Genomic DNA, 60,948 nt, shown 5'->3' with positions numbered 1-60,948 from the left:
CGTGCGCGGGCCCTGTGGCCTCATGGTAGGCATCTAGAAAAAACTTTTTCTGCCAAGGAAACATTTGCTGAGCTAAAACTTTGATTTGCATTCTGTCTCGCACATTCTTAAACAGACAATAATAAGTCGTATTTAGGGCTATAGTCCTGCTGTACTTGCCCTGGTGAAATACGTTCTGCACCAGGTAGATGACCGAGATTTGACGGTGATGTCTGAACCTCGTGAAAGCTTCTGCCACGAGTTTGTTTTCGGACGCGCTGTCCATCAAATCATCGATGATTATCAAGGAGCCTGAGGGGAAGCGCTCCTCATCCTCCCAGCTTTTGGGAAGCCCTTGTATAAATTCAATTTCGCTGATCCGATCGCGTAGTTCATCATAAAGCGGCTGATGGGAAGCGAAACACCACACAATTTTTTTAACGGGGCCCCCTATGAAACAGTGACTCTGATTTAAAAGCATTTCTTTAGTGAAATAGGTTTTCCCCGAAGAACTTGCCCCTGCGATTATAGCCGTAAACGGGAGTTCTAAACGGTGATCAAAGTCGATCTCTCTCACGCCGCTACCCATCATTTTGCAAAAAAAAAAAAAACACACTGACGAAACGGTAAATACTGCCCTAATCTTTTAAATCTTTCCGAGGACACACACACACACACACACACACACACACACACACACACACACGTGCAAACCACTGCTGGAGGGGTGTCAGCTTTCACAGACACAGAGTGCATGGGTAAGTTTTTAATAAAAACTCTTGTGATAAATGTACAAAACATTTCAGTACACAAGTTTGAAAATAAAAAACATCTTACTAGGAACATTTTAAAAACATCTTAAAACATCTTTCATTTTTAAAAACATCTTTGGAAAAAACTTTTCATTTTTAAAAACATCTTACTATGAACATTTTAAAAACATCATACTATGATCATTTTAAAAACATCTTTGTAAAAAACTTTTCATTTTTAAAAACATCTTACTAGGAACATTTCTCAGTTTAAAACATTTGTACATCTTACTTTGATTTTAAAAAACATCTTTGAAAAAAACTTTTCATTTTAAAACAAATGAACATCTTTGATTTTTAGAAAAAACTTTAAAAGCCCTTTTGCGATGCTGCTAGTTTTACATTTCAGTAACCAAAAGGCAGAGTTTCCCCGCTAGCCAGCAATCTGCGTTTGTCGTAGACGACCCTGACCTTTTTATCTAGAGGCCTATTAAACAGGCGAAAGCTTTTCATGTCGCGTTCGATTTTGTTGTACTGCGTCATTATAGCGGGGTTATTCCTACAACCTCCGATGTAGTTTTCAATCAATCCGATCATACTGTCAAAGTTTACCTTTTGACAGGTTTCGTATTTTAGAGTTATACCCTTACATTTCATTTGTGTTTTCCCGTTGTTGAGTCGGTAACAGTAACTTTTTGGTCCCAGCGCACCCCACGAAGCAATGTATTCGTCGGGGGCTAATTCGGACGTCAGCTCGCCCAGGTAATTGCCTAAGGTCGGGTCATATTCACCAGGCCTGCTTATGTACACGATGCTGTCGGTGTCGTGATACAGCACCCTCCGCCCCAATCTTTCCAGTTCTTTGTAAAGCGTCAACCGACCCCACGCGGTAGTTTGACACGCTATGAATATGTTAGTCTTTCCCGGCGGCACTTTGTAGGAAGACTTGAAACGCCAGCGGATGAGGGCGACCTCGTCGTTGACAAACGCGAAGCTGGAAATCTCGTACAGGTCCGAGCAGAAAAAATTAAAAAATTCCCCCGGGTCAGACACTATACATGTCTGGAGCATGTTGCTCCTCTGCGCCAGTTTACCCCACAGAGAGTTAAGCAGAAGTTTGGACACTTGCCGCTTCCCTTCATTAGACACTATCTGATCGGGCTCCAATTCGATCCCCTCACGCTCGAGATAGTTTTTTATGTACTCCCTGCGACCCACGTCATCGGTCGCGTCGTCGGGGTAGCCCGAAGCCTGCTGCTTCACTTTGAGAAAGGTTTTAATGTAATCTCTAAACAGGTCGCCGCTGGTCTGGGGAAAATGCCACACTTCGTGAATTTTAACGAGCGAGTACCCCCTGTCTAAAGCCAGATTTAGCTCCGCAGTTACCCACACGCCTATCAATGCCCGCTCTGCGTCGGAATGCCCGCACGCCCCCTCCTGTCTGTTCTCGATCGCGCACGTCCTGCACAGTGTAAACACCAGTTTCCCATTTGGCAGTCTGCTGGGTAGGACGGGGAAAAACAGCTCGCGCGGGGTGTTGACCGTGGCTTTGATCAGGCCAAAGTATTCATTCAGAGGCTTAAAATTCGAATGAATGATTTCCGGGTGCCCCACGGGGAATTCACATTTAGCCAGAGTGTACGGGTACAGCGACGTGAAATCCACGTAGCGGACGCGCTCTTGCCCCGTGACGTCGTAACGCAGGCGAATGGCCGACGTCCGACCCCCAAAAAGCGCTTCTCGCGGCCTTAGGGGCTCAGGGGGCTCAAAGTCTGACAGGAAACGCTGTACCTGTGGGTCGTGAGTTTTAGCGTGAGCCCATTCGTGTTCCCAGATGGATTCCACGTTCATATTAAACTCTTGGCGCAACGACTCGAGTTTTTCCCTTGTTTTAACGTACAGGGCACCGAAGCTCTCGCGGGTCAGGGGGCAGATATCGTGTTCGTTGTTGCAGGTAGGACAGCCGTGAAACTGACAGCCTAGAAACTCGAAAGCCCATTTCTCCCCCTCAATCTCGGCGTATCCGTCTAAGTGAAAGCGCCCCACACTCACTTCACCCCCGCGCAGCGCGTGTCGAATTTCGATGCCGCGCGCGCGCCCGATGAATTCCAGCCACTGGATGGACACGCTCGAATAACTTTTGTATTGCCTCCTGTAATCCCATACATCCGGGATCGCGATCGTATCTCTGGGCAGGAAATTTGTCCTGTAAACTAGCAACGCGGCCGAAGCGATGGTGGCCGCGGAGAAGGGATCGCAACCCGTGAGCGTTTTAAACTCCCGCAGGAAGCGCAAGCAGCCCTCTCTCAGAATCTCCACGTCGTTCTTACAGTAAGCGATCATCTCTTTGTGAAAATTAAAGGTCTGGTGCTTTACAGCGTCGTACCATTGATAAAACTTGTCGCGTTCTTTGGTGGACATTTGATCGGGCCCAAATTGATCGGGAGGGGGGTAGGGTCCCACGTAACTAAAGTTTTCCACGTCTGTGAAATGATGCGGAAAATAGCCTTTTCGCATCTGAGTCGAGCATCCCATCGCATCGGGGATTTTTCTCAACGGCATGCTTAGAAAGGAGTGACTGTCGATGTACCTCTGCTCAAACAGGCTGTCCAGGATGAGAATGATTTTATTCCCCTGCGATACCACACGCGGTTCCACGCCTTCCTTCACCATCGCGTTCAGTATGATGTAATTATCGAATGCCTTACCGTAGTGACTAATGAAACAGACGCCTCTATAACAGGGCGCCCTGAAATGTCTGAGAAACTGTAGCGCGCAGTTGGGCCCCTCGGCGGTCATTGTCTCGTTCTGATCGGAGATGGCGCAGACGTACACCGGGATATGGGTACCCGACCTCTGAGATGTTTCAAAGTCAAAAAACACATATTCGGTGGCCTTTTTACGCCCCTCACCCCTTTCGGCCCGTTCCCCTATGTTAGGCTTCTCGGGTGGATTTAGATAGCAGAGATGTGGGGTGGATATGTCTGACACGGCCGTGTGGAGTTTAGCGTCGCAGATATTACATTTTTCTGCTTTACACGAGTGCGGTTTTGGGTTCTCGGGAGTGAGGTAGTATCTGAGCCCGCAGGCTTTGCATTTTCTGAACTTGTCACAGGGGGTAGCGAGCTCCCCCCTAACTGGGCAGACCCTAGGCGTACGGTGGCGCTCAAAGCAGGTGTCATTTAAACATCTGAAATTACAACGCTCACATAGTATCGCCGGTGTGCTTTCACCTTCTCTGCAATTAGTCTGACAGACGCTACAAAATTTTTCGCATTGATGAGAGTGAGGGGAATCGTACCCTTTGAAACAGCTCGGGCAAACGTACCCCACGCCTAAGAAGCCCTTTACGCTTTTAATGCCGTAAAAATGCTGATTGTGTAAAAAGAAATACACCGCCCGTCTACCGTCGCTAGGCGTGGGTGTCTGGTAAATTTGGAGATTGTTTGAATAAGGTTGTTGATAATACACCACTGCTTTGCAATCAATGATTTTCTCGAAATTGATAATGTCATTCAAAGCGACTGCGTGATCGGGGGTGAATCCCGCTTTCTCCTGTAACTCCAGGCCGAGCTTTTCAGCCTCGGCGTCAGTGAAGTTTTCGTGCAGCAGATGCGCCAAGTTTATGGCGAAACACGCGTTGGTGTTGTTATTAATGATAAACATGTGTCTGGCTTTTTTAGAAATTATTTCTGAAGCTAACATGGTCTGTAGTTTACGTTTGTTCGCACCGCCGCGTGGGATATTTATTACGTCTACGATTACTTCTAGGTTGGAATCGTTTAAAATCTCTTGATTAGACTGTACCAGGCGATCCAGCAGCTGCTGCAAGTCTGTCAGCTCCCCCACCCCATACCGTACAATTTGCGACAGCTCGTCGTTTAAAAAGTCAGCGCGCAGGGTGACCTGTATATAGGCTCCCCATACGGCGTAAGGAATCGCCTCATTCACAATATTTTGAAACCCCTCGATTACATTTTCATAGTACTCGCGGAAATTGCCTTCGTTTCTAGGTCGCGGGATATTTAGAATCCGCCTAATCTGTACGTTATTGAATCTGCGGCGATGAAGGACCCCGTCAGGCTGGGGATCCACGTCACCGACGGCACCGCCACCTTCCTGTTGAACATTTTCAAATTGTCCCAGCCCAAATTCATTTTCAATCTCCTCAGCATCGAGAAGAAATTCCACGTCTGACAAGGCCTCCCACAATGCAGAATCCGCGGGGGACCATGCGACCTCGTCGGTGGGGGGTAGCCCCGCTTCTGCTTCAGAACCCCTTTCATTTAACATGCTTGTTAATGTCTCTAAGGATGGGAGAAAACAGGGGTCCTGGGCCAGTGTTTCAGCAGACGCCGCTGGTGGCGAGTCGTGTTGAGCAGAGTAATCCGCATCATTTTCATTATTAGCATTGTTGATAATGGCTATTTCATTTAATAAGGCTTCGGGTATAGCCGCTGGGGGTGTTGCTCCGTCCATACCTGTTGATTCTCTCGCAGATTTTCTCTTGACCGGTCGGCGTAGTCTCTCTCTCTCTCTCGTACATAGAAAAAAAAAAAAAAGAGAATACCTATTATTAGAATGTTATTTTTTAATTGAATAGCATTTTTATAACAGGAATAAAAGAAATAATATACTTACCGGGTAAGGTCTCGATGAAACTTGTGGTTCTTTGGCTGGTACAAACTTTGGTAAGGAGGAAAAGGCCCCCCGCTCGACGTAATACAATTTAATTGTCTCTGTCACCCCATATCTGCACGGTCATGTATGACAAACAAAACTATAAACAGAATTTACTGGCGGGCAAATTGTCAGACTTGATGTATGACCAGGTGGTACGGCCTTGATGATGCTACTCGTGCCTGTGTAAGAAAATTATCTGTAATTTGGGACGTATGTGAAAACAAAACTTTAAACAGAATTTACTGGAGGGCAAAAGTGTCAGACTCGATGTATGGCCCGCGTGGCCGGGTAGGGGGGCGCCTCGATGGCCAGGTGGCACGGCCCTGCAGAATTTACTGGCGGACAAATTGACAGACTCGATGTATGTCTCGACTTATGACCTTTACAAATTGGCGCCATACGCCGATGTGATACAAACGCTCGCGTGAGGAAAAAACACACGGTCAAAACTAGCGCCGAGCGTTTTTATTGGACGATAGACCCTGCACCTCCTCCTCTCATTCTTTGCTCCAACTTTACCATTTTATCCCACAGTCTCTCACAGTTTCTCTCAGACTCGCGCAGCAGCACGCCTCTCAGCTCTCCCGCATCGCTCTCTCCGAGGATTATCCAAAGCCGTGCGGACCTTTCCGCGCTACCGCACCAGTATGTGAATAAGTCCTTTGCTGATTCTCCGAAGCCCGGGGACCTTACCACGCTACCGCACACCGTACGCTCGCGCTCCATCAGGTAACCCAGCCACGCTCACTCCCGCCCGCGCCCCACAAAATAATAATAATAATAACTTATTCAAATAACACACGCTCATAAGCACTCTCATCAATATCATTTTTAAAATAATACACACTCATAAGCACTCTCCTCAATATCATTTTAAAATAATAAACATTTAAAATAAGCATTTAAAATAATAAATAATTAAATCCAAATACCATTGCATCACTAACACAACCAACCCATGCCCCCTAAGCCACAATCATTTAAAATAATAAATAAATAATTAAATACAAATACCATTGCAGCAGTTACACAACCAACCCCCGGGGAAGAAGACAAAAAAAAATATTTAAATAAATAATTAAATCCACATGCTATTGCGTCAGTTACACAACCAAGCTCAACCCACTACAACATAAGCTCCGCCCACTGAACTTTTGAACGTGACCTTTGACCCGACCTGTCATTTTGACGAAAGCGGTATTGCATCTCTCTCTCATGTAACCACTAGTCTTAAAATTAATTACATCCAACAGTACATTTTTTAGTGTAGGTAAGTAGATGGATCGATAAAATTAAATAATTATTACAAATCACAAATAACTATTACAGTCATGGCCAAAAATATTGGCACTTGTGTCAAAAAACACACCCCTTCTCCTAGAAAATTGTTGCAATTACAGATGCTTTGCTATTGTCATATTAATTTCTCTTGTTGGCACTTGAAGAAAACAAAAAGAGGAAGAAGGAATAACAGGAATCGGAGACATTCCACGCAAAAGGGCACCTGTCCTTCTCATATTGTCTCAAAAACCCAAAGCCAGTCAGAGTGGTCTGGTGGTGGTTGTACACGCAAATAGGCCATTTGATCCATGCTGATCTTAGTCTTTCTCATGATGGTGGGTAAATCTGGGGTGGCTCTTGTGGTCCTCATATGAGGTCTTTGGTGCACATTAAGTGAAGCAGATACAGGCCACCCATTGTGTACCTCTGTGCCATTTAAATGGGCTTGCAATCTGAAGAGGTCTGAGGGCACAGTGATTTAACACTGGTCCACTTTTTCTTATGGCCTTGAGCCAGGTCATGACAATATCTTGTGTAGCACTAATGACGTAATGGCATCTGCTCATGTTATCTCATAACTTGAAGCTGTTTGTGCAGCACAACCCACACGGCACCAACAAGACATTGAGAACAATCCCAGCAGCCCTCGGCTCTCTTACCCAATGCTGTTATAAGGGGACCAAACTTCTTTAAATTTCGCTTCCACAGTGGCTTTTGAAAAAAATAAGCAAATCACGCAATGCTATTGAAATTATTAAAACATAGAGATTAACAGTCAGATATGTTTTGTGATTTTAAATGATGAAGTAATATATTGGATATAACATGAATGTATTTCTTATTTCTTTTTTTTTGGGTTTTCTGTGGTGAGAAATGAAAGCTACAGGCATGTAAATATTGCTTCCTGTAGTAACTTGTAAAATGTTCCTCATTGTTAACAATCACATTACATGTGAAGGTGTCAGTCAGTGGAAACGCATAGTGAGGCACGCTGGCCAACCATTGTATTCATTCAGGACCAGCCCATCAAGTAAAGGTTTCAGCACCACGGACAGTGACCTGTGTTAAACTGACCTCAGGTTCCTACATTGGCTCTATGGAATTTTCTGTAAATAATTAAATGCCACTGGCCCCCTACATGCGGAAATGTTTCCCCCTCCCCCAGACTTCTTCAGAGAGCTTTGGAGGACATTGTCTGCACGCTACCAGAGGTAACTAAGAATGTGCTTGAGTTGGGAGGAGGCAGTAGTCCCCATTTTTCCCTCCTGCTGTAGAGGGTCATCGGGAGGAGGTGGGTTTGCTGCTCTCTTTCGTGTCTCCTCAGCAGGTGGCTCTTAGAGATTTGTCTGAGAAAGGTCTGTTCCAGGCTTGTGTTAAAGTGCTGCATTTTCGGGCACTGAGTGGACTGGCAGATTCTAGGTGGTCAGGTTTGTTGAGGCCTGGATCTTCCCCGCGGGGATGTTGGAGGTCCCTGTACAAGCCCCCCATTGAGAAGCACACGGTGGATCTTCAGTGGCAGATTGTGCACGGGGCAGTGGCCACAAACAGACAGGTGATGCACATTGATTCCACAGGGTGGCAATTGGTTTTCTTAGCTAATCTGTTTCTTTAAAACAAAGAAATGGATTGTTTACTTGTGTCTTTTATTCTACATCATAGATAATGCGAACCTTCATATAAGTAAGAGGTAATATTTTGCTCAGTATCAGTTCAAGTTCAAATACTTCAGGTTTTTTATTTGACAAAACACATAAAATTGTCATGCAAAGTCATTGATTTATTTTTAAAACTATTGCACTGTGATACATTTAACATCATATTTTCAGTTCTGCCAAATCTCTTATTGACAGCTTAGTGGTTTTCCAATGGCTTGTGGCGTCACATGGTGGTCGAAAATGATATTACAGGCTTTTGTTGAAATTACCTTAAAATTCATCTGGAATGTATTGATTTATGCTGTAATTAATGATGCAAATTAACACAGATGGGACCATTTTGACCCAAAACAGCTAGTTGGAGGGTAGCAATCCTCCAGATTGCAAAGGTCAAGATACTAAAACCTGGAAAAGTACAAAGGACTGGAGCAAAAGAATAACAGTGAAAGCTGTCAGAAACAGGCAGGAAACTCTGCATGGATGTTTTGGAAGAGGTAGATGGTCCAGTTGGCTGTATTAGTCAGTCTGCTGAGAAACATAGCGCCAGTAAGCCAACAAAATGCAACAAACATTTAGGACTGACTGCAGTATTAATTCAAAGCATGATTGTGTTTTTCTTATTTTTTATTGATTTATTTTTGTATTATTAATTTTTTTAAGTAACTTGATTCCGTTAAAAGGGGTTTGTCCATTTGCTTTTAGCAGAAGTTTGTGTAAGTATGATGTTCACCTTCCCTTTTCATAGTCTAGTCTTTGCCAAGTTTTATGCTTATTTCCCCTGGTTAAGTTAATCTGACTTGTGTGTTTAGGAGGGTCATACATGCTTTTTGTTTGTAATGGAAGCACAGGGTCTGTACTTGCAGCTTATTTGCCATGCTAATGGAAGCATTTTACCTTCCTCTCTAATCTCTTTTTTTCTTGGCTCTCACTGCAGTCTCCTCTATGCCAGGGTTTCTCAACCCAGTCCTTGGACCCCACTGCAAAGATCCACAGTTTTGCTCTGTCCAAGCTCTCAACACAGCAGTAAAAGGTGACTGTTTGGTTCATGCATGCAGGGATCTGGGACAGAGCAAAAACGTCTGTTGGGCTGAGGAATGAGTTTAGAAATGATGCTGTATGAAGTATTAAACCATTTGGCCGGTTGGATAAATGTTAAAATGTTTTTTCAAAATATAAAAAGAGATAATCTTCTGTTTTGCGTCTCATTACAAGCAAACTTGTTTTTTGTTTTTATGTCACTCTAGTATTTGATATCTAATTTTCAGTCTTCTGGCAATATAATCTGGTGAATGGGGAAAGACTTCCAGCAGGGGCTCCGGTTTCCTCCCACAGTCCAAAAGTGTGCAGGGTAGGTTAATTGGCAAATCTGAGTTGTGAGTGTTTGCGCCCTGCAGAGTGTTGACTCCTGCCCAGGGTTGGTTCCTGCCTACGCCTGTTGTTCCAAGGACAGGCTCCGGTCCCCCCCGCGACCTCAGTTTGGCATGCTGTCTCCCCCCTTGGTTTCCTTTGGTTTACGTCTTCACTAGCCCCCTTGTTGCTTTGACTTGTGTGTAAGTTATGTATGTGTGATTGTATTGCTGTGTAGGCAGTGACTGCTATTTTGTTTTGCAAGTGTGTGTTGGACTCTGTTTATTTGGTTAGGGAGTGAGGTGGAGTGTTTGTCTTTTGGTTTCCTTTTCTTTTGCACTTAGGTGAGATTAGCTGTGGGTCGCACTTGATAGTTGGGGATTTTGTTTGTTATTTTGGCTGTGGTCAGTCCCAAAGTCTTTTGCACTGGGTTATTTGTTCAGTGTCAGTATTATACATGAAAAAATTAAAATACAAAAAATATCCCTTTGTCCACTGGTGTTCCCTTCTTGCCCTCACCCTGTTTGTCCCTTTATCCCATTCCCCTTTCCCGTGAATACTGTTACACTCCAACCCTAGACAGGATATCATAACAGCATCTTACCTATAGTTTTAAAAGAGATGAGGGATATTATTCATTGACCTTTATCTTTGCTATTTCAGAAATCCGTATCTGCCAGTGTGGTACCTTCTGACTGGAAGTATACACTGTAAAAAAGGCAAAATTTGTCACAGTTTTAAACCATTTTATATCAGCCAATTTGACTACAGTATAGTTATTTTTTTCCTCTTATGTTAAATGACAGAAAAGGTTTATCAAAACTACATTGCATAAACATAATTTTACGCACAGTTTGTAAAATAACAGGGAAACCCCTTCAGTGAAACTGGTCAATTTCTTTTCTGTATTTTTACAGAAATTAAACTTATGGTCATATGCTTTATCTGTAAAATTTTAATGGTTTTATTGTACCAACATGTGTTTTAGTAAAACGAAGGCACAACAGCTGTTTTCTATAATTTTGCTTTCATTAACTTTAATTTTACATTCAGTATACATAAAATCTACATTGTTTTACTGTAATAAACCAGATATCCACCATAATTGTACTGTGTTGTTGGATATATACGAAATGGTTTGCATAGATCTAAGGTTATAAACATAAAAAAATGACTTAAAATTAGAAAATATAGACCCTATATTATAGGGAATATGCGAGTCATCGAACTGATATTGTAACGAACCCAAACTACAGTAGCGTCAGAGGCTGTAAACGGAGAACAGATCACCACCAGACTGCAGCTACAATTACAAAGATACTTTTATTCAGTACAATTCATGCAGCGACCCATCGGGTCGGATCTGGATTCACAAAGAGCTCGGTCCCGCTTTCTCCCCGTAGCACACCACCCCTTTTTAAGCGTGTGTTAATCCACACTACCACACAGTAAATCCCGCACCACACAACATGCCCATTAGGGCACGGCACACCAATAGCACTGCAATACACAGTAATCCCCACACTTCGGGCACAGGCAAGCGTTACAGGACCAGAACCGCCTACTGTATATAGTCCTGTCCCGACCCTAAGCGGTTACACTGCGCATTTAAACCACACGTAACACACATACAATAAAGACATAGTTAAAACAGAACACCCCCCCCCCCCCCCCAGGGATCAGGACCCTCCCTCGGGGAAGGAATAATCACACCGGTCCGTCACCTAGAACGTCCCACGGAAAGGGAATCCCACCCCCCCACCGCCAATCCATCCCTATGAAGGTGCCGCTACTCCCGTCTATCAACCACCCCGTCTAAGCAGTGGTCATAGCCTCCTACCCCCACTGTCCTGACTCTCCTCGCCCTACCGCACCGGGAACTGTCCCTACAGCCCACTCTCTGGCTTCACAGCCGGCAGCCCTAAACGGCATGCGAGCGGCACCTCCCCCAGGACCCAACGCGTACGGTGCCTACCAGACCAAATCTCCCTAACGCGCCTCCCACTCCCTCTATTAACCCCAGATCCCTCACAACCCAGGTGTAGCCACTTAATTAACTATTACCTTCCACTCCATCCCTCACCCTCCACACGCACACATATCATCATTACACAGTATTTGAGGGATAGAGGGATGAGAAGAGTGGGATGGAGGGAAATATAAGGAGAAGGAGGTTCCTCGGAGCTCCGAGATGTGTTTGGCTGTAATAAATCTGGAATATAGCTATATGACATAGTTTTTGATAACACCAGCATTTATTTTTTAGGTTTGTCGAGCTCCGTCAAAACAGTTGAATTAGAATGAGCCCATTATGTAACTGGAACCCCTCCCACATGTAAACACAGTGACGCGCTACAGCGTTGGTTTGTTGTCTGAGGCTATGATACTGACCATAAACACATTCTCAAATTTCACTGCACCAATCACAGCATATGCAGGCAGAAAAATTATAGCAAACAACATTCAGCATTAGACTGTAAAACCGTCTGTAATGTCTGTGTTTATCCAGTGGACCATAAACTAAAATAAGCTTTTCTATTTCAAATTCTTTCAGATATTTTAAAATAATAAATAAAAAAATCATAATAATTAAACCATGTATTACTGACTATCAGACAACTTCAACAAGTTACCAAATGTATGCAAAATCAAAGATATTCATTTGCGCCTGGCACTAACCATGTATTCCTTCACAGTACTAAGCCATAGAAAGGGCCCCAATGAAACCCCTGCATTCCTGCATCGCAGATACTCTAATCTCAGCATTTATAAGATTATATTTGTACTACCTGCCAATTTTTATATTAGATGAAACTAAAAATTGAGAAATATCTATATACACAAGTAGTTTTTCCTGATAAGAAGGATGACATCAAGACTGTCAGCATTTACAAATCGAATTATGACACATCTGAGTAGCCCAGACTGTCCGGAAAACAAAGATATACAGCATATGTGGCTGACTAATGTACATACAGTGTAATAAGCTTATAATCAAATGGATAGAAAAACGCTCAATAATAGACAGGATTCAAAGGGTAAATAAGGTGCATCATGTGGAAGAGAAGTTAGGTGGCGTTGGGGTGCATTGTGAGTTTCATCTGGTAGCTAGAAGGGAACAAACAGGGCTTTAGGGGGGGGGGGGGGGGGGGGGACTTCTCCGGCGGCTACATCGCTCTACCTTTTTTTTTAAATGATTTATTTAAAAAAAAATCTTTTCTCCTTACACTATAATGGCAGGTTTAGGACTAATACAGTACAGGCATAACCAGTGTCAAGGATTCTATGCATTGCTACACAGAGACAAGTCCAGATATTGAGCCCAAGGCTAAAATTGTGGTTTACTTACAAGTGCACTTTGCTGGGCAGTGGGGGTGTTTGTCCTTCTCTGCTCACATTTTCCCCTCTTATCCTGTCTTCTCCTCCGCAGCACTTCCTCCTTCTCTCTGTTGCTCCTATATTCCCTCCCCTCCAGTCATCTATGTTCTCCTTCCTCTGCAGTCTCTCCTCTTCTCCCATTCTTCAGTTATACTGTCTTCTCTGCTCTCCCTGTATCCCTCTTGTCTTCTGGTCCTGTCATCTCTTCTCCAGTCATCCCCTGCTTCTCAGTCATCTCTGCATCTTTTCTCTCATTTGTTTGCTTATTCTTTGATTGTTTGTGTTATTCCTTAACTCACCACCCCATGCTGGATGAGTCTTGATGTTTTTTGTTCTTTTTAAAGTTAGGCTTCTTCCTTTGTTTTTGTGCCATATCTTCTGCCCTCTTCTGGTTGCGGCAGTGCATGACACGGGTGGAAAAATAGGGTTTATTACAACACACATCAAAACCAATAGGATCAGGATGGATCCAAAATAAACAGCAAATGTCCAGGAATGAACTAAATGATGGAATAAACACAACTAGAGAACTATATACATACATACAACATACAGCTATAATGAACCATCAAAGAACAGAAGCAGAACAGGCACTTAAATACACAGCTAACAAGACACAGTGCAGGACAGTGAGAATCATAACCAATAACAAGGACTGAGGGCAACCCAGGAACAGGCGTTACAGTTAAACAGCACTGGTGAAATCAAAGTGACCTTTCAGCCACATGGTCAGCTCTGCATCGCCCTCTGCTGTTTGCATTAGAAGCTGCTTGAAATTCCCACTCTCCTTACCAACACCTCGAAAAGCCAGGCCTTGCCGTGCCAAGTACTTAACTTCAGAAGATTTTTCCTCACTTGCTGCTGCTCTTTCCAGCTCATCTGAAGGTTGAATATTAACAGGATTGATCTTCTGAATCCATGTCATCAGTGCTAATCTGTGGCACTGCCTGTCTTTATGTGCACTGAATTTCCCCAGTGCATTTTCCAGTTTCACATGCCAGTCTTCACAAGAGCTGAATGTGTCTTTCATGCCAGTTTAGACATTTGTGTTACAAATTATTTTGCACAGTAGAAACAAAGAACCCCCCTTAAGACGAGGGGGGGGGGGGGGGGGGCTGTAAGGGAGCCCAGTGTGATCTTTAAACCATTTCTCCTGAAAGCAGGGTCTCCTGTTTGATAGACGTGACATTTACATTTGGCTGATTTGGTGAAGGTCCAAGCTCCTCCCCCCTCCTCCCTAATACACCTTCATCTTCACCTGCCTGTCTGCTCTCTCTCTCTCTCTCTCTCTCTCTGTCATTGACTCACACTCAGTCTCCCTGCTTAAATGCCATATCTGAAATACACACCACAAGCCAAACTAAGAAGCATATTAAACTAACATCAGGATCAGGCTACTGTAACGTCATTATTCACTCTTAACCATCAATATTTACTCCTTTTCTCACTCCCCTCCATGTCACCTGCATTCTCTGCTGTCAGCAGCCTCTTGCTGTCTCTCCCTCTTCATCTTTACTCTCAGCACAGCAGAGTCTACATGAAAGCAGTTATCAGTAAACAAGTGGTGTTTCTTGGCATGATGCTCAGGAATGGATCTCTCAGGATTTGTTATCTGAATGGGATGATTAATATATGAAGAACCCTTGACTCACATACTGTATACGTCTATCATCTGACTGGCACTAATTATCTCACTGTCTCTACTTACTTTCCTGCTTTTCTGTGGTTGCCCAAAAACTCACGATTGTCACACTTCCTCTTCATGATGACACTGTGAATAAAAGCTGACTGTAATAAAACTACCTTCATTTAAATCACACATTAATAATGCAAAATGCCTTAAGTAAGCAAGTATAGCTTTCTATAGTAATGGAATATAAAATTTATTAAACCTATTACTGTCTACAAAATAACACATTCAGCACTATATCAGACTTTACATCAGCTTTCTGACCATTATAAATATACCTGAGTGAGCACTGTTGTTAGTTTCTAGGAGAATGTGCAGTTAATAACATTTCCAGGTAATTTAACCAGCGTAACTGCACATGAGGCAATTATTATAATTATAAACGTAGTAGGGGTAGGGGGCGCTATAGAGCGAAAGGGTGACTACGCCACTCTGTAACTGTCACTAAGACGGTTATTTTATAATCACCTTTTGCTGGTTTGATTTAATATAGAATGTATACTGTGAAATGTATGCCAGTGCCCTCTGCTGACTATTTAATTGATCCGTGTTAACCCTTGAATACATGGTCATGTGACGGAATAGGGTAGGAGTAAATGCATGCTGGGAGATTCATGGAGTCAACTTGTGGTTTGTCGGCTTGTCACGGCAGGATCTGTAATAACTCCTAAGCATTTTGTCAGAAGGCGCAAACGGTAATTTATATTTATTGTATTTACTTGTTGTCTTGTATTGAAAAGTGGAATTGCGGTGATGTATGAGCCGCTGTTTAGCGGTAATATCATGGATCTTTTAGAATGTCTTGTAAGATTAAATGTAATGCAGGAATTTAATAATATGTTTATTTTATAGTTTTTCATGGTGTCTAGAAGAATAAAGACGGAATAAACTTCACCATCTGTCAGGCGTATGTTTTCTGTACCAAATGAAGAACTTTTGGAGCTGTTATATCTTGTATAGTAAAGGTAACCTTACAGTAAATGACTTCTGCTGTGATCTGAAGCTATATAAAACATTTTATTAAATAAGATTAAATTTACCTTCTGCGAGGGGCACCCTAATATAATGATATATATAATAATTATAATATAATATAATTATATAATTATAATAAATGTAGTATAATTATAATTGTGCCCTATTCAAACAATAAAGAGAAACTACATGCAGCACTGAAAAACTATTCCACGGCCAAAAAAAATGTAAACATTCTTTCTATATCAGAAGATAGTCTCTGACTGAAATTTCTGTAACAGGCGCCGAATGGGAAATCTTTATATAAACTGATAGCAATTAACCTAAGAGTGCATGCTTGGATTGTAGTATCTGCATGTACTGTGGAACTAAACAGAATCATAATCAACATATATAATTACGTAAATGAAAAACAAATACGTTGCATTTTGCTTAATAGTTTTGCACGTTGCCATAATTTATATTTAATTTAAAGTATGAAGCACCCAAGCAAAGTTTTTGTTGAAATAATACTCAAGATTCTTAAGTCTTAGCTCTGGCACAGTGGTGGATCTAGAAAATTTTACATGGGGTGGCGAGAGATTTTAACAGAGTGGCATGGAGGTTCAGTGAGAAACCGACTATCATTCAGAATCGTGGAGCTCAGGAGCATACTTACACTGAAAAGGTGACAATTTATCTAAGCATTTGGACTCTCATGGTTAAAACAATGCTGATTGTACTTTTCATTATCACTGACCAGTTGTTTTTCTTTGTTGTGCTGTGCAGCAGAACGTTTCACAAACATATCCAAATTAAGAGCCTTTGCACGCTGATTCTCAATGCTCAGCAGAGTTTCCAGGTCCGCGGTGTTCATGCCCAATTGTGCTATTTTGAAAACATAGTTTCGGGTAAATATTAGGTCATGGGTTGCGGATTTTTGGGCTGATTTCATAATGTTATACAGCAGCAGACTGCAAGGGGAAAAAGAAACTAATTATTATCAGTGCAAGTGGCTCCTAATCCTGAGTAATGCTGAATCTCTAGCCACCTAAAGTAAGAGACAGATGCACACGGAAAGCAGGGCTGCCGACTACCTTGCATCTAGCATGACTTTCACGCTCTCAGACACTCACGCAAGGAATCTTCCACTATATTATTCCACTATAAGCCTAAATGTAGCTACATCAGAAGCGTTGGTGAAGTTTGCAAACCCTACATACCATTTAGAACAGGGGTCACCAACATGGTGCCCACTGGCACCAGGATGCCCCCAAGAACCACATGAGTTGTCCACGGACCTGTTCTAAAAATACCACAACTCACCAGTGGGCAGTGACTAAAATTTCATTTTATCTTGTTGCTATTCTTTTTTAATCACATTTGTATTTATATAGATTTGAAAATGACAATATCCAAAAAAGCATTTAAAACGTGTTTATTCTACATGAAGTTTAGATAAGTTTAGGTAAAGTCTGTTCTGGTAGCCTTTGTATGGCTCAGTACCCGTGAAGTAGCTCTCAGTTTCAAAAAGGTTGCTGACCCTTGATATATAGTATACCCCAATCATGGGTGATATATCCTAATCAGTAAAATAACAGTCGGCTAAATTCCGCATAGTGATCTCATTAACTGCGTGTTGTTGCTGAAATACATCACACAGACGTCGGGGGAATGTCAAATCATCAGAATATGTAAGATTTATACATTTGGTTAAGTTGAACGCATTTGCTGTTGAATGCAATTCCTATCACATTAACAATTACTGTTTGAAAAATGAATTGCTGTTAGTGTCTTAAATCATACTGCTGTAAAAGTAAAATTTACAAGAGAAATCAATATGCTTAGAATATGGGTTAAGATGGAAAATAATTTTTCCATCCCAATCCCAATCATGTTGATGCAAATTTACAGCAGTGTGGATTCTCAGAAAAAAAGGTTCTCTGACATAAAGATCAGCAATACAGTGCAAATAACATTTAATTTCACATTTATACAAAAAAAGGACAGGGCATTTCGATGATAAAATCTGTAGTGAACAATAAGTCGCATCAAAACAAAACCTGGTATTCGGTCATGCTACCTTAAGGTTAAACATTACTTTGTGCAAAGTTCCTTGTTCTGAAATAAATACTTTCTGCAATAGCACATCCAACCATATTCACACAGTCTTTATCGTTACTTATTTATTCAGCCGTTTTTTTCTTACTGACAGCATCTCATAAAAAGGGTCAGTGCTCACAGCAGCAGTGATGCTCTGTATCCACTTGTCCTTCTCCTCAGGGGTTGGCGCCGAGATGCGGTACACCACATGATTTCCCTCTCCCAGGCGGCCGTCCGCCTCCGTTTTGCAGGCTTTCATCAGCTGTCTGCTGTTGTTAGGGATGTACAGTTCAAAGCAGTTAGGCTTCCTGAGATCCTTCACCTCACGGATGCTCAGATTCTCCAGCGGAATGATCACCCTGGGTTTCTTATCCGTAGTATGTTTAAAGTAGTAAAGGCAGTTATCCATCAGGATGAACCACCTCCTTTTCCATGTATTCACCCGTCCTCCTCCCATTTTGAAGAGCCAACCCTCTCTGTCAGGGTTGAAGAAGGCATTGTTCCCATTGTCTTCAGGAATCTTGAATGGCTCATTCTTTATGCTCTTATAAAGATTTCGGAGGAGATCATCTGGCAGGTTGCCTCCATCATTGATTCCTCGATTCATGGAGATGAACCTGTCCACACTGGGCTTGTCTCTCACATTTGGATTATAAAGGCTAGTGTTTAGCATGATTATGGAAAATGAAAGTACATAGCAGGTGTCAATGTTCTGGAAGACTCCAGGATTACATTGACAGTACCTCTGCGCAAAGGCCTCCATCATCCTGTCAATCTTTTGTGCTTCTCCTGGCAGACGGAAACTCCAGAGGAACTGCCTGAGAGCCTGTACCAGGTTGAACCCTGCGAATTCATGAAGCCCAAGAAATGTTTGGAGGACTTGGATATTGAAGTCGTCTCTCTCACCCAGGTAATCCCCAATGGCTGTTTTGTTCAGCCCCTCTCCCTTGTATAGGAGCTGGGCGATGTCCTCAGACGTGTGCCGGAGAAGATTGTTTTGTACCATGAACAGGATACCCTTCTTAGGGTCCATGTTGAATTTCTTTCTTCCCATGGCGACATGCCTATTCTTTTCTAAGATTTGGCTGCGTTTGGTGCTGGATTCAAGGACCTCCACTTCCATGAGGGCCTCTCTCAGCGCCTCCCGCAGCCTCTGGATCTCCAGCAGAAGGGCTCCTTTCCTCAGCCGGATGTCCTCAAGTTCAGAGTGCTTCTCTGGACTCAGGTCCATGGAGACTGCAGCAGACAGGAAAAGGAGATCGTCAGCGGGTGTGGAGCTCAGCAGGTTGGCCATCTCTGCCAGTTTGGTTGTTGGTTCAACTCCCATGGCAGAGTAATCGTAACATTGTTAAGCCCTTGAGCAAGTCCCTTAGACCCAAGTGCTCTGACCCCAAACTCTCCTCACTTCGGACAAAAGCATATGCTGAATATATGTAATCCCAAAGGGCAGTTACAGAAGACCCCAGGACCGGAGTAACGTGGGAAGCAATTACTGATGCCTGGAAGCTTTGGGGCATGCAAATAAACTGCATCCAAAGGCAAATGGCTAATAAAGAATGCTCTGAATGCCAGGCATTCGTCTAGCAGTGAGATCGTAGAGATAATGAATAAAGATAGAAAGTGTGAATAAAGATAAAACATTTTGATTGTATTTGCGAAGCGATGCTGGATGCGCTGAGCTCGCCGGGAAGGTCATGTGGTCCGCATTCCCTCCCCATGCACACGTGATCAGCTCAATCACACCGAAATTGTCGGTTTGCTGCCCTTCAGGGAAACAATCTAAAGGGTGTTACGGGAAAAGTAATCGATGCAAGAGCCAATGATGTTCTCCTGGTGCCTACCCGTGTTTATGTTATCGTTACTGACACAAACAATGATGAACGATAATAAGCATTTATAAGCCATGATGACCGCACCATTAACGTGGAGTTGCACTAACGTCTGTTTTTATAGCTAACCAACAAGTCAAGCTCTCACCCTGGTAATGCAACAGCGCCGGTTAAACAATACGTTTACACCGAGTGCTTGTGATCAGTGGCCTGTACTACGAATCAGGGTTACTGGCTTATCGGGGTAACTTGACGGATTTAAGGTACCACAGTTTAAATGAATTTCATATTTGTTCATCGGGATGTCTGAATCGGTGCTAATCAGTACTACGATGCCAGTTATGCAATGTAGTTTTGATAAAAACTTTTCTGTCATTTAACATAAGAGGAAAAAAATAATTATACTGTAGTCAAATTGGCTGATATAAAATGGTTTAAAACTGTGACAAATTTTGCCTTTTTTTTACAGTGTATACTTCCAGTCACAAGGTAGCAGATACGGATTTCTGAAATAGCAAAGATAAAGGTCAATGATTAATATCCCTCATCTCTTTTAAAACGATAGGTAAGATGCTGTTTTGATATCCTGTCTAGGGTTGGAGTGTAACAGTATTCACGGGAAAGGGGAATGGGATAAAGGGACAAACAGGGTGAGGGCAAGAAGGGAACACCAGTGGACAAAGGGATATTTTTGTATTTTCATTTTTTTTCCATGTATAATACTGACACTGAACAAATAACCCAGTGCAAAAGACTTTGGGACTGACCACAGCCAAAATAACAAACAAAATCCCCAACTATCAAGTGCGACCCACAGCTAATCTCACCTAAGTGCAAAAGAAAAGGAAACCAAAAGACAAACACTCCACCTCACTCCCTGACCAAATAAACAGAGTCCAACACACACTTGCAAAACAAAATAGCAGTCACTCCCTATGCAGCAATACAATCACACATACATAACTTACACACAAGTCAAAGCAACGAGGGGGCTAGTGAAGACGTAAACCAAAGAAAACCAAGCGGGGAGACAGCAAGCCAAACTGAGGTCGCGGGGGGGACCGGAGCCTGTCCTTGGAACAACAGGCGTAGGCAGGAACCAACCCTGGGCAGGAGTCAACACTCTGCAGGGCGCAAACACTCACAACTCAGATTTGCCAATTAACCTACCCTGCGCACTTTTGGACTGTGGGAGGAAACCGGAGCCCCCGCTGGAAGTCTTTCACCATTCACCACATTATATTGCCAGAAGACTGAAAATTAGATATCAAATACTAGAGTGACATAAAAACAAAAAACAAGTTTGCTTGTAATGAGACGCAAAACAGAAGATTATCTCTTTTTATATTTTGAGAAAACATTTTAACATTTATCCAACCGGTCAAATGGTTTAATACTTCATACAGCAGCATTTCTAAACTCATTCCTCTGCCCACCAGACAGCTCCACGTTTTTGCTCTGTCCCAGATCCCTGCATGCATGAACCAAACAGTCACCTTTTACTGCTGTGCTGAGAGCTTGGACAGAGCAAAACTGTGGATCTTTGCAGTGGGGTCCAAGGACTGGGTTGAGAAACCCTGGCATAGAGGAGACTGCAGTGAGAGCCAAGAAAAAAAGAGATTAGAGAGGAAGGTAAAATGCTTCCTTTAACATGGCAAATAAGCTTCAAGTACAGACCCTGTGCTTCCATTACAAACAAAAAGCCTGTATGACCCTCCTAAACACACGTCAGATTAACTTAATCAGGGGAAATAAGCATAAAACTTGGCAAAGACTAGACTATGAAAAAGGAAGGTGAACATCATACTTACACGAACTTCTGCTAAAGCAAATGGACAAACCCCTTTTAACTGAATGAAGTTACTTTAAAAAATTAATAATCCAAAAATAAATCAATAAAAATTAAGAAAAACACAATCATGCTTTGAACTAATACTGCAGTCAGTCCTAAATGTTCCCATGACATTCTTTTCGTCACGATGCACACTCGGTACATACTGGTTAAAAACCATTTATAATCCTTCATGTACCAGTCTATGATGGAGCACCCCAACCTGGGCCACCCATCCAACATGGCAGATTTCTGCCCCCTGGCCCCGGAGACTAGCAGACTAACCTCAGGAAACAGGGAACCAGGGGGACATGGGCCGCTGACTGGATGGGCGGCTCCAGAATGAGGTGAAGCAGAAGGTAGACTCCACAGCAGAGGACCGAGGAATGTAGACCAAAACCAGGGAACCTGAAGTGGCAAGAACACAAACCAGGACAGACATATAAAACCCAAGCAAAGGCATCAGTGGCACAGCCCACCAGCTTGTGAAAGATGGCTACCTGGCATCATGAATCCCTTAATCAAAAACCTTTGTGGTGGCAACTTTGCCACCCCGGACTGATCCCTCCTAAAGACCTCAAGTTTCAATGCAAGGTTTCTGAAATGTTTTGAAACATCAGTCCATGTGACTGCTGTGGTATTGTTCCAGGCAGGGAAAACAACTTAGGAGAAAATTTCCGTGCATGTTGGGTGTTTGTGGTACTGTTGGGCTGAGGGGGTAATTGAGTGACAATTAACCTTTGAGATCCAATTATATTATTTAAACAGGTTAGTAGTTAGACAGTGTGATTTAGATGAGGATAAGGATGTTTTATTGTCATTACAAAACGTGTTCTACATGAAGGGAACAAAATGAGGCACTCAGATCCGGTGTATTAGCAAAAATAAAATAGAAATAAAATCGAAAGAACAATACAATGAATTATATGGTAAAAATTAAAGTAAAATAGAATAAAGACATTAAGATAAATTCCATTAAACCCTCTGGGCCAGGCGCTCTGCCACTCTGCATTGTATTCTTTGCATGTACAACTTTGTACTCCATAATTTTAATATTTTATCACGAAGCCTGAAGAGCAATATGAACTATATCATGCTTTAAGTAAATTGTCTCATTCTTTATTTGACTAAAGTATATTTAACTTCTACAGAACTTTGCAGGCTCATCTAGGATGGAGAATTTCTGCTGCTGAGCGCATTAGAAGAGATTCTCAGAGGGAGATACGAGTCCTAGGTGCCTGCTGGGTACATATTCAAGACAGAGTTAGGACCGACTCCAATAATTCTGCACTGTCTCCCAGATTAGAGGAAAAAAATGTATTTTACTGAAAATTTCATTTATGAAATTTTACCTTAGACTTGGTCAGCAGCCATGTGGATAAATTTCAGAACTACAGACGGTCTGTGGGTTGGGGGGGACAAGCAGGTTGGCCGGTGGGGGCACGCGGAATGCTCCTGGGGGTGTGGTGGGTGTGCTTATATGATTTACAGGAGCCGAGGCTAACAAAGGCACTAAACTGCACAAACAGCCTCCTGTATGAAGTTTTACATGAAAAGGGGCCATGGGCTTGTTGGCACTATGTTTCTTAGCAGACTGACTAATACAGCCAACTGGACCGTCTACCTCTTCAAAAACATCAAAATGGGGTCAAAATGGCCCCATCTGTGTTAATTTGCATCATTAATTATGGCATAAATCAATACATTCCAGATGAATTTTAAGGTATTTTCAACAAAAGCCTGTAATATCATTTTCGACCACCATGTGACACCACAAGCCATTAGAAAACCACTAAGCTGTCAATAAAAGATTTGGCAGAACTGAAAATATGATGTTAAATGTATCACAGTGCAATAGTTTTAAAAATAAATCAATGACTTTGCATGACAATTTTATGTGTTTTGTCAAATAAAAAACCTGAAGTATTTGAACAATTTTATGTGTTTTGTCAAATAAAAAACCTGAAGTATTTGAACTTGAACTGATACTGAGCAAAATATTACCTCTTACTTATATGAAGGTTCGCATTATCTATGATGTAGAATAAAAGACACAAGTAAACAATCCATTTCTTTGTTTTAAAGAAACAGATTAGCTAAGAAAACCAATTGCCACCCTGTGGAATCAATGTGCATCACCTGTCTGTTTGTGGCCACTGCCCCGTGCACAATCTGCCACTGAAGATCCACCGTGTGCTTCTCAATGGGGGGCTTGTACAGGGACCTCCAACATCCCCGCGGGGAAGATCCAGGCCTCAACAAACCTGACCACCTAGAATCTGCCAGTCCACTCAGTGCCCGAAAATGCAGCACTTTAACACAAGCCTGGAACAGACCTTTCTCAGACAAATCTCTAAGAGCCACCTGCTGAGGAGACACGAAAGAGAGCAGCAAACCCACCTCCTCCCGATGACCCTCTACAGCAGGAGGGAAAAATGGGGACTACTGCCTCCTCCCAACTCAAGCACATTCTTAGTTGCCTCTGGTAGCGTGCAGACAATGTCCTCCAAAGCTCTCTGAAGAAGTCTGGGGGAGGGGGAAACATTTCCGCATGTAGGGGGCCAGTGGCATTTCATTATTTACAGAAAATTCCATAGAGCCAATGTAGGAACCTGAGGTCAGTTTAACACAGGTCACTGTCCGTGGTGCTGAAACCTTTACTTGATGGGCTGGTCCTGAATGAATACAATGGTTGGCCAGCGTGCCTCACTATGCGTTTCCACTGACTGACACCTTCACATGTAATGTGATTGTTAACAATGAGGAACATTTTACAAGTTACTACAGGAAGCAATATTTACATGCCTGTAGCTTTCATTTCTCACCACAGAAAACCCAAAAAAAAAGAAATAAGAAATACATTCATGTTATATCCAATATATTACTTCATCATTTAAAATCACAAAACATATCTGACTGTTAATCTCTATGTTTTAATAATTTCAATAGCATTGCGTGATTTGCTTATTTTTTTCAAAAGCCACTGTGGAAGCGAAATTTAAAGAAGTTTGGTCCCCTTATAACAGCATTGGGTAAGAGAGCCGAGGGCTGCTGGGATTGTTCTCAATGTCTTGTTGGTGCCGTGTGGGTTGTGCTGCACAAACAGCTTCAAGTTATGAGATAACATGAGCAGATGCCATTACGTCATTAGTGCTGCACAAGATATTGTCATGACCTGGCTCAAGGCCATAAGAAAAAGTGGGTCAGTGTTAAATCACTGTGACCTCACACCTCTTCAGATTGCAAGCCCATTTAAATGGCACAGAGGTACACAATGGGTGGCCTGTATCTGCCTCACTTAATGTGCACCAAAGACCTCATATGAGAACCACAAGAGCCACCCCAGATTTACCCACCATCATGAGAAAGACTAAGACCAACATGGATCAAATGGCCTATTTGGGTGTACAATCACCCCCAGACCACTCTGACTGGCTTTGGGTTTTTGAGACAATATGAGAAGGGCAGGTGCCCTTTGGCGTGGAATGTCTCCGATTCCTGTTTTTCCTTCTTCCTCTTTTTGTTTTCTTCAAGTGCCAACAAGAGAAATTAATGACAATGCCAAAGCATCTGTAATTGCAACAATTTTCTAGGAGAAGGGGTGTGTTTTTTGACACAAGTGCCAATATTTTTGGCCATGACTGTAATAGTTATTTGTGATTTGTAATAATTATTTAATTTTATCGATCCATCTACTTACCTACACTAAAAAATGTACTGTTGGATGTAATTAATTTTAAGACTAGTGGTTACATGAAATTACTTTCTAAGAACATCCATCCATCCATCCATTATCCAAACCGCTTATCCTATTGGGTCGCGGGGGGTCCGGAGCCTATCCCGGAATCAATGGGCACGAGGCAGGGAACAAACCAGGATGGGGGGCCAGCCCATCGCAGGGCACACTCACACACCAGTCACTCACACATGCACACCTATGGGCAATTTAGCGACTCCAATTAGCCTCAGCATGTTTTTTGGACTGTGGGGGGAAACCGGAGTACCCGGAGGAAACCCCACGACGACATGGGGAGAACATGCAAACTCCACACACATGTTACCCAGGCGGAGACTCGAACCCGGGTCCCAGAGGTGTGAGGCAACAGTGCTAACCACTGCACCACCATGCCGTTCTAAGAACATTTTATTTTGTAATTCAAATTTTTCTTATTTTTCAAACCAAAAAGTTACAGCACTCTCATATAATACACTTCAGCCATTCACATTTATAAAACAATATGACCAATCACTAGTTCAACCTCCCAGCCATTTATCCTTCAAAAACATGGCCCTAGAAACATTCCCACATTTTCATTATACCTCGTTTCCCATTTAGTCTGTCCAACATTTTTTCATATGAAGCTGCCTTAATCATCTCATTGGTCCATTCCTTTATATTGGGGATTGTTGAGGATTTCAAATGCCTTAATATTACCCTCATGGCAGTTGAGTCCCACCATCACAGCCTTAAACTGTTTATTATTCACCTTTGGCAATTCCACTCTATCTCCTAGCAGAGAGAGTCGGGTTTGCGGGGTAAAGTAAAGCCTAGCCATTTGTCCAGGAGACCAAGAACTCTACCCCAAAATGAATATACCTGAGAGCACTGCCACAGCATGTGTAAATAAACCCCCACCTGCCTTCTAAAATTCCAACACTGATCAGTATTAATTAGTCCAGTTCTATTTAGTCTAACTAGTGTCCAGTACTATCTGTGTATAATTTTATACTGAATAAATTTACCTTTTACTTCCCTAAAATATTTCCCCACTCTAGAAAGTATTCTTGACCATTCATCTTCTGCATTTTAACACTCGTGACTCAATGCCTCAGTTGCAAAAACTTCCAAAAACTCCCTCCTCCTCCTACTTACTCTTTAAGTCTGATTATGACATAAACATCCCATTTACGAATAAATCCCAGAGAGTTTTCACCCCTTTGGGTTGCCATTGTTTCCATACTTTTTACTATTTGTATTTGAGGATTGTGCCAAATTGAGGAATATGGCTGCATGTCATGTGATACTTTAAGCTTCTTATGTATTTTGATCCATATATTTCTCGAAAAAGATATTATCGGGTTTGTGTTTCTTATATTGTCCCCCCATTGTGACAGAATGTGCAGAGGTTGAAATAGTGAAGCCAAATTGCTCTCGATAGCTATCCAGTCCACATCAGAATTCACATTCTTCCAGTGATAGTAGAGTTTGGCTATTTCAAATGACATGCTATATAATCTAACATCTGGCAATCCTAGACCTCCCTTGTCTCTGGGCGAAGTAATTTTAATCCTAGGTTTATTCTTTCCCAACAAAAATCTTATACTATACTCTCGTACTGTTCAAATATCCTTTCCGGAATATTAAATGGAAGCATCATAGAGAGATAATTAACTTGAGGCACCACAACCATTTTAGTAACATTAACCTTCCCCCCATAAGGATAATTTCAATGCTTTCCATTTGTCCATATTAGGTTTAATTTTGTTCAATGAGGGTTCAAAATTCTGAATTATTATTTTGTCAATATATAAACTCAACAGATTTAAATTTCATGTTTATAGTTCAATTTTATGTTATATAAACAAAATAATTTTAATACAGTGCATTTTTTTTATTAATTCAACAGCACCCATGTTCAATCCACTTAAGTTTGGAAGGTGTATTGGAAGGTAACGCAGATATTTCTTAAGTGGGCATCCAGAGATATCGTCTCCCCTCCAAGCACCCCTTTTCTCCACTAGTTCTGTATGGAGCTCAACAGGAGGAATGGAGAGGTAGATAAAGGGGTTAGTCTCAAACATAATGTAATAAAAAATAAAGAGTAAATACAAGCGCCATGAAGCAGTATTGAGTTCCAGCAGGCCTTGACTTACAGTAAAGGAATTGTAAGGCAGACATGCTAACAAAACAGCTTTACATTCCCAATTCCAAACCATTAATGGGCAACCTTAGAGTGACGACGGCTAAAAAAAACCTTAGCTATAAGCAGGAATGAAACATTGTGAAAAGCCAAGACTCCACATGAAGGTAAATTTGATCCTCCGCCTATCGCAGTAGATGCGTTCCAGACCCATCAGCGATAGGTGAAAATCCACGATACAGAAGGATCATATAATTTTTTTTTTAAGTTTAAGCCTTAAAATACCCCTCCCACATGCTTTAAACATATGTAAACTCATTAAAACACATATATCGGGCTATGTTAAATGTCGGGCTAAGGATATGAGTAACATAATAATAATAATAATAATAATAAAATAATAATTTTTAATATGTATACACACACACAACTTTCTCTCTATATATGTAATGGAATATATAAAAATAAAAACATATATGGCTCTTACACATTCTTTTCATCCTTCTTCATGTAGCGTACTGTTGATTCATTCAAACCATAATGGCGAACGCCATCCGCATAACGCTTTCCTTCCCGAAGCACATCCAGAAGTTTTACCTTCTCCTGAATGGTCAACGTCTTCCATCGTAGGGCTTAGAACAAAACGAAAACAATCGGACCACAAACAATGTACGGGATACGCAGAGAATTGTGAGGCGTCGGAGGAAAATCCGCGATATAGTGGGGAATCGCTGTAATGTGAATTCTGCCAATCCTGGTTTTCAGCACCATGGACAGAAACCTGTCGTTTATAGGGACCTATTATGCCCATTTTCACTGTTCATAATTGGATTTTTATGGTCTGCTAGAATAGATTCACCCTTTTAATAGGTGATATCCTAGAATCCAATATATTATTGCAGGGCTGTTTTCATTTGATGTTAACCAAATGTGATATATTTATTTTTACTTTTGATATCTCGTCCTTTTCCCCTTATCTGATAAGAGCCGCTGTCCGCTGAGACAAGCTGGTGTGTTTTTACTGCTCACTGAAAAGTGGGTGGTGCGGACATTGTGTATTACATCACACTATGAGACAGTCACTGATTGGTGGGCTCTGAGGGGGCAGTGTGACCTGAAAATCATCCATCAATCAACCCAGGATGGGGGGCCAGCCCATCGCAGGGCACACTCACACACCATTCACTCACACATGCTCTCCTACGGGCAATTTAGCAAGTCCAATTAGCCTCAGCATGTCTTTGGAATGTGGGGGGAAACCAAAGTACCCAGAGGAAACCTCATGACGACATGGGGAGAACATGCAAACTCCGCACACATGTGACCCATGCGGAGACTCGAACCTGGGACCCAAAGGTGTAAGGCAACAGTGCTAACCACTGTACCGCTCCTGAAAATCATGAACCATTTTAAATATTGAAGTATTTTTGAAATATTTATTAATTTTAAATATTTATTAAATCAAAACATTGGGCAGTATACATGTTATAGGTACTTATTAATGAATTCTCGTTTGGCTCTCAACGGAGGCGGTCGCACTTCTTACCCTCTCCCTCCCCTTATCTTCCCTGCTTCGCTCCTCTCGTCTCGTCTAGTCTACTGTCTTATACTGTGTCTGTGAAGAGACTCTCTCAGCCCTGCTCTCCAAACTACGAAAAATTATGGATTTGATCAGCTGGTCTCTCAACGCAATTGACACCATCTTCTCGACGAGAAGCCTAGGGTCGGGGGAACCTGACTGTCCTGCAGGAACGTACGCAGCTGGCTACACGATGGACGGATGGGAGCGGTGGAGGGTCGTGTGCCTGGCAGCTCTTTCCGTGGAGGACATTGAAGACATCTACTTATTCGGAACCATGATTACAGGTATTATGCTGATTGGATTAGGCATTGCCCTGGTTTATCAAAGATTGAAGAAGACAGTGACAGCCTCTCAAAGCCCCACTAGGCTGGCCGGAATGATTGATGGAGTGGGCAGAGCTGTTAGCACTCAGACTGTGCAGACTGTGCAAATGGATCGCAAACTGGATAACATCGTGGAGAAGCTAACAGCTTTGCAAAAATTATTGGATGGCGGAGATCAGCGTGGACATTAGAGGAGCTGGAAATTTCAGCTCCTCGCATGGAAACCCAAACAACCTTATTCTATCAAGTATTTGGCTCCCCCATATCAGCACTGGCCTTGGCCAAGGCTGCTGCTGGAACTAACAACTCCCCCAGAAGAACAAGGCAGTGAGACTCTCTTGCATTCCTCTCCCCCAATCCCAAGGACTTACCCTCCCCCCATCCCACGCCTCCGCCGCTTCATACCCCCAGCGTGAACAGGCGGGTCTGACCAGCGCCGTTTCTATGGCAGCAGGACCGGATGGCTGTCTGTCTCTGCTGGGTCACCTCCACACCCCCTTTCCCCTACCCGTTGCAAGTCGTGTCATTTTTATGTAAGGTGTAGTGCCCATGTGCTTATGTTGCTGAGGTGTTTTTTTCGGTTCCCACAATGTACTCCCTACTGGAGTGCAATCTGGGGGGTGTTTTTTTATTCTCCTCCTCTCCCACCATGTTATCTTGTTTCTATTCTTCTCACTTCCCCTGTCTCCCGGCCGGTCTTCCCCCTACTGTGATGTCTGTGTATATGTAAGGTCGGTTGATGGCCTGCTCTTCACCGGTACTTGTGACTGGTGCCATGGTATATTGCATCAGCAATAAAGGGCTTTTCCAATCCAATCCAATCCAATCCAATAAGCAATATAATAAGATTCAATTTTGCTTTCACTACTTAAAGCGCCAGAACATCGTATTTGAAAAATTCAACAGCAATATCTCTTACCAGAAATCAGGAACAGGTTAAGAAAATCCACAGACTTCGTCGCGAGCAGTTTAATATACGAACTATTTCCTTCTACCCAACTCCACACACCAATAATATCACTGCGCAGCAGATATTGCCAGGGAGCTCGCGCTTGTGTCTAATGCGCAGTGATACGAGTAGTGTACTTCGATAGAAGCCCGACATTTCTACGGCTGATATTTCCAAACCTGAACAACTCCCAGCAGAACTTTGATGAATAGATAGCATTAAGGCCCCTCTAAAATATCTTTTTTATAGTTTTGGGGTGAACCTCCCATTTAAACGAAGTACATGGTGGTGCTCATGAATTTGAAAGCCTAGATGCCTCACCTCGCTTTTCCACAACGAGTCAGCAGCGCCACCATCTTGGAGCGATAATTAGACATAAACAAGCAACATGTCAGGGTGTAGATGGAAAGATCTTTTAGCCATAACTTCTTTACTAATTAACGCATTTATATCTTACAATTATGTAGAATAAATAAACAAGCCCACCACTACTGCCCCCCCCCCCAAATTTATGTAGTATTGCTCATAGTATTCTCAACAAAAACTAATGCTAGTATCCCGTCAGTGTCACAGGCAAGTAAACATGTTATGTATCTTATTTGACCGTACCGCAGATTTTTTTACCTGTGAAATGTGGTTCCCTGTTTTCTAGTTTTAACATTCCTCATGTTGTTGCAGTTTCGAAAATAGTCGGTTCACTAAGTCATATCTATGAATCCTCTATTTCACAATTACCATGCCAACATCGCGTATCGCCCAAGGAGGCACACAGGGTTTCAAAGCTATGGCGGTGCTGCCTACGCTACTACCAGTCACATGACACAGGAGCTACCGAATACCCGCCAATCGGGAGCCGGCTAGATCAACCACGCCCACCCGTCACATAGAGGAGAGTGAGGCGAAAGAAGCGAATCAGTTTAAAAATGTCACCATTAACGCGGTATTTAGTAGTCTGGAGATATTTTACTTTAAGCAAGGCACAAAATAAAGTTGTAGTATTTGTAATAAAATTTGAAGATTAGCCATCCCCAAGGAGCTGACAGGAAAGCCAGGTACAGGTTTAGTCCTCCTTAATCAGCTTGTCGGTTACTAAATGTCGGCAAATAAGCTTGCCTTTTTCTGTGATTTTTTTTCAGTTTAATTGACACTTAAAGAAGTAATCTGAGACCTGAGATATAACATTAGCAACGATGGTCATTTTTTACACTCATGGATTTTAACATTGAGGACGTGTGTCACATGTCATTTTCACATAGAGGGAGTTTAATTGTTTTTATCTGTGTCTGTGTGTCAACATATGTCTATTTAGTTATGTCACTGAAATGTATGATTAGTATTGACATTTCCATAGACTACTATGTTTTAATAAAAATCTATGATCCTTTGGGAGTTGGGCAATAGAACGGAATTGTAAAGTATCAATAAGAAATACTATTAATGAAGTAGCCGCCATAACCTTTTGCTTTGTATGAAGTGTGCATACAAAACACAAATAATGCAGTTGTACTGTTATGTATATAAATTTAAAAGGTATACTTGCCAGCAAAAGATTGAGTTAATAAAATTAAATGAAAAGTATTAAGACCCCTTGTCATTCATAGTATTATATACTTCTTAATTTTACAAAGACTTTTTTCCTATCATATTTTTTAGTTTTTGAAGTTGATAATCTGGAAAACTGCTGCCTGGGATCAACTATCCATTCTTGACTCTTGGAATAGGAATTGAAGTCGAATCAAACAGCCTTACAGCACCCTCTTGTGACATACAGTAATATGGAAAACAGAACAATTACTAACTGAACGCAACATCCCCCCTTTACTTATGTATTCTTCTTCCTGCAGCAGCACTGTCTTCTATAAAAGTCACGCTGTCACGATCGCGGTCGGGCGAAGCGGCGATCGTGCGGGCAGGCGTGGAAATAGCAGGCAGACAGGTGAAGTCGGGGCAAAACCAGGGATTTAATGGGCAAACGAGGACTGGAAAACGTAGCACACCTACAAACATCAATGACGGACAAGGGAAACCGGGGAGACCAGGACTTAAATACACAGGACTAATCAAAGTAACTAGACAAAGCTGGAGACGATCAGGGAAATACATGTGGGTAATCAGGGGGCGTGGCACACACGAGGAGCGGACGAGCCGGGCATGACACACGCCTTACCTGTAACATCCATCCATCCATTTTCCAAACCGCTTATCCTACTGGGTCGCAGGGGGTCCGGAGCCCATCCCGGAAGCAATGGGCACGAGGCAGGGAACAACCCAGGATGGGGGGCCAGCCCATCGCAGGGCACACTCATACACCATTCACTCACACAAGCACACCTATGGGCAATTTAGCAACTCCAATTAGCCTCAGCATGTTTTTGGACTGTGGGGGGAAACCGGAGTACCCGGAGGAAACCCCACGACGACATGGGGAGAACATGCAAACTCCACACACATGTGACCCAGGCGGAGACTCGAACCTGGGTCCCAGAGGTGTGAGGCAACAGTGCTAACCACTGCACCACCATGCCGCCCCCCATAAATTCATTTTTCCATTTTTATTTTCAATAATATTGATGTTAACTCAGCATCTTATTTTCAATGTTGAAAAAGTCACTTTATATCAAGGTTTCGCCACCATTAATTTTTCAATATTGAAAAAATGACCAAAAATCAATTCAGTTTCAATGCTGATAATTTAACACTGACCATAATTCAATGCATTTAACTATACTTCAACGCTGAAACAATAATATGATGCTATCTGGGCTATGAATAATTATTTCAATTTATATACAGATTCCAAGCCCATATAGGTGATACACAGGTACGTAATGGGCGTCTTATGTCTGAGGTAGCCAGCTACTGTGTTTGATAACCCACCATCATAATAATAGTTTCCTTGCACTAGTATAAACCAATTGATCCCTCTTGCAATAACCTGTGGTATGAAACTGAATAAAATGTATCGTACCAGTCTTGGGGAAAACCAGTGAGAATCCACTGTGAAACAGCACTGCGCAAATTCTCATGTGTTCCTAATGACAAGGGCAAGACTGGTAATCAAATTAGCCTCTCAGCAGGAGTGTTAGTGTAAAAGCAGGGCTTATTGACACAGATAATAAAGCTTGTTAGAATGCGTAACATAATTATTTAGCTGGGCCCAGAAGAGGTGAGAGCTCCCCTAGTGGCTACAGGAGTGCATTTTCCCCAAAGCAGGTATAATGGATGGTGGTCTTATTGCTTTTAGACCACAACTTGGGATAGAAGAACAAATCAAATTATTTTCCTCATTTAATATTCAGATTTTAATTGGGCTTAAATTTTAGAGCACAGTGTGTTCTAGGATGGTACGTTATGGATATTAGTCTCTACCACATTCTAACGCTATAAATCCGGACCTTTTCCTATGTTTGATTTGGTGGCTGCCAGGCGTTCTGAGTAGTATAGTGACTATGGTAGGCGTGTGATTCCCTAAGGAATTTTTTGTTCTGTTCTGTGTGGCAAATACATATAATGCTGACATTTTTCCTGGAAGATTTGGGATTTTTCATCCCGTGCCTTAAGGTATTTCTCTCCAGCTCTAGGGAGTCTCCCCCGAAAACACCAGTCACTCACTAGCCTTAGACTTATGCTTGCTGACTTATTCAACACCATGAAGGATTAACAGAAAAACAGAAACCTATTAAAAGGCTGCACCATATCATGATATGCAAATAAACATCCAGCATCATTGTTTCACAGGGAAGTACATTATTTATTCATAATTATAACCCTAACCCTTACTTCTCAGCTTGACAAACATAAGGTGCGGTGTGTGAACATGTGAACTGGTTGAAATGCAAGTGTCTCACAGTCAATGCATAAGACTTGAGAGCCCTGACTTTACTTATATAGCCCACAACATGTTTATGATTCATAAATAAATCTGGCCAGCAAATCGGTCTTTCATTTTCCACAGAATAAAAAAAACGATAATGTTATCCCGCTGATAATTGCAGGCGCGTTTCACCCCCGGCACTGGCTGGAGACACAGGCAAAAGGCATACAATCTTATTGAGGTACAAAAATTATTCCATCTACTCTGCACTTCTGCATAACTTCCATCATAGTGCCAGTTTTTGCCAGATCAAATCTGCAATCAGAAAATTACTGCATACATGCCTTTATATTACGGTCAAGCGGAGAGTCAGAGCAGTTTCCATAGAAACAACGTAAACAAACTTTACCGTTTGAAGCACAACAAACTCTGAGTGAAAATGGCGCAGAGGTGAGTAGCTTGTTAGCTCTCCAAAATGTCTTTGAATTCTTCAACTGATGTTGTGCTACTTCGATTATTTAGCCTTTTATAATATAATGACATAGTAAATGTCTATAATACAATAAAAAACATTACATATTTTTTTAATATTACATATTTTTTAACGTCATTTAAAGTGCAGTGGTTTTTATTGCTACTGTGGTTGCTAATATTTAAATAATGACAGACTATTTGGTTAGTAAATTCATCTCAAACATGCTAGTTTAGTAGGGCTTCCCAACCTTTCGATGTCCGCGGATCGGTTTCCGTCGTAGAAAAGTGTCACGGATGGGTAAGACGGCGGTATAATTTGGGGGTTCCCACGCCGAGCGGCGGGAGATTGACGGTGTATACGGACATGCGGGGCTAATGGCGTATTTCCGTACATCAATACGGGCAGCTTTCTTTCCAAAACGGCGCGATCCCCTAATAAACGGGACGGCTGGCTCCTCTACCCTCGGTTGTCTGCCGCCCGGTGCAATACTCCGCGCGGACGGTACCGGAACCCCGACCGGAAGTTGGGACCCCCTACTGTACAGGGTGGTAGGTAAATTGTTAAAAAAAATTGGGGCATTACTTTCGGAGTAGGCTAGATGCTTCTAAGTTTATCATTACATCTCTTTACATTGTTACACAGGATTAACACTTTCAAATATTCTTAGCTTGGTTAGTGTTAACTCAGTTCTTGGTAGTATTCATCTGGGTATTCATTTGATGTGGAGCACAGTTGTTTCGTATTTGATTCTAGTTATAATTTGGTGACATTACTGTTTAATATGCTATTGCACTTACAGTATCGTGCATTTTACAGTCGATTTTTTTTGCAATCTTGCTCGCTGTTTCTTTTATTCTTTCTTTTTTATATATGTGACCCCTGTAATTATTTATTATAATAATTATAACAATTGTATTTTCTGTATGGTTGAAGAATTTCCAGCTCTTTATTTATTTTATTATCTCTCTTAAGTACTGGTTAATCTCTCGTTTATTCCCCAGAGAGCGAATTGAGAGAGCTGATCGATGGACCAACACCCAACACTGGGAAGCCTGGAACCTGTGGGATGAAGTGATCAACTGGGGAGAAGGTGTGGAGGAGTTCTCACCAGTGACACTCCCCACTGTCCAGGCTGGGGGGGTTAAGGGGGGATTGGGGGGGTCTACTGATTTGGGTAAGGGAGGGGAGAGTGTGGGAAAGGATGGACTGCTAGCCAGCACTAGTATTTCATCTCAAAGTCTTCAGAGTAATTACGGCCTTTCATCTGAAGACTGGGAAATTTATAAAACTTGCTACCTTAACAAAAAAAAGAAAGTCAGGAAGGACCGGACAAGCCGGGGGGAGGGTGAGGTAAGGGGGCAGAGTAGTGAGGAATATGTGGAGGTACCAGAGTGGGGAACATTTGAGGGGAAGGCCTCCAGGGTTGTGATGGAGGGGACAGAGGCTGGTATTAGTATGATGGATATGCTAAATGGAGGTGAGGAGAATGGATGTGAGGTGGGAGTGAATGTGGAGGAGGTTAAGGGAGGAGGAGGGAGAAGTACAGGGAATGCTGTGGAATATGTGGTGTCACAAGTAGGCAGAACTTGGCTAGAACCCATCCAGGAGGAAGACCTTGAGGAAGATGAAGAAACAGATGAGGAGCTTCAGGAAGCAGAAGACACTGATGCTGCCACAGTGGACAGTTGGCAGTGCATGGCGGCATATGTAGCCAGAATATGGCTGCAGACTTTACAGGAAGATGGACCTGAGGAAAATGAAGAAGCTGATGTGGTATTCCAGCAGGCAGAAGATGCTGATGCTACCACACTGGTCAGGTTTCAGTGTATGGTGGCATCTGAAGACAGATCACAGCTACTGACTATACCAGAAGAAGGACCTGAGGAAGAGGACGAGACTGAAGTGATGAAGACAGATAAAACAAAAGAAGATGCCGATGCTGCTGAGAAGATCTACAGTGAAGAAGAAGTATCATTCCATGTGAATGCCGAAGATCTTTCTGAAGATGATACTGAGAAGAGCCACAAGAAGAAGAAGATGAAGTGGTGCTTCTTCTGCTGTCCCCTGCCCTTCAGAAGAAGTAGCAAGAGGCAGTAATTATAAGGTTGTGAATTCAGGTTTACAAATGACTTAAAGCAGTAATATAACTGCATTATTGACACCTTCACAATGCACTGTAATGCATCCATAAATATATTATAGACATGGGTATAAATATTGAAGAAAAAAAAGCATAACACATTATAGCCATGTTTATTATGGATTAATGGCCGATATAATGTATTATGAAGATATTTATTGTGTATATATAGATCAGAGCATTCATAATGCATTATCAAGATAGCTATAATGTGTTATGCCTTTGTATAAGTATTTACAGCCGTGTTTTTAATACTTTTATAAATGATTCATAAGGCATTAATTGGGTATTTATTTATTTATTAGTTATATGACTGCTTTAAGTAAAGTTAAGTAAAGTGTTTATTTTCTTTTTCTTAGAATACCCGTGTTAGAGCCCTGCATTGGGACTGGGATCCCGCGGGACCCAACGGAAAGTGATACTGTTTAAGTGTTAATGTAGCTATAAGATACGATAGGATAAGATATGCTGAGTTAAAATATAAGATAGGCTAAGACGAAATATATTAATATAAGCTAAGTTGAAATATAATAAGATAAGATAGGCTAAGTTAAAATATAATAAGATAGGTTAAGTTAAGATATGACAAGATAGGCTAAGATAAAATATGATAGGCTAAGTTAACATATGATAAGATAGGCTAAGTTAAAATATGATGATAGGCTAAGTTAAAATATAAGATGGGTTAAGTTAACATATGATAAGGTAGGCTATGTTAAGATAAGAGATTTGCAATAAAACATATTTACTTTTCAAACTGTGTCTTTGTCATCTTTTCAGTGTTGTGTCTGTCTTTGTTTGATAATTTCGAATCGTTAATTTATATCTGAGACTCTCCTAAATGTCAATAAGCAGAGACGGAGGAATGGGAGGAAGGTACGGTTAAGTATAAATGATAAAGTATTAAAATCACAGTGCTACCTTATTTTGACGCAGAGAAAGTAATTTCAGTGTTACTACCACATATGAGTTAATGGCTGCAAATGTTGGTGTTACAAGTGCTGGTAAATAACGCGGCGTAAGTTTAACTCCGGTGTGTTTCTGAAAAACGCACCGCCTTCTGCCTGCTGTCATTCGGCGAACGTGTAGGAGGCTATTCTGGTAACAGGTAAAGTTGTCATTCACGCGCATTACCTGTTAGTAAGTGTTTTACTATATCACACACTTTACGTCCTTTATAGTTGTAGTCCGGAGCACTCTGTATCCATGCTAACTAGCTAGCTAATGTTAACATGACGCAGTACAGTCTTCCAGCTTGGGGATTCCCACCCCTGTCCGCGGCCAGTATTCCGAAGGGGGGTTTGCGGAGGTGTTGGTTGCAAATGCAAACGATCCCTTCATGTTCATGTGTTGTGTTCTAATGTGTAAATAAAAGATAACTATCAAATTCAATGTTTATGTCCTATTATACTAGATAAGACTAAAATAGTTTGCCCTGCATATGGATGCCATGCAGTCAGAGTATGATCAAGACAGGGTGTGAGTGTGGAAAAAAGACAAATGTAACAGTATTTGAGGGAGGAGTGTGAAGGAGGGAAATGTAGGGAGAAGGAGGTTCCTAGGAGCTCTGAGATGTGATTGGCTGTAATAAATCTGGAATATAGCTATATGACATAGTTTTTGATAAAAACAGCATTTATTTTTTAGGTTTGTCGAGCTCCGTCAAAACAATTAGAACGAGTCCATTATGTAACTGGAACCCCTCTCACATGTAAACACAGTGACACGCTACAGCGTTGGTTTGTTGTCTGAGGCTATGATACTGACCACAAACACATTCTCAAATTTCACTGCACCAATCATAGCATATGCAGGCAGAAAAACGATAGCAAAAAACATTCAGCATAAGACTCTAAAACCGTCTGTAATGTCTGTGTTTATCCAGTGGACCATAAATTAAAATAAGCTTTCCTATTTCAGTTTCTTTCAGATGTTATAAAGTAGTAAATAAAGAATCATATTAATTAACCATGTATTACTGACTATCAGACAACTTCAACAAGTTACCAAATGGATGCAAAATCAAAGATATTCATTTGCGCCTGGCACTAACCATGTATTCCTTCACAGTACTAAGCCATAGAAAGGGCCCCAATGAAACCCCTGCATTCCTGCATCGCAGATACTCTAATCTCAGCATTTATAAGATTATATTTGTACTACCTGCCAATTTTTATATTACACGAGACTAAAAATTGAGAAATATCTATATGCAGAAGTAGTTTTTCCTGATAAGAAGGATAATATCAAGACTGTCAGCATTTACAAATCGAATTATGACATATCTGAGTAGCCCAGACTGTCCGGAAAACAAAGCCGTACAGCATATGTGGATGACTAATGTACATACAGTGTAATAAGTTTATAATCAAATGGATAGAAAAACGCTCAATAATAGACAGGATTCAGAGGGTAAATAAGGTGCATCATGTGGAAGAGAAGTTAGGTGGCGTTGGGGTGCATTGTGAGTTTCATCTGGTAGCTAGAAGGGAACAAAAAGGGCTTGGGGGGGGGGGGGGGGGGGACTTCTCCGGCGGCTACATCGCTCTACCTTTTTCTAAAATTATTTATTTAAAAAAAAATCTTTTCTCCTTACACTATAATGGCAGGTTTAGGACTAATACAGTACAGTCATAACCAGTGTCAAGGATTCTATGCATTGCTACACAGAGACAAGTCCAGATATTGAGCCCAAGGCTAAAATTGTGGTTTACTTACAAGTGCACTTTGCTGGGCAGTGGGGGTGTTTGTCCTTCTCTGCTCACATTTTCCCCTCTTATCCTGTCTTCTCCTCCGCAGCACTTCCTCCTTCTCTCTGTTGCTCTTATATTCCCTCCCCTCCAGTCATCTATGTTCTCCTTCCTCTGCAGTCTCTCCTCTTCTCCCATTCTTCAGTTATACTGTCTTCTCCGCTCTTCCTGTATCCCTCCTGTCTTCTGCTCCTGTCATCTCTTCTCCAGTCATCCCCTGCTTCTCAGTCATCTCTGCATCTTTTCTCTCATTTGTTTGCTTATTCTTTGATTGTTTGTGTTATTCGTTAACCCACCACCCAATGCTGGATGAGTCTTGATGTTTTTTGTTCTTTTTAAAGTTAGGCTTCTTCCTGTTTTTTGTGCCATATCTTCTGCCCTCTTCTGGTTGTGGCAGTGCATGACACGGCTGGAAAAATAGGGTTTTTTACAACACACACATCAAAACCAAAAGGATCAGGATGGATCCAAAATAAACAGCAAATGACCAGGAATGAACTAAATGATGGAATAAACACAACTAGAGAACTATATACATACATACAACATACAGCTATAATGAACCATCAAAGAACAGAAGCAGAACAGGCACTTAAATACACAGCTAACAAGACACAATGCAGGACAGTGAGAATCATAACCAATAACAAGGACTGAGGGCAACCCAGGAACAGGTGTTACAGTTAAACAGCACTGGTGAAATCAAAGTGACCTTTCAGCCACATGGTCAGCTCTGCATCGCCCTCTGCTGTTTGCATTAGAAGCTGCTTGAAATTCCCACTCTCCTTACCAACACCTCGAAAAGCCAGGCCTTGCTGTGCCAAGTACTTAACTTCAGAAGATTTTTCCTCACTTGCTGCTGCTCTTTCCAGCTCATCTGAAGGTTGAATATTAACAGGATTGACCTTCTGAATCCATGTCATCAGTGCTAATCTGTGGCACTGCCTGTCTTTATGTGCACTGAATTTCCCCAGTGCATTTTCCAGTTTCACATGCCAGTCTTCACAAGAGCTGAATGTGTCTTTCATGCCAGTTTAGACATTTGTGTTACAAATTATTTTGCACAGTAGAAACAAAGAACCCCCCTTAAGACGAGGGGGGCTGTAAGGGAGCCCAGTGTGATCTTTAAACCATTTCTCCTGAAAGCAGGGTCTCCTGTTTGATAGACGTGACATTTACATTTGGCTGATTTGGTGAAGGTCCAAGCTCCTCCCCCCTCCTCCCTAATACACCTTCATCTTCACCTGCCTGTCTGCTCTCTCTCTCTCTCTCTGTCATTGACTCACACTCAGTCTCCCTGATTAAATGCTGTATCTGAAATACACACCACAGGCCAAACTAAGAAGCATATTAAACTAACATCAGGATCAGGCTGCTGTGACGTCATTATTCACTCTTAACCATCAATATTTGCTCCTTTTCTCACTCCCCTCCATGTCGCCTGCATTCTCTGCCGTCAGCAGCCTCTTGCTGTCTCTCCCTCTTCATCTTTACTCTCAGCACAGCAGAGTTTACATGAAAGCAGTTATCAGTAAACAAGTGGTGCTTCTTGGCATGATGCTCAGGAATGGATTTCTAAGGATTTGTTACCTGAATGAGAATGATTAATATATGAAGAACCTTTGACTCACATACTGTATACGTCTATCATCTGACTGGCACTAATTATCTCACTGTCTGTACTTACTTTCCTGCTTTTCTGTGGTTGCCCAAAACCTCACGATTGTCACACTTCCTCTTCATGATGACAAGCTACTCACTGTGAATAAAAGTTGACTGTAATAAAACTACCTGCATTTACATCACACATTAATAACGCAAAATGCCTTAAGTAAGCAAGTATAGCTTTCTACAGTAATGGAATATAAAATTAATTAAACCTATTACTGTCTACAAAATAACACATTCAGCACTATATCAGACTTTACATCAGCTTTCTGACCATTATAAATATACCTGAGTGAGCACCGTTGTTAGTTTCTAGGAGAATGTGCAGTTAATAACATTTCCAGTTAATTTAACCAGCGTAACTGCACATGAGGCAATTATTATAATTATAAACGTAGTAGGGGTAGGGGGCGCTATAGAGCGAAAGGGTGACTACGCCACTCTGTAACTGTCGCTAAGACGGTTATTTTATAATCACCTTTTGCTGGTTTGATTTAATATAGAATGTATACTGTGAAATGTATGTCAGTGCCCTCTGCTGACTATTTAATTGATCCGTGTTAACCCTTGAATACATGGTTAGGTGACGGAATAGGGTAGGAGTAAATGCATGCTGGGAGATTCATGGAGTCAACTTGTGGTTTGTCGGCTTGTCACGGCAGGATCTGTAATAACACCTAAGCATTTGGTCAGAAGGCGCACACGGTAATTTATATTTATTGTATTTACTTGTTGTCTTGTATTGAAAAGTGGAATTGCGGTGATGTATGAGCCGCTGTTTAGCGGTAATATCATGGATCTTTTAGAATGTCTTGTAAGATTAAATGTAATGCAGGAATTTAATAATATGTTTATTTTATAGTTTTTCACGGTGTCTAGAAGAATAAAGACGGAATAAACTTCAACATCTGTCAGGCGTATGTTTTCTGTACCAGATGAAGAACTTTGGGAGCTGTTATATCTTATATAGTAAAGGTAACCTTACAGTAAATGACGTCTGCTGTCATCTGACGCTATATAGAAAATGTAATTAAATAAGATTAAATTTACCTTCTGCGAGGGGCACCCTAATATAATGATATATAAAATAATTATAATATAATATAATTATATAATTATAATAAATATAATATAATTATAATATAATAATACACTGCTGTCTGTCTGCCATACAATAAATAAAAGGGGGAATTGGAATTGCATTTGACTATGGAGAGAATGGTTGTCTATGGTGAAAGAGGTGTGGAAATTTTTACTAATTCACATAAGGGACAGCATAAAGGGTTGTTTAATTCAGTATCAGAGGAATTCATATATTTGTGTGATTATGATAATCACACTATTATAACTTGATAGTACATCTCTTGAATTGAACTAATTACAGTGTCATGTATAACACTGCACTTTTTAATACATTGTTTGGCAGAACAGACTGCAAAACTGTAGTCTCAATGGAAAGCTGGATGAAATTCCTAGGGTGGCGTAGTCAGCTGTCCACTGAGTCTACAGTTTTGTAGTTCGGTCTGTCACAGTCTGGCGCAGTTGACAGGATCATCGTCCTGAGAGCAGAGACGCGTGTTCAGTGTGAATGACTCTTCAGTTGTTTTTCTATTTTTAATTACCTTTTTATTCCTATCCATGTCTTTTTTTCTTTTTGTATGCTCATTATTCAGCCAGTACAGCTGTTTTTATTGTAGTCGAAAACAACAGTGAGTGCTAGTCACTGGCAAATCCCTTGGTTCCCGGTTCCACTCCATCTGTCCTCTGGTGGTCCCCTTGAGCTGTGGACCCCTTTCCAGTGTTCTGCAGCCAGATCCTCCTGAGCCGCACGGAAGCGGAAGTTGGCAAAGTGAGATGCGGCAGTAGGCCTATGCATGCAATTGACTGGAGTATGGAGAGTAAAGCCTTTCGTTTTCTTTAATAAAAGTTGTCCTTGTATTTTCTCATATGCGAGAACATCACAACTGCCACTGCACTTGTTGATGTGTAAGTGTGCCCTATTCAAACAATAAAGAGAAACTACATGCAGCACTGAAAAACTATTCCATGCCCAAAAAAAATGTAAACATTCTTTTTATATCAGAAGCTAGTCTCTGACTGAAATTTCTATAAATCTTTATATGAACTGATAGCAATTAACCTAAGAGTGCATGCTTGGATTTTAGTATCTGCATGTACTGTGGAACTAAAAAGAATCATAATCAACATATATAATTACGTAAATGAAAAACAAATACGTTGCATTTTCCTTAATAGTTTTGCACGTTGCCATAATTTATATTTAATTTAAAGTATGAAGCACCCAAGCAAAGTTTATGTTGAAATAATACTCAAGATTCTTAAGTCTTAGCTCTGGCACAGTGGTGGATCTAGAAAATTTTACATGGGGTGGCAAGAGATTTTAACAGAGTGGCATGGAGGTTCAGTGAGAAACCGACTATCATTCAGAATCGTGGAGCTCAGGAGCATACTTACACTGAAAAAGTGACAATTTATCTAAGCATTTGGACTCTCATGGTTAAAACAATGCTGATTGTACTTTTCATTATCACTGACCAGTTGTTTTTCTTTGTTGTGCTGTGCAGCAGAATGTTTCACAAACATATCCAAATTAAGAGCCTTTGCACGCTGATTCTCAATGCTCAGCAGAGTTTCCAGGTCTGCGGTGTTCATGCCCTATTGTGCTATTTTGAAAACATAGTTTTGGGTAAATATTAGGAGGTCATGGGTTGCGGATTTTTGGGCTGATTTCATAATGTTATACAGCAGCAGACTGCAAGGGGAAAAAGAAACTAATTATTATCAGTGCAAGTGGCTCCTAATCCTGAGTAATGCTGGATCTCTAGCCACCTAAAGTAAGAGACAGATGCACACGGAAAGCAGGGCTGCCGACTACCATGCATCTGGCATGACTTTCACGCTCTCAGACACTCACGCAAGGAATCTTCCACTATATTATTCCACTATAAGCCTAAATGTAGCTACATCAGAAGCGTTGGTGTAGTTTGCATACCCTACATACCATTTAGAACAGGGGTCACCAACATGGTGCCCACTGGCACCAGGATGCCCCCAAGAACCACATGAGTCACCCACGGACCTGTTCTAAAAATACCACAACTCACCAGTGGGCAGCGACTAAAATTTAATTTTATCTTGTTGCTATTCTTCTTTAATCACATTTGTATTTATATAGATTTGAAAATGACAATATCCAAAAAAGCATTTAAAACGTGTTTATTCTACATGAAGTTTAGATAAGTTTAGGTAAAGTCTGTTCTGGTAGCCTTTGTATGGCTCAGTACCCGTGAAGTAGCTCTCAGTTTCAAAAAGGTTGCTGACCCTTGATATATAGTATACCCCAATCTTGGGTGATATATCCTAATCAGTAAAATAACAGTCGGCTAAATTCCGCATAGTGATCTCATTAACTGCGTGTTGTTGCTGAAATACATCACACAGACGTCGGGGGAATGTCAAATCATCAGAATATGTAAGATTTATACATTTGGTTAAGTTGAACGCATTTGCTGTTGAATGCAATTCCTATCACATTAACAATTACTGGTTGAAAAATTGCTGTTAGTGTCTTAAATCATACTGCTGTAAAAGTAAAATTTACAAGAGAAATCAATATGCTTAGAATATGGGTTAAGATGGAAAATAATTTTTCCATCCCAATCCCAATCATGTTGATGCAAATTTACAGCAGTGTGGATTCTCAGAAAAAAAGGTTCTCTGACATAAAGATCAGCAATACAGTGCAAATAACATTTAATTTCACATTTATACAAAAAAGGACAGGGCATTTCGATGATAAAATCTGTAGTGAACAATAAGTCGCATCAAAACAAAACCTGGAATTCGGTCATGCTACCTTAAGGTTAAACATTACTTTGTGAGACCACATTATAAAGGCAAAGAATGTCTGCAACAACAATTTTGGGCCCAAATGTTTGAGTGGGCGATCATAGTCAAATAGTCAGTTGTTTTGTGCAAAGTTCCTTGTTCTGAAATAAATACTTTCTGCAATAGCTCATCCAAACATATTCACACAGTCTTTATCGTTCAATGTGTAGAAGAACTGATCATTCTTCTCGTAGGCGCAGGTAGAGGTCAATTGCCTTATAAGCATCCAGAGGAACATCAAGACCATTCTCTGCCATGACAGAGGTGCACAACGTGAAGACATCATCATCACAAGCAATGTCACGTCTGTGAATGCAGTCATTTTCACAGTGGTTGACTTCTTCCTCTGGAATCTGGCACAAATAGTCCTGTGTGTTCTATAATTCTGGCACCAAATACATGACATCGGGACGTCTGTGGGGGACATGGTGGTTTCCTGAGGGCCGAATAAGGTGACAACTATGATGCTGATGTGGCGCGGGGTGAAAATGAGTCTGACACCCCTGTTTTAAGAGATCCGTGTTTTTCTTGCTGCCAGCATCTCATAAAAAGGGTCAGCGCTCACAGCAGCAGTGATGCTCTGTATCCACTTGTCCTTCTCCTCAGGGGTTGGCGCCGAGATGCGGTACACCACATGATTGCCCTCTACCAGGCGGCCGTCCGCCTCCGTTTTGCAGGCTTTCATCAGCTGTCTGCTGTTGTTAGGGATGTACAGTTCAAAGCAGTTAGGCTTCCTGAGATCCTTCACCTCACGGATGCTCAGATTCTCCAGCAGAATGATCACCCTGGGTTTCTTATCCGCAGTATGTTTAAAGTAGTAAAGGCAGTTATCCATCAGGATGAACCACCTCCTTTTCCATGTTTTCACCCATCCTCCTCCCATTTTGAAGAGCCAACCCTCTCTGTCAGGGTTGAAGAAGGCATTGTTCCCATTGTCTTCAGGAATCTTGAATGGCTCATTCTTTATGCTCTTATAAAGATTTCGGAGGAGATCATCTGGCAGGTTGCCTCCATCATTGATTCCTCGATTCATGGAGATGAACCTGTCCACACTGGGCTTGTCTCACACATTTGGATTATGAAGGCTAGTGTTTAGCATGATTATGGAAAATGAAAGTACATAGCAAGTGTCAATGTTCTGGAAGACTCCAGGATTACATTGACAGTACCTCTGCGCAAAGGCCTCCATCATACTGTCAATCTTTTGTGCTTCTCCTGGCAGACGGAACTGCCTGAGAGCCTGTACCAGGTTGAACCCTACGAATTCATGAAGCCCAAGAAATGTTTGGAGGACTTGGATATTGAAGTCGTCTCTCTCACCCAGGTAATCCCCAATGGCTGTTTTGTTCAGCCCCTCTCCCTTGTATAGGAGCTGGGCGATGTCCTCAGACGTGTGCCGGAGAAGATTGTTTTGTACCATGAACAGGATACCCTTCTTAGGGTCCATGTTGAATTTCTTTCTTCCCATGGCGACATGCCTATTCTTTTCTAAGATTTGGCTGCGTTTGGTGCTGGATTCAAGGACCTCCACTTCCATGAGGGCCTCTCTCAGCGCCTCCCGCAGCCTCTGGATCTCCAGCAGAAGGGCTCCTTTCCTCAGCCGGATGTCCTCAAGTTCAGAGTGCTTCTCTGGACTCAGGTCCATGGAGACTGCAGCAGACAGGAAAAGGAGATCGTCAGCGGGTGTGGAGCTCAGCAGGTTGGCCATCTCTGCCAGTTTGGTTGTTGGTTCAACTCCCATGGCAGAGTAATCGTAACATTGTTAAGCCCTTGAGCAAGTCCCTTAGACCCAAGTGCTCTGACCCCAAACTCTCATCACTTCGGACAAAAGCATATGCTGAATATATGTAATCCCAAAGGGCAGTTACAGAAGACCCCAGGACCGGAGTAACGTGGGAAGCAATTACTGACGCCTGGAAGCTTTGGGGCATGCAAATAAACTGCATCCAAAGGCAAATGGCTAATAAAGAATGCTCTGAATGCCAGGCATTCGTCCAGCAGTGAGATCGTAGAGATAATGAATAAAGATAAAAAGTGTGAATAAAGATAAAACATTTTGATTGTATTTGCGAAGCGATGCTGGATGTGCTGAGCTCGCCGGGAAGGTCATGTGGTCCGCATTCCCTCCCCATGCACACGTGATCAGCTCAATCACACCGAAATTGTCGGTTTGCTGCCCTTCAGGGAAACAATCTAAAGGGTGTTACGGGAAAAGTAATCGATGCAAGAGCCAATGATGTTCTCCTGGTGCCTACCCTTGTTTATGTTATCGTTACTGACACAAACAATGATGAACGATAATAAGCATTTATAAGCCATGATGACCGCACCATTAATGTGGAGTTGCACTAACGTCTGTTTTTATAGCTAACCAGCAAGTCAACCTCTCACCCTGGTAATGCAACAGCGCCGGTTAAACAATACGTTTACACAGAGTGCTTGTGATCAGTGGCCTATACTACGAATCAGGGTTACTGGCTTATCGAGGTAACTTGACGGATTTAAGGTACCACAGTTTAAATGAACTTCATATTTGTTCATCGGGATGTCTGAATCGGTGCTAATCAGTACTACGATGCCAGTTATGCAATGTAGTTTTGATAAAACTTTTCTGTCATTTAACATAAGAGGAAAAAAATAATTATACTGTAGTCAAATTGGCTGATATAAAATCGTTTAAAACTGTGACAAATTTTGCCTTTTTTTACAGTGTATACTTCCAGTCACAAGGTAGCAGATACGGATTTCTGAAATAGCAAAGATAAAGGTCAATGAATAATATCCCTCATCTCTTTTAAAACTATAGGTACGATGCTGTTTTGATATGCTGTCTAGGGTTGGAGTGTAACAGTATTCACGGGAAAGGGGAATGGGATAAAGGGACAAACAGGGTGAGGGCAAGAAGGGAACACCAGTGGACAAAGGGATATTTTTTGTATTTTCATTTTTTTTCATGTATAATACTGACACTGAACAAATAACCCGGTGCAAAAGACTTTGGGAGTGACCACAGCCAAAATAACAAACAAAATCCCCAACTATCAAGTGCGACCCACAGCTAATCTCACCTAAGTGCAAAAGAAAAGGAAACCAAAAGACAAACACTCCACCTCACTCCCTGACCAAATAAACAGAGTCCAACACACACTTGCAAAACAAAATAGCAGTCACTCCCTATGCAGCAATACAATCACACATACATAACTTACACACAAGTCAAAGCAACAAGGGGGCTAGTGAAGACGTAAACCAAAGGAAACCAAGGGGGGAGACAGCAAGCCAAACTGAGGTCGCGGGGGGGACCGGAGCCTGTCCTTGGAACAACAGGCGTAGGCAGGAACCAACCCTGGGCAGGAGTCAACACTCTGCAGGGCGCAAACACTCACAACTCAGATTTGCCAATTAACCTACCCTGCACACTTTTGGACTGTGGGAGGAAACCGGAGCCCCTGCTGGAAGTCTTTCCCCATTCACCAGATTATATTGCCAGAAGACTGAAAATTAGATATCAAATACTAGAGTGACATAAAAACAAAAAACAAGTTTGCTTGTAATGAGACGCAAAACAGAAGATTATCTCTTTTTATATTTTGAGAAAACATTTTAACATTTATCCAACCGGTCAAATGGTTTAATACTTCATACAGCAGCATTTCTAAACTCATTCCTCAGCCCACCAGACAGCTCCACGTTTTTGCTCTGTCCCAGATCCCTGCATGCATGAACCAAACAGTCACCTTTTACTGCTGTGCTGAGAGCTTGGACAGAGCAAAACTGTGGATCTTTGCAGTGGGGTCCAAGGACTGGGTTGAGAAACCCTGGCATAGAGGAGACTGCAGTGAGAGCCAAGAAAAAAAGAGATTAGAGAGGAAGGTAAAATGCTTCTATTAGCATGGCAAATAAGCTGCAAGTACAGACCCTGTGCTTCCATTACAAACAAAAAGCCTGTATGACCCTCCTAAACACACAAGTCAGATTAACTTAACCAGGGGAAATAAGCATAAAACTTGGCAAAGACTAGACTATGAAAAGGGAAGGTGAACATCATACTTACACAAACTTCTGCTAAAGAAAATGGACAAACCCCTTTTAACTGAATCAAGTTACTTAAGAAAATTAATAATTAAAAAATGAATAATACAAAAATAAATCAATAAAAATTAAGAAAAACACAATCATGCTTTGAACTAATACTGCAGTCAGTCCTAAATATTCCCATGACATTCTTTTCGTCACGATGCACACTCGGTACATACTGGTTGAAAACCATTTATAATCCTTCATGTACCAGTCTATGATGGAGCACCCCAACCTGGGCCGCCCATCCAACATGGCAGATTTCTGCCCCCTGGCCCCGGAGACTAGCAGACTAACCTCAGGAAACAGGGAACCAGGGGGACATGGGCCGCTGACTGGATGGGCGGCTCCAGAATGAGGTGAAGCAGAAGGTAGACTCCACAGCAGAGGACCGAGGAATGTAGACCAAAACCAGGGAACCTGAAGTGGCAAGAACACAAACCAGGACAGACATATAAAACCCAAGCAAAGGCATCAGTGGCACAGCCCACCAGCTTGTGAAAGATGGCTACCTGGCATCATGAATCCCTTAATCAAAAACCTTTGTGATGGCAACTTTGCCACCCAGGACTGATCCCTTCTAAAGACCTCAAGTTTCAATGCAAGGTTTCCGAAATGTTTTGAAACATTAGTCCATGTGACTGCTGTGGTATTGTTCCAGGCAGGGAAAACAACTTAGGAGAACATTTCCGTGCATGTTGGGTGTTTGTGGTACTGTTGGGCTGAGGGGGTAATTGAGTGACTATTAACCTTTGAAATCCAATTATATTATTTAAACAGATTAGTAGTTAGACAGTGTGATTTAGATGAGGATAAGGATGTTTTATTGTCATTACAAAACGTGTTCTATATGAAGGGAACAAAATGAGGCACTCAGATCCGGTGTATTAGCAATAATAAAATAGAAATAAAATTGAAAGAACAATACAATGAATAATATGGTATAATAAATAAAATAAAATAGAATAAAGACATTAAGATAGATTCCATTAGGAGAATTTAACCATGGATGTAAAGTAAGCAGGTGTGAGTGTAGCAGAGATTACTGAGGTCTGTGTGTAATAAAGTATATGTGACACTGGCTGAGGAAGCAGCAACGTGTGTGTGTGCAAAGTCACAGTAATAACCTGCAGCACTGAGGGATCTATTGCAGCGAAGCCCTGACATGTAACACTGGTGATGAATAGCAGTGTTAGATATAGGTATAGTGAGGTACTTATAATTATAGTAGGTGTAGGATCAAGGTCTGGATTAGATTTACATACTGGGCAAATCTAGGTTACACATACACACACAGGTTACATATAAATTTAAATTTAGGGGCAGTGTGTAGCTCGGTGGGCTTTAAGGAAACACAGACTACACATGGAACAGCAATGACTGAGCTGGGGAACGCAGTGAGGGCAGGCATATTTATACACAGCACACTAATCAGCAACAAAACAGGGGTACAGGGTTAGGATGGAGAACTATAATGGGATACAGGAGAATTAGGAGGGTTACAAAGTGCCAGCAGCGACCTCTGCTGGCATGAGTTGGAGGAGACATGAAAAAATAAGAGATTACAGATCATGACAGGAGCAGCAAGCACAGCAACAGTGGGGTCATGCTCAATTATCACACCACATATATAAGAACATAACATAAGAACATAAGAACTATACAAACGAGAGGAGGCCATTCGGCCCATCAAGCTCGCTTGGGGAGAACTAAACTAATAGCTCAGAGTCGTTAAAATCTTATCTAGCTCTGATTTAAAGGAACCCAAGGATTCAGCTTGCACTACATTATCAGGAAGGGTATTCCATACTCTGACTACACGCTGTGTAAAGAAGTGCTTCCTTAAATCCAGCTTGAAGTGTTCTCCCGCTAATTTCCACCTATGGCCACGAGTTCGTGTATTTAAACTAATGCTGAAGTAACTATTTGCTTGAACAGCATCCAAACCTGTTAGAATCTTATATACCTGGATCATGTCCCCCCTCAGTCTCCTTTGCTTGAGACTGAACAGATTTAGCTCAAGTAACCGTTCCTCGTATGACATTCCTCTAAGACCAGGAATCATTTTTGTGGCCCTACGCTGCACCTTTTCTAAGGCCACAATGTCCTTTTTAAGATATGGTGACCAAACCTGCACACAATATTCTAGGTGAGGTCTCACCAAGGAATTGTATAATCTTAGCATTACCTCCCTTGACTTAAACTCCACACACCTGGAGATATACCCCAACATCCTATTGGCCTTTTTTATTGCTTCCCCACACTGGCGAGAATGGGACATGGAAGCATCAACATACACACCAAGGTCTTTCTCATGATCAGCTACCTTTATTTCAGTGACACCCATGAAATACCTGTACTTTATATTTCTGCTCCCTAGATGGAGTACCTTACATTTATCGATGTTAAATTTCATCTGCCAGGTATCGGCCCAGTCACTAATTAAATCAAGATCCCGCTGTAGCTGCTGAGCCACTAATTCAGTATCTGCTACACCACCCACCTTGGTGTCATCTGCAAATTTCACCAGTTTACTGTATATATTGGTATCCATATCATTTATGTAAATTAGGAACAATAGTGGTCCTAAAATCGAACCCTGCGGTACCCCACTATGAACGCAAGCCCACTTTGACATTGTGCCTCTTATAACTACTCGCTGTTTCCTATCTGTTAACCAGTTATCAATCCAGGTCGCTACGGTACCTAAAATACCTGTCGCTTTGAGTTTAAGTAGGAGCCTCTTGTGGGGGACAACATCAAAAGCCTTTTGGAAATCTAAGTAGATGACATCATAGGCCTTCTTATCATCAACTTCCTGAGTAGCTTCCTCAAAAAACTCCAACAGATTTGTTAAACAGGATCTACCTCTCCTAAATCCATGCTGGCTATCCCGCAAAATGTTATTAGAGTCCAGGTAATCTACCATTTTCTCTTTGATTATAGCCTCCATAACTTTACCAGTTATACAAGTTAGACTGATTGGCCTATAGTTAGACAAATTACTTCTATCCCCTTTTTTAAAAATAGGCGTTATGAAGGCGTGCTTCCAATCAGAAGGTACCACACCTTCAGATAAGGATTTTTGAAACAGTAAAGTTAAGGGTCGGCAAATAATATCCCTCATCTCTTTTAACACTATAGGTAAGATGCCATCAGGACCCTGTGATTTATTTATTTTGAGCTTAGCTAGGCTTTGCAAAACATCTGCTTCAGTTATATATATATTAGCTATAGACAATGCTGGATAGGTAATAACTGGTAAATTACTAAGGTCCTCAACAGTGAATACCCGTGCAAAACTATCATTGAACTCATTTACTATATCAATGTCGTTTACTATTATAAGACCCTTACTATCCTGCAGATTAGTAATTTCAGGTTTTAGAGCTCTTTTAGAGTTAAAATACTGGAAGAAACTTTTAACATCATCCTTAGCTTCCAATGCAACCATCCTTTCGACATTTCTTTTAGCTCGTCTAATATCATTTTTTAACTCAGTCTGTAGACTTAGATATTCCTGCTTAATTCTGTCAACGTCAGTTATTTTCCATTGCTGGAACAAAGCCCTTTTCCTCCTTACTTTATGCTTTATTTCCCTAGTAAACCACCTAGGTTGCAATTTCCTAGATTTATTCTTGCTGGAAACAGGTATGAAGTCCTCTTGCACTTGCAATAATGTGCTTTTAAAAAATTCCCAGGCCTCTTCAACAGTTTTGTTATTTAACTCCATCCAGTTCACAGTTTCTAGTTTTAGTCTCATACACTTAAAGTCAGCCTTCCTAACATTATATATTTTTGATTTGGACTTAGCTCTTCGAACACTAAACTTAACCTCAAATTTGACCATGTTATGATCGCTACTGTCAAGTGGTTCTAAAACGTCTAATTTACCAATCCTGTCCTGGTTATTAGAGAGAACAAGATCAAGAATGGCATCTCCCCTGGTAGGGGTGTTAACAAACTGAGTAAAAAAACAATCCTGTACTAATTCCACCATCTCCAGTTCATTTTCTGAAGAGCCAGTGACAATGTCCCACTGCATTCCTGGTAGATTAAAATCACCCATAACTACCACATCATTTTTATTGCTCATAGTCCTAATATCACTGTATAACAATCTGCTTTCCTCAGCAGCTATATTAGGTGTTCTGTAACAAACACCGACAATTAGGCTATTTGAGTTTTTAGCATCTAATTTTACCCATATTGCTTCCGTAGTTTTATTTATATCAGTAAGTTCCCTTGCCTGCAAGTTTTCCTTTACATATACTGCAACACCACCTCCCTTTTTTCCTATACGATCCTTACGGAACAACGTGTAACCATCCATATTATATTCTTGTCCATCCTTTTCACTCAACCACGTTTCAGTTACTCCTATAATATCATAAGAGTCCGATGAGATAAAAGCCTCTAAATCATGAATTTTATTCCTAATACTTCTGGCGTTTAAATACAGACAACAAAGGGTAGGCCTATTACGGTGCCCACTTACAATATGATTATTTGGGGCTTTCCGTTTCCCCCCACTGACATAGTTAACTAACCTCCCTGCCCCCCCAGTCCCTAGTTTAAACATTCCTCAACTACTCTACACATACGCCTCCCCAATACACTGGTTCCCCTCTGGTTCAGGTGCAACCCATCCGGCTTGAACAGGTCCCACCTGTTCCAGAAGGTCCTCCAATGCCCCATAAACCTAAACCCCTCTTTCCTACACCATCCTTTTAGCCACGCATTTAATTTCCTTATCTCAGCTAACTTAGCCTGACTTGCACGTGGCACGGGGAGTATTTCGGAGAATACCACCGTGGACGTTCTGCTTCTAAGCTTATTGGCAACTTCTATAAATTTATCCTGCAGAACAGCCCTTCTACCCTTGCCTATGTCGTTGGTGCCAACATGCACCACGACAACTGGATCCACCCCAGCTGGGGCCAAAAACTTATCCACACGATCTGGAAGGTCTCCTACCTGGGCACCAGGCAGGCAAGACACCGTACGGGACCCTCTATCACGCGTGCACACATAACTGTCTACTCCCCTAATAATGGAATCCCCCACTACCACAACCTCCCTCTTCCTGGGGGGAGGGGGCTCCTCAGTGCCCAAGGGCCCACCTGCCTCCCCAGTCCGTTCCGGCTCTAAAGCTGGAAGAACCTGAAACCTGTTCGACACAGTCACCTCAGGTGATGCCGCCTCTGCAACGTGTGTACGCCCCTTCCTGCGTCTACGACCTACGGTCACCCAGCTCTCTCGACCTCTCTGCTCTTCATTCTCCCCCCTCCCGGCTAGTGGCGTACACACCTTCTCCCTAAAAGGCGTATTAACTTGCTCCTCTAACTCACTGTTGCATTGGATGAGAGCCAGTTGCTCCTCAAGGCCGCGAACCTTGACCATGAGCGAGTCCACTAGCTTACATCGCTCGCAGATGAAGTCCGACTGGACACTAACGTCCAGAAGGGCAAACATGTTGCAAACGCAACACTGAGCCGGCCCCATAATTAACTAACTCACTATGACCCCGTACTCCCAGCCCAGTAAATTTATATAGCGTATTTAACTTTAAAGATTAATTCGCGTACCGTTAAATGCAATAAAGTGCCGAGTACGCTAAAATAAGTTACTTGGGTTGAAACGGAACTTAATTCTTATTTTTATTTAAAATTTTAAATCCGATAAATTTACTACTACTTACCAAAAGAACTTCTGCCTGAACCAAGTATGAACTAAAAACAAAACGAAATCGAAGTTGCTCTTGGGAGGTCGAAAAACCACAAAAACCCCCTCACAGCAGGCTACTGCCGGAGCGGGGAAAAAAGTGGAAAATGTCCTCCCGGCCCCGACTGGCGACCGGGCAAAGCTCAGGAGCAACTGTCCTTTTCTGGCGCTGAGTAACGTTACCGACGTTAGATATTATTAGCTATTTCGCCCCGCCGGTGTTTTTTACGGAGTTAAACGCGAACAGAAAACGCAGCTCACTGCCCGTAACAATCGCGCTGTTAATAAACAGACAGGACAGACAAGCACTCACGCCGACCAAAATAAGAACAATAAATAGAAATAACACAGCCACCCACTAAACAATTAAAGCACACAAACACTCAGAAAATACGTTCCAAACACCCCAAAAACAATCACAAACAATCCCAAAACAATCGCTGCAGCTCAACACCACTCTCTCACAGTATCCCAGCAATCTCTCGCAGCAATCCCAGGATGCCCAGGGTCAGCCTCCTATGAGAAAACATTATGAAAATCTGTTCCCAAAAATTGTTCAAACATCAGCTTGACTGAAACATATGACTGGTTGTATCTAGGCTACACTGGCACTGACAGCAGAGTGTAACAAATTACCAGCTACGACATATATCTGATGATTCAGAAGAAAGACAAATTGAAGAAACAAAGTGGTTAATTGTATAATAATCAAATCATTTCATAATCATGTAATACATAATATGTCACGATGGGAAGAGGGACAATCAAAGAGCAGCCTTGTGGGTTTTATTGCTGAACCAAAAGACATGAATAGAACCCAAGAGGAGGAGGAGAGCACAAATAGGAGGGAGGGAGGAAGGAATAAGCAGGAGGAGTTGGGGAGAATCTACTAACACGGGGAGCAGAGAGGGGTCCTCCTCCTTTTTGGGTGAAACTAATTGCTTGTGACATGGTAAGAGGCAACTTCTTTCTTGAGAGAATTTCTTTAAAGGGCAAGACAACCAAAGCTGTAAATCTAACAGGAAAAAATACCCTTTGTAGAATTCTATGTGAAGACCCTCTGGGCCAGGTGCCCTGCCGCTCTGCATTGTTTTCTTTGTATGTACAACTTTGTACTCCATAATTTTAATATTTTATCACGAAGCCTGAAGAGCAATATGAACTATATCATGCTTTAAGTAAATTGTCTCATCCTTTATTAGATTTAAACACAAACACAATCCACAGCAAACTGTACTTACAGCCTTCATCCTGCTCTTCAGTCTCTGACGTGCTGCATCTAAATGGGGACTCGTCAAAAAGCCAAGTGGAGCTGTCATGAATGAAGGCCTTATTGAAGCTTCCCCTGACTGACAGCAGGTTAGTCTCTCATTTGACTAAAGTATATTTAACTTCTACAGAACTTTGCAGGCTCATCTAGGATGGAGAATTTCTGCTGCTGAGCGCATTTTGACCTTGAGGAGCAACTGGCTCTCATCCAATGCAACAGTGAGTTAGAGGAGCAAGTTAATACGCCTTTTAGGGAGAAGGTGTGTACGCCACTAGCCGGGAGGGGGGAGAATGAAGAGCAGAGAGGTCGAGAGAGCTGGGTGACCGTAGGTTGTAGATGCAGGAAAGGGCGTACACACGTTGCAGAGGCGGCATCACCTGAGGTGACTGTGTCGAACAGGTTTCAGGTTCTTCCAGCTTTAGAACCGGAACGGACTGGGGAGGCAGGTGGGCCCTTGGGCACTGAGGAGCCCCCTCCCCCCAGGAAGAGGGAGGTTGTGGTAGTGGGGGATTCCATTATTAGGGGAGTAGACAGTTATGTGTGCACGCGTGATAGAGGGTCCCGTACGGTGTCTTGCCTGCCTGGTGCCCAGGTAGGAGACCTTCCAGATCGTGTGGATAAGCTTTTGGCGCCAGTTGGGGTGGATCCAGTTGTCGTGGTGCATGTTGGCACCAACGACATAGGCAAGGGTAGAAGGGCTGTTCTGCAGGATAAATTTATAGAAGTCGCCAATAAGCTTAGAAGCAGAACGTCCACGGTGGTATTCTCCGAAATACTCCCCGTGCCACGTGCAAGTCAGGCTAAGTTAGCTGAGATAAGGAAATTAAATGCGTGGCTAAAAGGATGGTGTAGGAAAGAGGGGTTTAGGTTTATGGGGCATTGGAGGACCTTCTGGAACAGGTGGGACCTGTTCAAGCCGGATGGGTTGCACCTGAACCAGAGGGGAACCAGTGTATTGGGGAGGCGTATGTGTAGAGTAGTTGAGGAATGTTTAAACTAGGGACTGGGGGGGCAGGGAGGTTAGTTAACTATGTCAGTGGGGGGAAACGGAAAGCCACAAATAATCATATTGTAAGTGGGCACCGTAATAGGCCTACCCTTTGTTGTCTGTATTTAAACGCCAGAAGTATTAGGAATAAAATTCATGATTTAGAGGCTTTTATCTCATCGGACTCTTATGATATTATAGGAATAACTGAAACGTGGTTGAGTGAAAAGGATGGACAAGAATATAATATGGATGGTTACACGTTGTTCCGTAAGGATCGTATAGGAAAAAAGGGAGGTGGTGTTGCAGTATATGTAAAGGAAAACTTGCAGGCAAGGGAACTTACTGATATAAATAAAACTACGGAAGCAATATGGGTAAAATTAGATGCTAAAAACTCAAATAGCCTAATTGTCGGTGTTTGTTACAGAACACCTAATATAGCTGCTGAGGAAAGCAGATTGTTATACAGTGATATTAGGACTATGAGCAATAAAAATGATGTGGTAGTTATGGGTGATTTTAATCTACCAGGAATGCAGTGGGACATTGTCACTGGCTCTTCAGAAAATGAACTGGAGATGGTGGAATTAGTACAGGATTGTTTTTTTACTCAGTTTGTTAACACCCCTACCAGGGGAGATGCCATTCTTGATCTTGTTCTCTCTAATAACCAGGACAGGATTGGTAAATTAGACGTTTTAGAACCACTTGACAGTAGCGATCATAACATGGTCAAATTTGAGGTTAAGTTTAGTGTTCGAAGAGCTAAGTCCAAATCAAAAATATATAATGTTAGGAAGGCTGACTTTAAGTGTATGAGACTAAAACTAGAAACTGTGAACTGGATGGAGTTAAATAACAAAACTGTTGAAGAGGCCTGGGAATTTTTTAAAAGCACATTATTGCAAGTGCAAGAGGACTTCATACCTGTTTCCAGCAAGAATAAATCTAGGAAATTGAAACCTAGGTGGTTTACTAGGGAAATAAAGTATAAAGTAAGGAGGAAAAGGGCTTTGTTCCAGCAATGGAAAATAACTGATGATGACAGAATTAAGCAGGAATATCTAAGTCTACAGGCTGAGTTAAAAAATGATATTAGACGAGCTAAAAGAAATGTCGAAAGGATGGTTGCATTGGAAGCTAAGGATGACGTTAAAAGTTTCTTCCAGTATTTTAACTCTAAAAGAGCTCTAAAACCTGAAATTACTAATCTGCAGGATAGTAAGGGTCTTATAATAGTAAACGACATTATATATATTATGTGGTACCTTGGGCGGAGCTTAATTCTCCGCTTCTGACGTCATAAGAGGAAGTAGCGTATCCTTGATTCTGATTGGTCGAGAGTTTATGCCCATATATGGTATCAATACATGCTTATGCCACGTTTTGCCGATAGGGGGCGACATGGTTTTGGGAGATTGCCGTTATGTCCATATATGGTATCAATACATGCTTATGCCACGTGTTGCCGATAGGGGGGTTTGGGGGATTAAACTTTAATAGAATAAAAATACATTACATGTATTTTATTAATGTGCTTTTTTGATTACGTTTTTAAGGTATAATAAAACATAGAGCAGGATAATGGCAAGCTAGCGCATACACGTTCAGCGGGGGCGTCCGTCCGGCCCCGTGTTGTTAGTAAGCACCGCGGCGTATTTTAAAAGAAAGCACCCAAATGTTTTAAAAGAAGAAAGCACCAAAAGAAGGAAAACCCTTAGTGTTATTTTAAAAGAAAAAGCAGGGTGAATTTAAACAAACATGCCCGAAAGAAGCAGCAGAAGAGCAAATGTAAACAAGCGAAAACAATAAACGTACACCCCGTCGTTTTAAAAGAAGCGATCACTCATTACATTTAACCAACACGAAAGACTTTAGTTATATTTACCAGGTTGGAGAAAGCATGCAAGCGGCAAACTTTTAGAAGAAATAGGACGAAACGATCCCGGAGCACTGCCACATGCGCCTACTCTGTTTGAACAACGCGGGTCGGAATGGACGATCGCTAGTCCGGCGTTTGGCGCATGCGCACCATCGCCGACTCCCCTTTCAAAATGGCGACGCCGGCGGAGCGCCTGTTTTAGCAAATAAAACCCCTATAACCGTAATGTTTTTAAGTAATGAAGCACTTTTCTGTCAATGTGAATAATAAAGTAAAGCGCTCTGAGCATTTTCGATAGCAATAATCAGGAAATAACGCGGTTAATTCTTGTTTAAACGAATGCATGCTCTCACTCTTGTGTGGCGCACGCGCGTAGATCCACACAGCATTTCCTTTATTGAGCCAGCTCGTTGCGTGAAGCAGCTGTCAAATGGCTACCAGCGGAAATTGTTGTCGTGATGCGAACCGTTGGCCTGGATTGTGAGAAGCATGCCGCCATTCTGGCAGAATGCACACTAATTCTATATTTCATATGCTTATTTGTAAATAGTGTAAAATAATCTATTTCTAATTTAAATAAAAGTCGATCTCTAACCCCCCGGATTGCTTAGCTACAATTAGCTAAATTTATCTACGTATGGTTAATCAAAAGGTATAAACAGAACTTGAAAAGATGTATGACAACACATGCTGATCTTTTATTTCAAATAAGCCTCTTTAACCTCATCGTTTTTAAGCAATGAAACTCTTTTCGGCTAATGTGTTATTTAAAATAAAACATCTTAAGCATTTCGACAACAAGAATCAAGGAATAACGCTGGCGATCCTTGTTAAAATAACTCTCCATGTCGCGCTTGTGCTGGCAGCCACGACACCCACACACCACTGTCTTTTATTGAAAACAGCTGAGGCAAGTCGTTTTCGGAACTGTAAAGTGTGTATACAATAAGTAAACGTATGTAAAAGAAGTATAAAATGTGTTATAAAGCACATAGCCAACATTAATTAATAAAGAATTTAAGCATAATACCCCAGACGTACCACGGCCTATAGCCGGTAGAAAGAGAGCTATCCTACGGCCTACAAGATAAAAGCATATGGCACCAAATTGGAATCAGTAGTCTTTAAAAGAATAAAATACATTATATGAATTTATCAATGCGACATTTTAAATACGTTTTAAGGCATAATAATTTTAAGGGGTCACCGGATGCGTCGAGCTTTTCTAGCTAGAGAGGAAAGAGAGTCGGGCAGTTTTGAATGGTAAAAGCAGTAGTTGTGTATTGTTAACGGTTTATTTTTAACAAAATGTCCTATTTTATAACGATAAAAACACAGCAATCCTGTTTTATGGGTATTTATGCGTATTGCATGTCTAGACATGTCGATCAGCTAATGGCCGCGGCAGTGAGCGATAAGCCTACGAGAAGGAAGCGTCAATTGACAAATTGACAAATTGTTGCAGAGTGCGTGTAACATCTCGTTTAACCGCTGGTCCTGAGTGTGACAAGCAGACAGACAGCATTCACGCACCGGCAGAAAGCACATTACGTCTATTTGTTAATCTGTTTTATTCGTAAATAGTATAAAATAATATATGTCTAATTGAAATAAAAGTCGATGTCTAACACCACAGCTCTGGGACTCTAGCATAGCCCCGGGCGCCCCGCTGCGGGCCTGTGGGGCTGGATGAAGTATCTAACTTCAATTGCTTAATCAGCGGGGTAAAGTGCCGTAACTTAAACGGGGGTATGACACATTAGTATAAAGTTTTAAGCCAATAAGATTTAATTAATAAAATAATTTAGTTGTATTTTGTTAGTTTTATTTTCAATAAAACACACCCAGCACATTATTAATGTAATAGATGCAGGAACTAGTGAGCGGTACTTCAAAAACATTTAAAAAACTTTGTTAGACTAATACCTTAGTTATTTTAATAATTTAAGGGATAAAAACATTTGTAGTGTTTGTCAATGTGTTATTTTAAGTAAATGCGTTATTTTCCAACGCCAAAACCCCTGTCATGTTTTAAGTGAGAAATGATATGG

General features: G+C 41.7%; 1 protein-coding gene and 1 pseudogene across 1 annotated transcript; both read right to left on the bottom strand.

Annotated features, from left to right (window-relative positions):
* Nucleotides 1–17,681: 17,681 nt before the first annotated feature.
* On the bottom strand, nucleotides 17,682–22,070 carry LOC125722563 (cytohesin-2-like). The gene is made up of 2 exons (XM_048998733.1): nucleotides 21,768–22,070; nucleotides 17,682–19,058 (listed from the first exon to the last, which is right to left on the bottom strand). The coding sequence occupies exon 2, from the start codon at nucleotides 19,051–19,053 to the stop codon at nucleotides 17,902–17,904; it is 1,152 nt and encodes a 383-aa protein (XP_048854690.1). The 5' UTR covers nucleotides 19,054–19,058; nucleotides 21,768–22,070; the 3' UTR covers nucleotides 17,682–17,901.
* A 22,763-nt stretch (nucleotides 22,071–44,833) lies between these two features.
* LOC125722571 (cytohesin-2-like) lies at nucleotides 44,834–58,996 on the bottom strand (annotated as a pseudogene).
* Between the last annotated feature and the right edge of the window lie 1,952 nt (nucleotides 58,997–60,948).

This window comes from Brienomyrus brachyistius, unplaced genomic scaffold, assembly GCF_023856365.1.
Source record: "Brienomyrus brachyistius isolate T26 unplaced genomic scaffold, BBRACH_0.4 scaffold40, whole genome shotgun sequence".
NCBI classification, from domain to species: Eukaryota; Metazoa; Chordata; class Actinopteri; order Osteoglossiformes; family Mormyridae; genus Brienomyrus; species Brienomyrus brachyistius.
The sequence above is the reverse complement of the archived record's forward strand: the minus strand, read 5'-3'. Positions and strand labels throughout refer to the sequence as shown.

Coding starts and splice junctions, on each gene's coding strand:
- LOC125722563 (XM_048998733.1), bottom strand. CDS start 19,053: ATGGACCTGAGTCCAGAGAAGCACTCTGAACTTGAGGACATCCGGCTG.